This window comes from Hevea brasiliensis, chromosome 18, assembly GCF_030052815.1.
Source record: "Hevea brasiliensis isolate MT/VB/25A 57/8 chromosome 18, ASM3005281v1, whole genome shotgun sequence".
Taxonomy (NCBI): Eukaryota; Viridiplantae; Streptophyta; class Magnoliopsida; order Malpighiales; family Euphorbiaceae; genus Hevea; species Hevea brasiliensis.
In genome coordinates this window covers 14,666,823-14,738,911 of record NC_079510.1, presented here as the reverse complement: position 1 = coordinate 14,738,911, position 72,089 = coordinate 14,666,823, and the positions used below count along the sequence as shown (strand labels likewise).

Below are 72,089 nucleotides of genomic sequence, written 5' to 3'. Positions count from 1 at the left end.
TTGAACTCAATTTGATTTAAGAAGTCTTTATGTGATATTCATAACATACTGGTTCTATTTTCATTTTTTAAATAAAATTAGTGTTTCAAAAATAGTAACAAAAATCCGGCAAGGTGCCGTCTGTAAATTGGACAAACAGTCCTTCTACACCTGTTAAAAACAGTCTCAATATAGTATTCTCAAAATCACAATTTCATTCACTGTCTCAATTTCTCAGTAAAGTCAATAGACTTTCACAGTCATTAAATAGTTCCATAATAATTCGAATATATCCAGAAAATCTCCATGTTATTTAATATGTACAAAATATTACAAACTTTAGAGCTTTCATAATATTACAAAATACAGGACCGAATTTCAAAATACAACAGAAGTACAAAATACAAGATTTCCTAAGTCCTACTATGCATGCAATGCAGTGCAGATGACTCTGGACTCCTGTGTAGATCTGATGTCTCACCCGATCGTAGGTCTGCTAGGCTCCCCAGTTGTGTCTCCAATACCTACGCGTTACAAAAGTAACGCGCTAAGCAATTTTGCTTAGTGGTGCCAAATATAAAGAAATATATAGTAAAATAAAGTAAATGAATTATTCATGAATTTATGACATTGATATTCTTTACAGTTGTTGATTTCACTTTTTTTTGCTAACATTTCAATTTGTGCTAATTTTGGTGGTGCTGTATGTCAGTAGACTGGATTTAGCTACTTGAAGTTAATAGTACTTAAATTAACTGCCGGTGTAGCCTATATACTGATCAGACTGGATAAACGGATATACTGGCATTAAGTGCCTAGTACCTTAGGCCGTCACACCATTGATCATAAAGTGTCTCCCGGTGTACAAACAGTGTGGCTAAAAAGCCATATAGTCAATCTGGCAATAAGCCAAGTATAATAACACAATACGTATAGCCGTAGGCTATTAAAGTCACAGCGTGGCATAATATGCCGCAAAAACACAGTATGACATAAAACAATTTATAGAATAGCTGTCACAATCCTATTGGCATGCCAACCTATCCAAACTAGTCAACTAGGCAAACTAGGGCACATTATAAATTAATTGTTTAATTCTTCAATTTTTAGAGTTTACTAGCTATTACGTAATTCATAAGTTAATGCATATGTTGACATTTTTAGGTACTATGGATAAGTTGTTTCTAGCATCAACATGTCACAAATTGTAATTCAATATGCTGCCAATATAGTGCAATTTACCATTTTTACAAGTTGGCATTCATTGCCAAATTGCTTCAAGCATCATTGTATGTAAATGTCAAATTCTCAATTTTTGTGTGCTAGATTGGTCTAGCTTAAGGTCCTATTTCTCTTAGTTTTTAGCTTCTGGTCAAAAAAGAAAAATTGTAGCTCTATCTCTTATTGCACTCGAGGCAAAATTTCAGCTCATTCTGAGTTGTATAGACCATGATATGGTCAATTTACTAAAGCTGGACAGATTGCACCTTTAGTGCCAAATTTGGTCAATTTTAGGTCACTTTTAGTTCTGGCAGTTTTGGTACCCAAACTTGTGCAAGCTATTTGACTTGGTTCTGGCCATTTCTGGGCTTTGGTGTCTTCATAAGAATTGTAGCTATATGTCTAAGCTATCCATGGTAAAAATTTTAGGTCAATTGGACCAGTTTCGAGTGAGTTATGGACATCTTAATGATTACTGTTTATATGATCAAAAATCTGGGTTGCAAGGTTGCCATTCCAGATTTGGTTATTTTTAAGGTCAGTTTCTAGGCAGAATTTTAGTAACATTTCTACATGAAAGTTGGCCTATTTGGTGTCTAGTTTCACCCTCCATTGGCCTCATACCAATTGGGTTCACAGTTTTGCACTTATAACCTAATTTATGTACTGCCAATAACACACAACCTGCACAAGACAATTACACTTCCAATTTGCCATTCCTTCTCCTCCTCATTACTTCATTATTCATGCATAGCACTTATACAAATATTAAACACAATTCTAGCAAGCAATTTTGGGCAAAACATTCAAGTGCTCAGTGCACACAATTCACCATTAAAGTCCAACATTCAATTCCACCGAAATACAACATGCCTCAACACCAATATTTCACATATACATCCATGACAACTACACATGCTGCCTACTATTTAACGCCATCACATTTCATCTATAATTCACATAAACTTACATACAAATTCATGATTTATTAGGCTGTCAAACATGGCAGTTTACCAAAGTATCAAGACCCATTTTCAAACCCTTAATTCAAGCACTAACATGCACATCATTGGATATTAACTTACTAACACTTCCATTTGAGTTAATCAATCTTAATTTCCATCCATTAGAGGTAAGAAAAACTCAAACACTAAAAATCTTTATGGCTGCCAAAATTGGCTCAATTCCAATACTCAACATTTCTATGTGTTTTCTTCACCAAACAACATCCCTTAACTCAAGCATCATTTCCACTAATGAAAGGAAAAGAATTGGACACTTACTTCTTTTATAGTTTGCTCAAACCTCACTAAACTTCTTCTTTTTTTTGCTACCAATGTCTTCCCCAAGCTGAGTATGCAAGGTTTAATGAAGGAACCAAGTGGAAAGAGTGGCTAGATCAAGGTTGCATGGAGGAAGAGCTCATTCGGCCATGGAGTCTTTCATGGAGAACCAATTCGGCTGATTTGTTCTTGAGGTTGAAGATGACCCATTTCTACCTACTAATTGTTATTTTATGTCTCTTATAATGTAGTTAGTGGAGCACTAAACAATAGTTTAATGTTTAATTATACTTATAATGAATGTAAATTAATTTTTCTTTAGTGAAATATGAATGAAGTTATTTAATATTATTTCTAAAGACAAGTGAATTGAGAATTGTTTTGAATTATGGAGTTGGGAGAAATGATGTTGATTTGTGATGTGGTTGTAGTTGATTTTGATGAAATAAATTATTGGAAGTGTTTTTCACAAGTTTTGAAGAACTATTTTTCTCAAATATAGACGACACTCTGCTGAAAATTTTCCAAAATTTGCGTAAAAATAAAAATATACAAAAATTTTAACTATTTTTTAAACTTCAAGTAAAAGTTTTTAATTCCTACCAAAAGTGCTCATCACCTTCGAAAAGTAAGAAAATTAATTTAAAATCTCTTGTAGTATATTTAATAGGTTACCGGTTGCTAAAGTATGGTAATTCATTAGATGTACTTTGGGATCATGTTACATCTTACTGAGGGGTAGGGTGTGACATAGTGGAACTCACCAGATGCCAACAAAATAAAGGAGACTCTGTCCGGGTCTCCACAGAAATAAGTTGTACAAAAAAAAATTTCTACACATGGATTACCTGTTTTAAATGATATTAAAGAAAAATTCACAATGGATATGATAAGACAAGATAGGTTGCTCCGACACCGAATGTGGCACTTCATGCTCGGCTATACAGTAGACGGGTAAGGGTCATCACAGTCACTTTGATGGAAATTAATTCTAAGATATCCTAGGTCCTCTCTCAAAGCACCTAAGGTGTGTTTCAATTAGAGCTAAACCCTACTATCATTGGTGATTAGTCCTAAAAAATAAAAAAAAAACCTTTAAGATCTTTGATTAATTATGAAACTCCACAAAGGTCATTAGCCTATCTCTAGATCAAATTTCCTAGGTTCAAAATCCTAATTTTCTAATATTAATCTTCACCTTTCAGTCCTTCAATTAATATCTATAATCAATACTAGGTGAGTACCAACACAGAATGCATTAAGATCACAAGAAATTAAATCAAAGAACAAAAGTCAGATCTAATAAATAAAACTCAATATTCATCCATAACAATAGTTACGAGTGTTACTCTTCCAATTCCAAAATAAAGAAATTACTCACTCATGGTGAGTTTAACAAACATAATAGAAATAAAATAAAAGAACATGAAATGTCCGCTTAAAAAAATAGAACAAAAGAATCAAAGAGAATTTGCAGCTTTGATCTTGTGAAACTTCAGCTGAAGGTTCCTCCTTGATGCTGATGCACTATTCTTCTAGACGACTGTGTGAAAATAGTGAAGATAATATTGTCCAGCTTTTCTCCCCCCTTTTTTCTACTTTTTGCTGCTCCTATTTATATACAATGTCTAGGGTTAGGTTTTCAGAGTCTTAGCAGCATTTAGAAGTCTCTTCTCTTTGTCAAAAATTAGAGCTGGAACCAAATCAGGAAACTAGATATCGGCTGATACATGACCCGTGTATCACTACATGGCCCAAAGCCGTGTAACTTGCTAGCGCTTGAATTGTTGTATCTTGTATCGGGATAGGACTTTACATGGACCTTAGGTAGTTACACGGCCTGTGTACTTTTGTACTTTGGGGAACTCTTCGAGACTAGCCCAGTAAAGACTTACACGGGTCTCTATATTTTACACGGGTCATGGTACACGGCCCGTGTACTTTGTTTCTTCCTTGGTTCTTTGACTTTCTCCTGGCAGTAGGTTACACGGGTCTGTGGCTTTGCTTAAATGACCCGTGTAAGGTGTCTCAGCAACACTTCTCAATCTTTTGGCCTTTCCAAGGTCTCTACTTTGCTCCTATGCCTTGGAACTTCTTCAAAACACCTGGAAACATACATAAAACATAAAATTTAGTGCCTGACCATGGAATTTACAAAAGTTGGTGATATTGATGATTATGCATGAGATTACTTATCTAAATGCTATGAAATATTATACAAATGTACTTAAAAATATCTATATAATACAAGTGTAACAAATACCCCCAAACTCAAACTTTTGCTTGTCCTCGAGCAATTTGAAATTCCATTTTAAAATGCATGTTAAGGGAAAAACTCAAAAGCATAACTATAAATTCAATATGCATATAATTGGACTCCTTCAACTTTCATACCAATTCCCTTCCTTCAAGGCATAACGGTTTCAATAGCTACCTGCTTAAAACCTCACCCCCTTTTGTGATGTTTCAACTAATTGCTCCTCTATGTAAGGCTATTAATAAGTCCCAAATAACCTGTTTTATCAGGATAGACTTAAGAAATACTTACTCTCCCAAATTTTACCTCTATTATAGAAATTGCTGAGAATGATTTAATTCCAACTCCATAGACAGATCCCAATTTCCTATATCCACTAATGTAGTACATATTTTCAAAAGATCAAAAGGTCTTTAGAAGGGTTGTAATGGGGTCAAAAGGGACAATGATTTGGTTGCCAATAAAAGATTTTTAGGGAATGCTAATATGAGGATAGCATTCATGTACAAGGTCTTAAGTATACCAAGTTTATTCTATTGATTTTTGCATGGGGAAGAAGGGTTTACAATGCCAAGTATGTTGTCATGATGTTTATTTTTGGGACTTTCTTCTCTCTCTCTTTTTCTCTCTTCTCTTTTTTTTTTTTTTTTTTAATATGTCCCTTTTGTCCTCTCCCCCGAACTCATTGCTTTTGTTGGGTTGGAAAGATAAGTTTTTCCTTAATTTTAATTGCACACTTGTACTCTTCTTGGTATTATCATCTTCTCCTTATGTTTTCTTTTACATTTGGTATACTTATCCTTTATACACTAGACTTCCTCAAAAGGGTGAGGTGAGTGTTTTGGCTAGGGGTTAGGTAAATATGTGTGGGTAGATAAGAAAAATTATACGGGTCAAAATATTGGTTCAAGTTGGCTACAAGGGGTATATGGTGACTAAGGGTGGCTCAATGCTTAATGAGGCTAAATGAAAGAATGCCTTAATCATCTTTTCATTAAGCATATGCTAGGATTTTGCCTTGATAGGTCCAAGAGACATGTTCTAGAGCTGATGAGGCATTTTTAGGTTTGTTTGTATTTCAAAAGTTTTCTCCCGATTTTGCAAGTTTAATGTGACAAATTAATAGCTATGAAGAGTTTTAACTAGTCTAGCTCTACTAAGGTGGTTAAGTTTTTCACAGACAACGAATTAAAGCCTTTTAACCTATCCAGATACATTCATTTCTTAATCCCATGAAGTCTAATTATAAGCTTATTAATATTTATGGTTATAATTCTAAGTAAAAAAAAATTCAAAAGTTTAAAATTTACAAAATTTCCTAGATTTTTTATACACAAGTATAATATGGATATAATTAAGCAATGTAATGAAATGCGATGATATGCAGTGCATAAAATGCATCTGTACCCCCAAACTCAAATCTTACATTGTCCTCAATGGAAACACAATATGCGAAATCAAGGTAAAGCACACAAAATTATTAACAAGCAAATTATGTATTAAAATTTTGAAAGTTTGGACAAAAAGCTATGAGCATTGAGTAGGACTATGGCATATAAGTTTTTACATGAAGGAACGTATCCCATAGTCCTAACTCTAAAAACCCTTTGATGGGGATGATGGTCCCTCTTCGTCAAGCCTCTCTATAATCATGTCAAGCTTGTTGTGGGCCTCCTGGAGACTGTCTTCGAGCGCTTGCATTCTGTTGTTGAGTGTAGTCTCCATTTGCTGAAGGTAGGCAAGAATGGGGTCTGTCGATGGTGGTGTGTAAGGAGGCACTCGAGTGGGAGACTCATGATGGAGTGGCTCTTAGGCTTCCTCCTGTGGTTGTAAAGGTTCACCAGGCTCTGCTTGTACTTTGTCTCTCCTCGAGATGACATTTCCTTCTGTGTCGATTAGGTAGCAGGTGTTGCCAACCTTCTTACATATCCTCGTGGATATGCAGATGGTCTGGCCAATCTTGGAGGTGTCCGGAATGGAGCGTAGCCTATGATGACCTGGAACGAATCTGAAGTGGAGTGCGATTACTGTGATGAGGCCCCCAGCACTATATGCCCTATCGGCAATGAGACAGGCGGCGAAGGTGGTTGCACAGGAAGAATCCCATGCTACAATGCTGCCCAGTGACCATACACCAAAGGAAGAAGAGCTCATTGGTGTTCACCACGCCTAAGCTGTCACCGCGGCCCATTGTGTTGTGGGCAGCTAACCTGTGTATGTATCGCAAAGCAGGGCTGGTAATACCTATAGATTTTGACTTACTGGAGTTGTAGACTTCCATGTTTAGGGCTATGGAACACCAGAAGTCAACACTATTGTGGACCATCCAGTTTTGTAAGATCTCCTGATGCCCGGTGTTATCAAATCCAAAGATGGCAATGAACTCGTCCATGTTCATTGCTCAATCGATACCGTGGAGCTGAAACTTAATCCTGCCCCTTGTCCTCCCTGTCAGTGGGCCATAAAGTGGCCTTAAAACTCCCAAGGAACTCCAATGTGGTGTCCCGGTAGGCAGGGAATTGGAGTTGGGCAAATCTGGTCGACCCAATGCTGTTAAGGAGCCCATTGATTTTGTCTTGCAGCCCTAGTTGCTCCAGTAGCCCAAAGTCCATACACTTCGTCTAGATTATTCTTCAGTTGTTAAGTCGGGCACATAGATCTCTGTGGACGTTGTCATAGAATCCCTAAGTAATGGAGAATTTTAGTTATGCTGGCTGTTGAGGTTGTGGTGGTTAAGGTTATAGGGCATTAAGGTGATGGCTGAGGAGGTGAGGGTGAGGAGTTACCTCCTTACCTTGAGGAGGAGCCTGTTCTTCTCGCTGGTCTCTTGGTAGGTGCCATTGGTGATTTGGGAAAGGAAAAGCCTAGGGTTTTCCGAGGGAAAAGGAGATTTGAGGGGTTTTTAAAGGGAAGGAAGCTTGGAGAGGAAGAGTTTTTGAGTGGGAGGGAGTTTAATGGGAGCGATGCAAATTTAACGGGTCATTGTGACCCTTCGTTTCTTATTTTTTGCGCCCCAGGTATTGCGTCTGCGACATGATACACGGGGCATGTATCACTAGACGGGTCCTAACCATTGGGCTCGTGTAACTTCCTGCCTCAGATTTCCCTTTACTGCAAAATTTCACGGTCTGTGTAAATTCGTTTGGGGACCCATGTAACTTCCTATCACCAAGTTACTTTGCTAGCCACGTTACTAGTTTTGGGACTCGTGTAACTTCCTGTCTGAAAGCATCATTGCTAGCTAAGTTACACGGCCCGTGTAAATTGAATTTTGGACCCGTATAACTCTCTGTCTCCCTCAAACTTGAAACTTCCCTCTCTATTACCGAAGCACACTCCATGTAACATTACACGAGGTCAAGCCATGTACTTTTTTTGGAGCTTATGTGGGTGTAGTTCAGTGGTTCCAAAAGGTTACACGGGGCGTGTAAAGCTTAGACACGATCCGTGTAATTTTCTGGCTCTCCAATTCTCTGTGTATTAAAACTTCATCCTACTACCATGAATGAAATGAATGTAAAAATTAGCACAGAGCTACTTCCCCAATTTTATACAGTCTCCTCTTCTATGGTTTTGACTTGAAGTCTCCTTTCCTCTCTTGTTTTCGGATCCTTGCTTTTTCAGAATTGAGATTTGGGGTACCTACGAAATGAAACATGAACAAACATAAAACAAAAATAAAAGCTAAAATATAAAGAAAATTTAGAAATTTTTGGGTTACCTCCCAAAGAGTGCTTGTTTATAGTCTTTAACTGGACTGTTCCCTTGTTGTTCATTGTCTGTCTGGAGGGTTGCTGAAGGTGTAGTTAGTTCCCTTCGCTATGGGTTCTCCTGGAAAGTATGGTTTTAGTCTTTGCCTGTTTACTTTGAATGTCCTGAGTTTTCACTCCAAATCTCTATAGCTCCATGCGGGAAGACTTGCATAACTTTAAAGGGTTTGGACCATCGTAACCTCAGCTTCCCTGGAAAAAGTTTTAACCTAGAGTTAAAGAGTAGGACAAGGTCTCCTTCTTTTATTTCTTTTATTGTTATGCATCTGTCGTGCCATCTTTTGGTTTTGTCCTCGAAGATTTTGGCATTCTCATATGCATCCTGCCTGATTTTGTCCAACTCATTGAGCTGTAGGAGTCTTTTTTCACCAATAGCCTTGAGGTCAAAATTTAGGGTTTGAATTGCCCAGTACGCTCTGTGTTCATGCTCGACGGGGAGGTGGCATGATTTCCCATAAACCAGCTGAAAGGGTGTTGTGCCGATTGGAGTTTTATATGCAGTGCAGTATGCCCACAGTGCATCATCTAACTTCATATACCAGTCCTTCCTTGAGTGATTTACTGTTTTCTCTAGGATCCATTTCAGCTCCCTGTTTGAAGTTTCTACTTGACCACTGGTTTGAGGATGACAAGGTGTGGCCACCTTGTGAGTCACTCCATACTTCTTCAATAGTGTTTCAAATTGTTGGTTGCAGAAGTGACTTCCGCCATCGCTGATTATTGCTCATGGTATGCCAAAACTTATGAAGATATTCTTCTTAAGGAACTTTATGACCACTCTAGGATCGTTGGTTAGCATGGCTATTGCTTCTACCCATTTTGACACATAATCAACACCAACTAGAATATACTTATTTCCAAAGGAGGAGAGGAATGGGCCCATGAAGTCTATCCCCCACACATCAAATAGCTCTACCTCAAGTACACTGTGTAGTGGCATTTCATTCCCTCTGGAAATGTTACCTGTTCTTTGGCATAGATTACAAGGTAGCACAAAGGATCTCACATCCTTAAACAGATTAGGCCAGTTTTAACCCTACTTGCAAAATCTTGGCTGCTGTTTTTGTGGTGCCAAAGTGTCCTCCATATGTCGATGAGTGGCAATGCTGAAGAATGCTTTCTATATCCTCCTCTGGTATGCATCATCTTATCAGCCCGTCATTACATCTCTTGTACAGCAGAGGTTCCTCCCATGTGTAGTATCACACATCATGTAGGAATTTCTTCCTTTGCTGGTAAGACATGTTGGGAGGCAATACCCTGCATACAAAAAAATTAACAAAGTCAGCATACCATGGAGCTTGGGAGAATGCTAGTAATTGTTCATCATGAAATGAATCATCAATTGGCAAATCCTCAATGTCCCCCATGTTTTCTAATTTCAGTCTGGAGAGGTGGTCAGCTACTACATTTTCAAATCTCTTTTTTTTCTTTGATTTCAAGGTCAAATTCTTATAGGAATAAAATCCATCGAATCAGCCTTGGTTTTGCTTCCTTCTTATTCAAAAGGTACCAGATGGCAACATGGTCTGTGAATACAATGACCTTTGATCTAATTAGGTAGAATCTGAATCTGTCAATTGCAAATACTACTACTAGGAATTCCTTTTCTATAGTAGCATAGTTGATTTGTGCGTTATCAAGTGTCTTGCTAGCGTAATAAATGGCGTGGAGCTTTTTATCCTTTCTTTGCCTGAGTACTACTCCAACTGCATAGTCACTTACATCGCACATCACCTCAAATGGTAGCTCCCAATCTGGCAACTGCATTATTGGTGCTGAGATTAAGGCTTCTCTGATCCTACTAAAGGAGACAAGGCAATTTTCATCAAAATCGAAGGGAACATCTTGACTTAACAAGTTGGTAAATGGCTTAGCTATTTTGGAGAAGTCCTTAATGAATCTTTTGTAGAAGCCTGCATGTCCCAAAAAGCTTCGTACTCCTTTGACTGATGTTGGTGATGGCATCTTTTCAATTATTTTAATTTTTGCCTTATCAACTTCAATTCCTCTTTCTGATATCAAATGTCCAAGAACTATACATTCCTTAACCATGAAATGGCATTTTTCCCAATTTAGGACCAGGTTTGATTCTTCATATCTTTGCAACACTTTGGATAAGTTAGCTAGGCAATCATTAAAAGTAGTCCCATAGATAGAAAAATCATCCATAAAAACTTCCATGATATTTTCAACATAATCAGAAAAAATAGCCATCATGCATATTTGAAAAGTGGCAGGGGCATTACAGAGACCAAAAGGCATTCTTCTATATGCAAAGGTTCCATAGGGGCATGTGAATGTGGTCTTTTCTTGGTCTTCTGAGTGAATAGGAATTTGAAAAAAATCCTAAATACCCATCTAGATAACAAAAGTAGAAATATTTTGCTAGCCTTTCTAGCATTTAGTCAATGAAAGGGAGGGGAAAATGGTCTTTTCTGGTGGCACTATTTAATTTCCTATAATCTATACACATTAGCCAACCAGTGACTACCCTAGTACGGATCAGTTCATTGTTTGCATTCTAGATGACAGTTGTGCCACCCTTCTTAGGCACTACATGTATTGGACTAACCCATTTACTATCAGAAATTGGGTATATAATACCAGTATTTAATAGTTTCAGAATCTCTTTCTTAACTACTTCTTTCATGTTTGGGTTAAGCCTCCTTTGATGTTCAATAGTGGGTTTATTATTTTCTTCCATAGGTATCCTATGCATGCAAATGGAAGGATTAATCCCCTTCAGGTCTTCTATTTTATTCCCTATAGCTTTGGTATGGGTCCTAAGTACCCTTAACAATTTTTCCTCTTATATTTCGAATAAGCTAGCATAGATAATAACAAGATATTCAGAATTTGAGTCTAAAAATGCATACCTTAGCATGGAGGGAAGAGGTTTCAATTCTACCTGTTTGATGTTTTCTTGTAGTTTTCCTCTGGGTTGTTCTTCCTCTAACTCTTCTACTTTGAAAACTTGAGCCAATGGTAGGGGTGGATCTGCTGTCAAGGATTGTGCACCAGCTATAATTTCTATGTTCTCATTCTCTGCTATGTGGTTGAGCATAATGCATGCTTCAAGAGGATCTTCAGGATATTCTTTATGGAATTCCTCCTCAACTTGCTTGTCAATTATATAAACCTTAAAGCATTCATTAGGTTCAAGTTTGTGCTTCATTTCACTGAACAGGTTGAATTCCACCTCTTTATCTCCTACTTTGAGAGTTAACCACCCATTTTTAACATCTATGATAGCTCCAGTGGTTGCCAAGAAAGGTCTTCCTAAGATGATAGGGATTTGGACATCCTCTTCTACCTCTAAGACAACAAAGTCAATGGGGATGAAGAATTTGCCCACCTTAATAGGGATGTTCTTTAGGATGCCCATAGGATATTTAACAGACTGATCAGCCAATTACAGTGAAATTATTATGGGCTTCAGTTCTTCGACCTCCAGCTTTTGACATATTCATGGAGGCATTAGACTTACACTTGCCCTAAGATCACAGAGGGCCTTGTCTATTTTCATATTGCTGATGAGACAAGATATGGAGAAGCTTCCTGGATTCTTTAGCTTTGGAGACAGTTTGTTTTGCAGTATGGCACTGCATTCCTCTTTGAGAGCAACAGTCTCATAGTCTTCCAGCTTTCTTTTCTTTGACAAAATTTCCTTAAAAAGTTTGTATAGGATGGCATATGAGAAAGTGCTTTAGTGAAGGGAATGTTAGTGTAGAGTTTCTATAAAACTTCTAAAAACTTTCCAAACTGCTTGTCCAATTGGGCTTTCTGGAATATCTGAGGAAAAGGTAGAAGAGGCTAATATGGCTCCGGTAGTTTCTTTTTCTTTCTTGCTTCCTCTTCTTGGTCCTTTTTGGCTTCTTCCTCTTTCTCCTCCACTTGGCTTTCAGATTTATTAAAGGTTTTCTCTGGTGGTTCTTCTTTTGACTGTTCCAGCACTCTTCCACTCCTCAATGTAACTACCTTACAATGCTCTTTTGGGTTCATCTTTGGTTGACTAGGCAATTTACCAGTACCTTGCTTGAAAAACTTGCCTGCTAAGCAATTTGATTTTCAAGCATCTTGTTGTGGGTGGCAAGTTGGTCCATTCTGGAAGCTATCTGTTTGATCATTTCATTCTGCTGTTGTTGGGCTGCTAAGAAGCCATCCATCATGGATTCCATAGTCGACTTTGGTTCAGGCTGTTGGTTCTGAGAAGGTGGCAGTGGCTGTGTAGGATTTGGTCCCCTATTCTGAAATCCTAGGGGTGCTGGTGGTCTGTATCCTTGCTGTTTGTTCATTGGATGATTATGTGAATTGGACCATGAGAAATTAAGGTGGTTCCTCCATCCAGGGTTGTACATATTTAAATATGGATTGTTGAGCTGCCTCTGGTTGAGGTTCCCTTCGTTATTCACATATTTCATCAGTTCTATGGAGAGTTCAATGAAGTTGTTACATTCTGAATTCATATATCCTTCTCTAATGCTGTCATAGTGTTGGTTGTTCATCCCTACATTGGCTTGCATTCTATCAAGCCTTCTTGTGAGTTGGTCGAATTGAGCATTTATCATGCTTAGGGCATCCACTTCTAAGATCCCTGCTATTCTCCTTGTATTCCCCCTTTCATTTGACCACTCGTAGTTGTGATACGCGACCCTCTCTAGAAGTTCAAGTGCTTGGTTCATTGTTTTCTTCATCAGGTCACCTTCTGCAGCTGAATCTACTGTGCTCCTTGTAAAGGGCAGTAGCCCATTATAGAAGTTCTAAACCAAGAGCCAATCCTCTATGTCATAGTGTGGACATTCTCTCCGTAGGTTTTATATCTCTCCCATGGATCATAGAGTGATTCACCTTTCTTTTGCCTAAAAGTGTTAAGTTCAACCCTCAATTTTGCAGTCATTATGAGTGGGAAATACCTTGCTAGAAAAGCTTGTGAGAGGTCTTCCCAATTGGTGAATGTTCCAGCTGATTGAGAAAGTAACTACTTCCTTGCTCTATCTCGAAGGAAGAATGGAAATGCTCTGAGTCTAATGGCTTGATCAGAGACTCCATTCATCTTGAATGTGTCACATAGGGCAAGAAAGCATTGGACATGGTAATGTGGATCTTCTGTTGGTGAACCCCCAAACTGGGTCTGTTGGATCATCTGGAGCCATACCGATTTTTATTCAAAATTATTGGCATCCACTGTGGGTTTTGTAACACTAGGTTGAAATCCTTGTATAGATGGAGCTCCATAGTCCTTCAAGAATCTTGGCCTGTTATTGTTGTTGTCAGCCATGATTGGAGTTTCTAGATTTTCTTGATCTTGTTCTTGGTGTCTACTTTCTCTCCTGATTGGTCTCAGAGTTCTATCTATCTTAGGATCCAAGTCCAAAATTTCTTCTTATGGCTTTGCTCTGGTCATGCACTAGACCAAATGCCTAAGAGAAAATAAAAGAAATAAAAAAAATTAAATAAAACTAAATAATAAATACAAATGCCTAAATCAGCTAAATTGCCTATCACTTAATATTACTAAAACTAAATTCCCTGGCAACGGTGCCAAAAACTTGTTTGCTAGTTTTTTCAACTCCGCAAGTGCACAGATCACTAACAAGTAATAAAGTAGTGAGTGAAGTATCATCCCACGAGAAATTTAGTTAGCAAGTACTAAGCTACACAGTAATTCTGACTGTTTAGGCCACTAGATATGTAAGAAGAGTGAATTAAATATATTTTGGATGCTAAAAATAACTTTAAATAAAACTATCTATTGAAGCAATTCCAGAATTAAGATTTTGCACTGTAATCTTATTATGGGTTTTAATCTTGTCTATTCATTGGATTAAGGATCATCACTTTGATAGAAATTAATCCTAAGATATCTTAGGTCCTCTCTCAAAGCACCTAAGGTGTGTTTTGATTAGAGCTAAACCCTACTTTCATTGGTGATTAGTCCTAAAAAAAAAAAAAATCCTTTAAGATCTTTGATTAATTATGGAACTCCACAAAGGTTATCAGCCTATCTCTAGATCAAATTTCCTAAGTTCAAAATCTCGATTTTCTAATATTAATCTTCACCTTTTAGTCCTTCAATTAATATCTGTAACCAATATAAGGTGGGTACCAATACAAAGCATGCATTAAGATCATAAGAAATTGAATCAAAGATCAAAACTCAGATCCGATAAATAAAACTCAATATTCATCCATAATAATAATTACGAATGTTACTCTCCCAATTCCAGAATAAAGAAATTACTCACTCATGGTGAGTTTAACAAACATAATAGAAATAAAATAAAAGAACATGAAATGTCCGTTGAAAGAAATAGAACAAAAGAATCGAAGAGAATCTGCAGCTTTGATCTTGTGAAACTTTAGCTAAGGGTTCCTCCTTGATGCTGATGCACTATTCTTCTAGACGGCTATGTGAAAATAGTGAAGGTGATATTGTCCGGCTTTTCTCCCCCCTTTTTTCTGCTTTCTACTACTCCTATTTATAGACAATGTCTAGGGTTAGGTTTTCAGAGTCCTAGCAGCATTAGAAGTCTATTCTCTTTGTTAAAAATTAGAGCTAGAGCCAAATCAGGAAACTAACAATCAACTAATACACGGCCAGTGTGTCACTACACGGCCCAGGGCCATGTAACTTGCTAGAGCTTGAATTATTGTATCTTGTATAGGGATAAGACTTTACATGGACCTTAGGTAGTTACATGGTCTTGATTACACGGCCCGTATACTTTGTTTCTTCCTTGGTTCTTTGGCTTTCTCTTGGCAGTAGGTTACACGGGTCTGTGGCTTTGTTTACATGACCCGTGTAAGGTGTATCAGCAACACTTCTCTTTGGCCATTTCAAGCTCTCTACTTTTCTCCTATGCCTTAGAACTTCTTCAAAACACCTGGAAACATACAGAAAACATAAAATTTAGAGCCTGACCATGGAATTTACAAAAGTTTGTGAAATTAATGATTATGCATGAGATTACTTATCTAAATGCTATGAAATATTATACAAATGTACTTAAAAATATCTATATAATACAAGTGTATCAGGTATAGAAGATAAGGAGAAAACCTAGCAGTAGACTGGGAGTGTTGGGATTGGATCTACACTTGTGCGTCATTGTGTCACATCCTCATCCAGCAGTACATTTGGTAGGGTCCACTAGCTATTGTATCTTATTTTTGCACATTGTAATAAAACATTAGGCATGTAATGTAAACTATAAATTTATATATATTAATTTTGTATAAGAAGTAAATTATTAAGTTTGAACATTTCACGTATAAATGTTATGTTGGAAATGAATATAAATCAACATACAGCAAAATGTAAAGTTATGGTTTGAAAATGAGTATGATTTGATATTATAAAATGATTGGAGATATGTGAATTTAAATTTTGATAAGGTTTTTAACAGGTGGTCATTTGCCAAACTATTAATAATTTAGGGGAAACTCCGTCAGTTTCTCAACTTGAATTATTGAATTTAAAATAACAAAATGGAATATAATTACCAAGGAATAAAGTAAGATAAGATAAGGTGCTCTGGCACAGAGTGTGGCATGTCTTGCTCGGCTACACTGTAGTTCGAGTAAGGGGTGTTACACTCTCTGCCAACAACTCATTAGCTGTTGCAGCCTTGTCCATTGGTTCTTTTAACTAAATGCACACATCTCTCTTAACTTACATCTTTTCCAACAAAATCGCATTCAAATCATCTATATTTTTAAATAGACCATAAAAAACAACTTTCTCATGTGATGGCACATCTGGGTTTATCCATTGGAAGAATCCATAACTTGACTCATTCTATAATAACATATTTTTCAATGTTTAGTAATAAAGTACAAAAATCATGGTGTGTAATTTGCATCCATTTACAAACCCTTACCTTCCAATTAGAGGACCTCCAAAATCTTCTCCTTGGGTTGCCCTTTATGAATGATATTTAAAGAAAAATAGGTATGTCATGTCTGCAAAGGATTTGAATTTCTACCATTTCTGACCAAAGACACTATTAAAGACACTATTAGATGAATAACCCTAGCCTCAATTTCATAATGCCCAACAAAGCAACTGGTTCCAAATGAAGAACCATAGAACAAAGAGAAGATGGTTGCCCAAATGCTCCCACCTTGGGTAATCAATTTAAATTGGAGGAGTGGTGAAACAGAAAAACTACTATGCATTTCTTTCCTCCTAAAATGATGCATTCAGTCTACTAACCATGGGTTTATCCATAGTTAGTTAGGTGGGTCTCACAATTAAAATATAATAAAGTTTGATGACTGGGCTGCCACATTAGCACTAGAATTCCCCAATTTTGAACCTTGCCCAAAATAAATACCAAACTTTGAAATTTGGCCAAAATTGATAAAAAAAAAAAAATGAACTAACCAAAATTGACAAATCACATAAAGGTTTAGCTTTTTTTGATAATTTGGCCTTATAAAAATTATATTTACATTTAATATTTATTCTCTTTAAGTCAAACCCTCATTTATGTTCAGTATTTTTTCCCAGTTGGCAGGAGGAGCTTTTTTTTCTTTGAAGCTGGCAATTTTCCCCATAGGGTATAGTACTATTTAGTTAGTAGTTTTTGTTTTATTTAATTATTTATACTCTTAGAACTCCATGATTACAATAAAATATATTTGAATTGTTTGATAATATTCATGGAATTAAATGGGTTAACCTGGACTTCCCTAGTTGCTGCATCATGTACTGGGTTGAATTGGACTCCCCAAAGGGTTTAAATATTTTATTATGCATATTGGGCCATGACTTTAGACTTGGTTATGGGTTTGGTATTTGTGAGCCTTAAAAAGAGCTTTGGGAGCCTTGTGATAGTCTAAGTCCTAGTGCTGGTCCAACCCATAAAATTGAGTTGTGACATGCATGGTTCACCCTTTTAATATAAGGTTACGCCTATGGGTATGCCATTTTTTTACTATCATTAAAATAAACATCAATTACAAGCTCATAACTATGCTATCAATCAACCTAATTACATTCAAGAGAACTCCCACATCAAGCTGCTCTTAGTAAATATATTAGTGTCTCTCTGTCCTTTAGGCATAATTTAATATATTTACTATTTTAATGAAATTATACACTACAAAGGATGTCTTCAACTATATGGGCAATAGCCCATTCATTAATGGATAAAACTTCCTTCATCTTGAATTTTATGCCCTGTCTCCACCTTAGGTCAAAGCATCTCTCCCTACATGGAACTACAATTGGCAAGAGCCTAATAACCTTTCCACAAAACTCTTATATATAGTGTTAGCCCCCTCAATCACAATCTAATTAAGAATTCCCCTCAATCACAATCTAATTAGGAATTCAATTCAATTTATGAATAACACTATAATAGGAGTTCTACTTAATACATGAAATTATCCATTCTATTAAGAAATATCTCTCCCTCTAATTAGAAAAAGATCTTTCCAAATCTTACTAGGATTATGAGATTAATGTAACACAATCTTTGTTCTATGCTCATAGAACATTCATTCCAATACTCTTCGTACACAAGGTCATTGATGTGATGTTACGATACACGTATAAAGCAAACGAACACCATTGTGTTACAATAAGATATGTATAATTGAATCAAGGCCAATTTATTCATAGGCTTGAGAGTTTACAACTATTTCTTTTTGCGTAGATAATCACAAACTTGCAACTGCTGCAAGTTTTTCTTTGATAATATGCCTCCGTATACCTAGAAGGTGAACATTTTTTATGTAATACTTCCAGTTTATGATCTCTACATCAAATCTGAACAATTTCTTAGTTTACGATCTCTACATCAAATTCGAACAATTTCTTCTCTTAATTAGTAGACATGTTTGGATCAATTCCTTAATGTTTTTATTGTCAAACCTATTAAAAATGTTATTTTATTGCCATTTTGAGCAAGAAATCTTAAAAACGAAAGAGGTGAATAATATATATATAACACCAACTTCTTACCATCCTTTATAGAATACATAGGGCTTATATAGTTCAACCATGTGGGTGAATCGTTGAAGCCTATAAGTGTATTCTATTTGCATCTAGAGACGTAACTTGGGATCTAAAGTGGACAAATTGTCTTTTAGTCCCATTTGCTGTGTTGTTTCGTCTCTAATGTAAGAAAAGAGTTTGTCCATTGAGCTGAAATACTTGAATTCCTTAATTTTCTTCTGTTTTGAGTTCAGTGATGGAAAAGAAATGAACTGATCGCAAGCAAAATCGAATAATTGGCCGAAGGAAATAGGATTAAAGACAGATGATGTAATACGGTACACATGTAGTTGTGCTTTGGCAACAATCCCATGCTTTGCCATTACTTCCATAATAGCATTCACCACAATGCCCACAGGTATCTAGATTGCATTAATCACATATGTTATGACAAGTGTAGGAAAGCATGCATACATAATGTTGATTAATTAGTACAAAATGCAGGTATTATAAGCTCAACCTCATATGAAATTGATCTTAACAACTATTGGATTAAATATTAATATATAGATTCATGCGCTCATTATACACATCTTAATAAATTTTGTACACATCTCAATACAAATATTTGATCTCACAATTATTAAGCTCGTCCTCATATGATATTGAACTTATATAAGAAATACCCTGTTATAAATTGCTTGCAATGTCAAGAACTATTTTGGGGTTCCCAATAAAACCTGGAAGTTGGTCTTTTCCATAGGATATGAAGACTAGGTCAATTTGTCTGATGGCATACATAAAGGAGCAAATTAACAAAAGATATAAATGCAATATCAATATAACCAAACCAATTAGAGATTCATATTTAATCATACATACTTACCCATTTCTTTGTATCCATCATGGGAAGGGCTCTGAGGAGGTGCTCTCAATACTGCTTGGATGGATGATCACAACTGGTAGCTTCTCTCTCTTTCTATTGATTAGCATCTAACCCATAGCCTTGGTGAATACGTAAGTGTTTTGCCATGCATAGATTCTTGCCCTGTCACCATTAGTTAAAGACACCCATATGCAATAACAGACCAATATATATATATATATATAACAAGCCAATATATATATATATATATATATATATATATATATATATATATATATATATATATATATATATATATTTATTTATCCCTTCCCAAATCTCTCATTTTTTGAGCTCCTTTAATATCATTCCAGAGAGATGCCATCATATCAGAAGCCAACTTCATTTTAACACTGACGTCCAACCAAGGGATAGAAGCTTCTAGGGGGATCCTCTCCTCTGTTAATCTTTTTCCCAGCCTCTCTAAGATTATTTCTTCTCTTTCCCCATTAACATACGCTGTTTAATAAGATGATAAGTTGTGTTAATAAAATATATGTAGTATTAGGATGAGATGACATTGTTATATATCTACTTGCCAATGGAGACATGCAAGAACAATTTAAGGTTTTTGCACTTCTTTGCAAAGTCTTATAATCGAGCAGGTCCTTGGGTGTTTATGTTAAGAGAAACATCATACCTACACAATGTTCATTATTATTTTTTGAATTGAAGACTCCATGAATTTGGTTATGCTTTTATTAATTAACTTATTAGAGGAATATTAACCTTTCATCAAAGGTTGTGTTGGTTGCTGAGTTTACAATCAGATGGACATGCCTTGCAATTTCAATAATTGTATCAAAATCCATCACTAGATTATATTCACATACATTTCCATGCACTGGAACTGGCTTACTCATCATAAACGCTTCATAGGATTTTCCATGAATTTGTTTCAATCACTTGAATAGCTCCTCATTTATGACCTAATCAAAGTAATAACACTTTTTCAAGGGTAAAAATATATACAAATTTAATGAGAATAAAAATTAACATCTTATTTAAAAATGAAAAAATACATAAGTTCACTCCTAAACTTTACAAAAAAATATATATATCTAGTAACACCCTAACCTTTAAAAGCATCCCATCTCACACCTCAACTTGCAAAAAAGTGAAACTAAGTGAACCTTGCAATCCTAGTTAGTAGAGAGTATGAATGAACACGCAAAGAAGAGAGTGAAAGTTTTTAAAAAAATGCTAACATGAAAAGTAAAATAAAAAAAAAATCTAAAATGAATAAATGAAATTAATTAAAGTAAATCCATTAAGGTTAATCTTCTTATTCATCTTCAACATAGTCAAGCCAATCACAAATGTACAAGCAACCCCTTTGAAACTTGCTTGCCAATAGCTTATTCCCTTGTTCTTAACTCATATTCTAGATCCTAGACCCTAAATGAGATCTCAAAGGCCTGCAAATTATCCTCCTTTTACAAATAGAGAAGAATGTCAGCCTAGAGGAGTCAAAGGAATCAAAGGCCAGGCCAATCACTAGCTGCGTCTTCCACACCAGTGGCCTCAACTTAAAGGAATCGAAGGCCTTCAGGAAGAACGTCAGTGTGGAGGAGGACAAGGTAACAAATGGCAAGCTTGTGGAGGGTTTAGCAACCGCCAGGAATTAAGGCATCGCCAACAGAAAAAGAGCAACAATTGCATCATTGGAGAGAGATAAAAAGTAACAGTAACTAAATGCGGAGAAGCTTGGAGGAGATGAGACCAAAGGTGTGGCAAATCAATGGAGCTAGTGAGTAGCGATTTTGGTTTGGGATCTTTTTGGACTTTAGATTTAAGATGGGTTTGAACAACTGAAGTACTAGTTGGGTTTTCTTTCTCCTTTTCCCCTTTTTGTATTTTTTATTGTTATTATGTAGCTAAGCTGAATTTCATTTTCTTTTATCAATTTTGGTTCCAAATATTTGTTTGGTTGGGAAAATGATGAAAAATGTCTTTGATCTCCTTTTTGCTCTGCTCATCCACGCACTTTAGGTAGAAGGTAACGAGGGTTTTGGCGATGCTCTAGCAAAGAGAGTAGATTTAAGTGGTGTGCACACTGCCCTTCATGCGAATACGCATGTCGATGTTGGCGAATTATGACATTAAAAAGAAGGATTCTCTCATAGACTTTAAAGGTAAAATAAAAATAAAAAGATCAAAAATAAAAAATTATCTCTGTAGAATACCATGTGTGAGGGAATTGTTGAGTAATTAATCCACATCAATGCCATTTTTGATATGTCAACACTTTTATAACACGCTATCTAAGCCGATCTTAGGATTCGCTTAAATGTACTTTTTCAAAGTTGAGATGTGAGATGGAACATTTTCAAAGATTATGATATTATTAGATATTTTTTAGTAATATTTAAGGATGAAATTATGTATTTAGTCTTTAAAAATTATAAATTTTGATAAATGACTATTTGAATTAAAAAAAAAAAGCAAAGAAATAAATTCAAATAAAAATGCGTTTGTTTATTTAGGGTTTTGTTTGGCATTATCTTTTAAGTTATTGTTGAGAACAACACTATATTGATAAATATATTAATAAAAGGATATTAAAAACATTTTATATTAAATTTAGTATATTTTAATAATAAAAACTACAAAATATTAAACAGCTAATTGTTGTTCTCAGCAACAAAATGTGCTTTAAAGACTATTAAGAAAGTATTAGTTTTAAAAGGATATTAAAAATATTTTATATTAAATTTCATATATTTTAATACCAAAAATTTCGAAATAATTAAGCAGTTTTTTCAAAATTTTACCCAAAAAAAAAAAGTTTCAACCCTAATACTAACCATGCTCTTAAAAAATTTCAATCTTTCCATGGCAACATCCTTGTCGTTTTCCTTTATCAAGAGAAAAATTCTTCTCACTTTAGGAACTATTCGCAACATCTTCTCGACTAAAACTATGAGAAAAAATTATTAACTAAAAAAAGGGTTTTTCAAGAAACAATCAAATAATTGAACTTGTGATTTATTTGTTTATTTATTTATTTGAATTCATATTTAGGCATATGCTATAATTTGGAAAAATTATAAAAGAAAGGTTTGTAAATTGGGGTTAAGTTAGCTCTATTGTTTTGTGGAAAATTTTTTTTAAATATTTTTCTTAAAAAAAATTTCATTGAAAATAATTTTCAAATGTAAGTTACTTTATGTGAGACAGAAAATCTAAGTGATTTAATAAATAAATTTAGTTATATCTTTTCATGCATGCTTTATCATGCCCAAAAATGAACTAAACAATGTTTTTTTTCTTTTTTTCTCTTTATCTATTGTTTGGATCATGCACAAAGCCATGTTAAATTGAGTGCGATCAATTCACCCACTCAAATTTGATAAAAAAAAAAAAACATATATTTTTAATAATTTTTAATAATTAATTTCATTAAAATTAAAAAAAAATATAAGTTGGGGTCCATATATATATATATATATATATATATATATATATATATATATATATATATATATATATATATATATATAATTCATTTCCTAAATTTTATTTTTAATTTTTAAATCATATATAAAAGTTTGAGATATATATAAAAATATTTTATATTTAAATTCTATTGTGTAGCATAGATAAGGAGGGAACTATTCTTAATGTGCAATCATTATGTTAATATTTTGATATGCTAAAAAATAATTATAAAGTGTCTTAATTGTTAAAATTTATTTTTGTTATTATTTTTTATTTATAAATTGATTAACTTATTTTAAACTTTAATTGTGATTAAAAATTTAACATACTATGGTATACAGTACTTACGAAAGTTTTTTGTTGTTATTATTATTATTATTATTGTTTTTTCTAATTATATTTTTAAAGTTGTTTTCATAGATATAACGCTACAAAAATTTAGTGTTTTATTTCTTAATGTGCATGCATATTTTTTTCCCTATCAATAGATAGTTTATTATTATACATAATATTAAATTAAGCAAATTAAAATATTTTGACCTGCTATCCCAAAGTTCCTAGTGCCGCACCTGGTTTTGATTTAATTATCAAAGTAATGAAATAGCAAAGGGAAGTTGTAACAGCAACTTGTTCTTTTGGAACTAAAAGGGTTTATATGAAAGATAGAACAATACCTTTAGATACAAAGCCAGTTGCACCAGTGATGAAGTAGTTGTTTCCCTGAAGAAAATCAAGAATCCCAATACCTGATGATGATGATGGTGATTGAGGCATCATCTCAACACTACTCTATACCATTTATAAAGATTCAACCAAAATGCTTGTATGTGTATATTGTTTGAGCTTTGAAAAGCTAGCTAGTAGCTTGCCTTCAAGAAACTGCTCTCTCTCTCTCTCTCTCTAAGAAAGAAGAAATAGCAACACAGTTCACAAAGGTATAGCTGATAAGCCTCTTATATATATAGCCACATTTGAGCTGTATTTTGAAGAACTCGCCCATCCCAACCCCACAAAACTCTTGTCAAGCTTAAACTATAACTTCAAAACTCATTTAAAATTAAATAAGTAAATGTGAAAGGTTAGATTAATTTTAAGTTTATTTTCTATTTTTGAGTTAATTACATGAAAGTATATTCTGCATTAAACTTAGATTAATGAGTATTCTTTTATTAAAGAATAAGGAATTGATGACTTTTATCAGGAAATAAATCTAGAATTAGATTCTTTAAATTTTTGGGTTTCTACTAAGTTTAAAATTCTTTTTTTTTTTTTTTTAAGAGTTTCAGCTTGGGTTAGGACTCTTAATTTTGAAATTTTAGTTTACTTAAAACTCTTACTATTGAGAATTTCAATTTAATTTGAAGTCTTAAGGTTTATCAAAAATCTTGTTTTAAAGTTTTGTATGATATAATCTTCTTAATTTTTGAGAGTTTCAACTTGATTAGGACTCTTCATTTTGAAATTTTAATTTAGTCAAAATTCTTAAAATTGAGAGTTTCTATTTAATTTGGAATGTAAACTTAATCAAAACTTCTAAAGTTTAATCGAAAGGCTTTGTGATATATATATATATATATATATTCTACTTTTTTTTATAAAAGTTGAATTTTTTTTTTTTTTTTTTTTTTTTTTTTTTGCAAATGACTCTGAGACTAAAACTTGAAACCTCACAATACTAGAGACGAATGATATCACTGAGCAAAAGTCAATTAGCTAGTTGAGATAATAATTTTTAATTATTTAAGCATATACATTCAATTAACTTTATCATTTTATATTTTTAAGTGCCTTTGGCACTCCTCCTACATAAAACAGCTCCCACATTTATTTTCAGAATTCAGAAATCAAAAGCCATATTGTTAAAAAGTTTGGAAATAAGGATGATGAGAATGATGTAAAATATGCCAAATTTTTTTAATCTTTTGTTCTTCAATTATTTATATCTCTAGACTATTATCAATCTAACATCTAATTTTTCAAATGTTCCTCTTTTAATTCAAATTTCAATCAATTGGACCTCTAAATCCAAATCCATAGTTTTCTTCTTCCTTTTCTTTTAATTCATTTTTTTAATAATTATTTAATTTTTATTTCATATCATTATAAAATCTATATTATTAATAAGATAAAATATTTTCCTAAATTTTGTAATTTTAGAGAAAATTACAAAAAAAGTATTTAGCGGTTTCACGCATTTTCAAATTAGGGTTTGAGTTTAAATTTGTAAAAACATCATATATTTTTATACTATCAGCAAATTAAAATTTCTCTGTTAACACCGTTAAATATGGCTAACCTGTCATTAAATATTCAATTAAAAATAATTTTTAATTATAATACCTGATACCACTTTGAAAAAAATCTCTCAAAACCTTCCCACCGATAATTTCAATGAAAAATTGAATGTTTTCCTTTCCCTTTCTCTTTTTATTTTCTCTATTAACCAACCAAATCTTAAGCTTTCCCTTTTTCTCTTTATTATTATTATTATTATTATTATTATTATTATTATTATTATTATTATTACACATTCAAAACCACGGTCTTCTCTTTTATTATTCAACTCGTTTCATTAAAGGATCACCATCATCAATGGCATTCCGATAATATTTCTGGTTGCAATTTAGTTGATTTTTTGTCTTGTTGTAGATGCTTCTTGGCAACCCATTCAAAGCTTGGAAACGTTGATTTAATGCTCAAAAACTTATTGACCCAACAAAAAATGATGCCACTAACGGTATAATGTCTTCAATTCCCACTTGTTTACACCAAAAAATTATTTTTGGTAATTATGTAATACCCACACTTTAGGTAGTCCGTGTATTCTATTGTTCCGGTGACCAATGTCTGTCCGAATAGCCAGAATGTCTGAAACTATATTTAAACTAGAGTGAGGAGTCATAAATCACCTAAATAATGACTAAGAAAAATTAAGTAAAATTTTAAGAAATAAAATGCAAAGAGGTTAAATGAGCCGGAGCTACGGCGATGGGTAACCCTAACGGGAAGCGAATGTGAAGACAGTTGCCGACCCTAGACCCGTGAGAAACCCTGTGAAACAATTATTTGGGACTCAAGTGAAGAATTATTAAGGTTTAGATTACATTAGAATATCAAGAAAAAAACAAGAAAATTTAGTCAATCGGTATAGACAATTAAAGCTCGATTAACATAACGAAGAGCATTTTGGTCGTTTCACCCTCAGAGATGAATTTTGACCTAAATGTCAATTAAAATTGAAGAGATTAAAACACTAAGAATGAATTAAAAACATGAAGTGTGAAATAGAAATGGGAAAAGAAAGAAAAGAAAAATAAAAGTCTAATTTGACATAAGCATGACTAAGGGGTGATGTCATTAAAAATTTAATTTAATAAAATGGAGATAAATGCATAAGAAGAGACAAAAATCATAAAAAGTCACAAAAACAATTATCTTCTTCTTCTTTTTCTAGAGTGGCCGATCCACCATTAACACCCGCCTTCCACCATCGTCTTCTTCACAAAACTCCAATTCTATGCTACTCTTACCATAAAATCCATAGCCATCTACATAAATTCTTAACATTTCATCTTGCTAAAGTGATTGATAGCAATCAGAAGAGGAAAAAAATTGAAGTTTTGGAAGCTTAGAATTAACTCAAGTAAGGTTAGTGCTAGCTTCCCTCTTCTTTTCTTTTCTATTGTTGAAATTAAGGTTAATTATGAGTGAATTACATAGGAAAGGTTGAAATCCATGCATGAAAAGAAAGACCTAAATTTTGGCAGCCATGGGGAAAGATTAGGATTTGATAATTTGTTTTGAATTAAATTGCCTAGAAGTGGTTTTTGATGAGTATATTTGAGTTAGATGATGGTTGGCATGTGTTACATGAGATTGCAAAATTAATAAATTAGGGTTTGGTATGAAAATTGGGAATTTGATGATATGTTGACAAATTGATGATGTTGAGATCAATTATAGACTATTTGAAGTGTATTGAATGTGATTTGAAGTTGGTAGTAGTGTGAAATGCTGGTATTGGGAGTGTTGTTTTCATGCAGGAATTTTGGACCTTGAGTCCAGTACATAAATATGACCATAAGTAGAGTTATGTTGCTCCAACTGGTGTGATGCTAATTGGAGATGAAACTTAGAACATAATGTCACATTTTTCATGAAAAACCCCTACCCAGAAACCCAACACAAAGTGACTTAAAATTGGCTTGAATCCGGGTAACCATATGCTGGACCTAGAAAAATGACCATATAAATAGTGATTATTAAAATGGCCATAACCCACTCTAGGAAGGTTAGAATGACTTGATTTTTGAACTCATGGAAAACATAGACATAGTAGAACAACTTTCATGAAAAACAGAAATGCAAATTCTGACCATAACTTAATCAAATTGCTAACCAAAATTAGCTCATCAAAACTGCTAGAATCAAAAATTGCCCAAAAATTCTGGACACTGACCAACCCGGTCAACTATGGTAAAAATACCATAACTTGAGCTATAGAACTCCAAATGGAGTGATTCAAAAAGAGAATTAAAGTAGAGACATTAAGGAACATGATGAAGGAAAGTTAGCCAAAATCTCACTGTAGAATGGTCCAATGGAACAGTAAACTTAGATGACAAAAACTGAAATTTTGGAAATACTTCTAGAAAGACTTAAATTGTAATTGGTAACTAAAACCAACAAAATTATAACCCAAAATGTGGTATGATCATGTGTTTAGAATTTTTATTCCTATTATTTATGAAATAGTAAAAAATTGCATGAATAGTAATGTGAATAGTAACCATAATGACATGTGAAATGGTATAATAAATTAGAGAAGCCATTATAATTGTTAAATATATGATGTGGTTAGTAAATCGTGATTCTTGTACCTGAGTGACCCTAAGACATAAGAGAATAACTCGTATGAAGGACCTTAGGCTAAAATACGATTGTAACATGTCCAAATGGTTGGACAAAGTTGGGATTCCAGAATCTGCCTGGTTCTGGAATCAGAAAGAGACAATGCACTAGTTTTGATTATTTGACCATAAATTGAGTTCTAAAACTACAATTGACATGATTCAAAATAATTTGAAAAGCTAAGATGAAGGCCTAAAACTTTGTTTTAGGGGCCTAAAACCAATTCTAAGCCTAAGTGCTTGGAATTGTATGGCGAAGAAGATACAAAATCCTGAAACTAGTAGACTTACGGGATTCAGCACCCTGGACAGTTATTAATCAATTGATTATAACTTGAGTTATACTACTTCAAAATAAATGAAATCTATGAGTACAAGTATCATGTAAAAATGAAAATTAGGCATTGTGTTTCCACTAGGAATAGAATTAAAATGCTGCAAAATATAAATAGAAAATATAATAAAATAATAAAACATATTAACACTTAATGGTACTAATATGCCCATGTATTGCCTAGACACGTGTGTCAGATTGGATAGATTGGCATGCCAATAGGGAATTGATTTGGCAGTACTGCATAAAGCTTTATGCCCATTATTATGACTTTATGCCCGCATTTATGGCTTGTATGCCCGATTATGTGTTACCATGGCTTTTTAGCCATATTGATTGCATACGTGGTTGATGTTTTGTGTCCCATGGTACGACTGCTTGAGACACCACGGTGTCCAGTGCTAGCTATATTGATTGCATACGTGGTTGACATTATGCGTCCCATGATATGATGGCCCGCGGCACGAGTGTGTCCAGTGCTAGTTTAACCGCTTATGTAGTTTAGTCAACCTGTCATAGGTTATTTGGGCAGTGAAATTTGTTAAGAATAATGGAAATTAAATAAATGAGTGAAAAGGACCTGAAATGAACTAGATTAACTATAAAAATTTTATTTATTATGTAACGATCCAAAGCACCTAGAAAGTGTTGAGTGAAGTGATAAAAAGATTAGCAAAATAAATATAACTTAAATAAATATTACAAATGCATCTTCTATAATAAGATGAATATAAATTCAATATTTTTATTAATTTATATATTGTATATTATTACTGTAAATTTATGAACTAAGCACTTCCAAAGAGGAACAAAAAGGATAAAAGATAGTTAGTATTAGAAATTTCATATGAAATCAAAATAATTCTTGATTGCACAAATTATGCTCCATTTTCATCTTTATTCGTATATTTTATTTTCTTGTTACATTATTGCACTGCTAAGCAGAAATGCTTAGCCCGATGGATTGTTTTCCTTGCAAAGATACTGAAGATAAAGCCTAGTGGACATTAGTCTAGGATTTCAGAGTCCTGATCTGCAGAAGTGTTCAGTTGTCACCTCCTCAGCAATGCATGTAGATAGGGCCCATATAGGTCATATTAATGTATTTTGTACATTATAAATATTCATAAAATTTTGTAATGTCAATTATGAATTTATGAAGTTACATTTGTATATGATGTAAATTATAAATTTTTGTAATCAAATTGTACATTGATGTAAATTAATAAAATTTGAATATTTTTATATATGGATTGTTCATGAATGGATATGTATGAATATGAGTTGCAAGAATTGAATGTGGATATGAAATACATATATGATATTTGAAATGATGAGATGGTTATGATGGATATGAATGAGATTATTATTGAAAATTGTTGTAGAAATTTTTAAATAGGTGAATAGTAAAACACGTCATACGGTAATAGAATAGGGAAAACTCCATTAGTTTATCCTTAGAATATAATTGATTTTAAAATATAACAAGATTAAAAATTATTAAAGAAATAAAATAAGATAAGATAAGGTGCTCCGGCACAGAATGTGACACGCCTTGCTCGGCTACACTCTAGACGGGTAAGGGATGTCACATTTAGTGGTATCAGAGCACAGTTTAGGCATTTCTGGACCTAGATAGAGTACATACCATGCGTTGCATTTGTAAGAGTCGAGGTAACACTAATGCAAATCTGTTTTCTCTGGTTATTTTAGGTTACAGTATGGATCCAGCATCACAAAAAGTCATAGATGAAGAAGTAGAAAGTCGTGTCCCGACTGGGGGTAATGTTTGAGACAGGGGAGATCCTGCTCTACAAGTGCTAGAAAGACCTGCACAACCCCAATAGGCGTTATTTGAGCAGATGACCGAGTTCCTCAGACAGATGACTGGGGCAATTCCACCACCACAATCTTAGCAGAAGTCACCTTTGGGAAAAATAAGAAAATATAGGTATTTGACATGATTCCAGAATCTGCCTAGCTTTGGAATTAGAAAGAGACAATGAACTAGTTTTGATTATTTGACTATAAATTGAGTTCTAAAACTTTAATTGACATGATTCAAAATAATTTGAAAAGCTAAGATGAAGGCCTAAAACTTTATTTTAGGGACCTAGAACCAATTTGTAACATCCTCACTTTAGCCAGTCCGTACAGTCTACTGTTCCGGTGACCAATGTCGGTCCGGACAACTAGAATGTCCAGAAAAATATTTAAACTAAAGTGAGGAACCATAATTAACTCAAATATTAATAAGAAAAATTTAAGAAAAATTTTAGGAATAAAATACAATCAAGTTAAATGAGCCGGTGCCCTAGCGATGGGTAACCTAGTGAAAAGTTACGGTTCTCGCAACTGGAAGCCCTAGACCAGGGGAGAAATTATAAAAATAATTTTTGGGACTCCAGAGAAGGGTCGTAGAGGTTCTTATGGCATTTTTATGCCAAGAAGATACTTAGAAAAATTTTTCAATCGGTACAGACAATTTTGGCCCGTTAAGCCAAACGGAGAGCATTTTGGTCATTTCATCTTCAGAGATGATTTTTGGCCGACTTGTCTAGTTAAATAAATAATTTGTATAACATAAAATATGAACAAATGTTGTTAAAAATTTAATTGCAATTAAATAGACAAGAAATAAAGAGTAAATGAAGGAAAATGGACTTACGACATCATAATGATGTCATTAAAAATCTTCCAACCAATCCAATCTTGACACATGGCATAACTTTATATAAAAGAGACTAAATGAGCTGAAAATGAAAAGAAAATCAGAACCTCTTCCTTCTCCTTTCTTCTTGCCATCACACTCCCACCATGGCCACCATGAGCAAGCTTTTTCAAGCTTGACTTTCCCTAGCTTTCTTCTGCCAAAAACCCTAATTGTCAACACAAAAAAGTATTCTTGTAACTTGGTGAGTATTTTGGGAGCAAAAAGAAGAGGAAAACAAGATCTTTAGCAAGTGGGAAAAATCTCACTCCATAGAGGTTAGTGACTTGAACTTAAATTTCACTTTAAATTCATGTTTAATAATTATGAATGAGTGCAAATGATAAGGAAATTGGTGGAATACCATTTGTATGTAAACCCTAAGTTTCAGCAGCCTTGGTTAGGCAAGATGGTGATGATTTTAATGAAGTTAAAAGGGTAGTATGGCTGCCCACAATACGTCTCTTTTATGTGGATTGATGAAATGCAATCTTAATGCATGGTTTGAAATGTTGAGTTAGGGTTTGGGGTGGAGAAAAGGGGACTTTGACCATGTGATGATGAAAATAGGTATTAATGGTCAATTAGTGACCATTTAGCTCTGTTTAAATAAAAAATGAAGTGTGTTGAGTGGTGGAGTTTGGGTTTGGTGTGGCTGCCCATGGTGACCTACAGAATTGGACATGAGTCCAGTAGATTTGGGCAGCCATAACTTGAATTGTAGAGGTTCAATTGGTGCAAGGCCAATTGGACAAGAAACTAGACACATAATGGCACAATTTTGGTGAAGAAACCATGCCCATAAAACCAAACCAAATAGACCAAAAGCTTGCCCTAATCCGGGTGACTTGCAGTCTGCCTGGGCTAAATGACCAAATAAATAGTCTTTGGTCATTTGGCCATAAATTAGTGTAGAAAGGTCCAATTGACCTCACATTTTACTAGCAACAAGCTGAGATATAGACCAACAACTTTCATGAAGAAATCTAACCCAAATTATGACCAGAACATATTCAAAAGGTGAGTTGCAATCACTGTTCATTACACTGTAGATATGGTCAGTCCAGAAATTCTGGACAAAATTTCAATCTGGCCAGTTATGGTTTTTAAACCATAACTTGAGCTACAAAACTCCAAATGGAGTGATTCAAAAAAGGAAATGCAACTAGACAAAACAAGGAACAACTTTCATGTTGATCAGTTTGCCAAATTCCCATTGCAAAATTGACCAATGGAACAGTAAAAACAAGCAATAAAAACTGAAAATTCTACCCAACTAACATTAAGCTTAGAAATGGTATTGGCAACCAATACCAACAAATTTTGAATGCAAAATGTGGTATGTTGATGATATTGGAACCAATGTACCTATTGCCTATGCAAAAGTCAACATTTTTGTTGACCAATGAATGGAATAGTAACACTAAAACTTAAATTTCAAAAATTGTGAAACTTAAAAGTGTAAAATGCCCTAGTATACCTAACAAGATTGGCTTGGATAGCTTGGCATGCCAATAGGGTTCTGTTAGCAGTACTGCATATGGCTTCATGCCATTCTGTATTTCATGGCTTCCCATGCCATTCTGTGACATAATAGCCTTTACCTATGTTATTTGAATTATTACACTTGGGTTTTAACCCCGATAATTATTACAGCTTATTAGCTGTTCTGTTACACACTGGGAGACACAATATGACCGATGGTGTGATGGTCCAAGGTACTTAGTACCCAATGCCGGTTTACCCGTTTATCCAGTCCAGTCAATTAGTATGGGTTACTTGGGCAATGATAATAAACCTTACCAAATTTTAATCGAATAATAATGCAAATAATATCAGAAGTTAAGTCTACCAAAAATGTAAACACGCATTCTGCATATTCATTTTATTTTATTTTATTTTATTTTATTTTATATTATTTTATATTGTCACCACTAAGCAGAATTGCTTAGCGCGTCGTTTTTACCACGCGCAGGTACTGGAGACCTAGCTGGTGAGCCCAGCAGACATCAGACCGGGTGAGCCTTCAGATTTGCATCCGGAGTCCCGAGTCACCTCACACCTACAGTGCATATGGTAGGACATAGGATTTTGGGAGCATTTCATATTTTGGCATTTTATATTAGTTTGGATTGTAACTATAAACTCTTGTAATTATGTATTAATGTAAATATATGAAGTTTCATATTATTGAAATTTTCTGCATAATGTATGTTGATAACTGAAATGTTAAGAATTATTTATGAATATGCTTCAATTGATGAAGTGAACAGAAAAGTTTTGAAAATAGTATTTTGAATTTGAGATTGAGATTTTGAGATTTACTTGAAATGTGTATAATGGAGTTTGGATCTAGAAATTATATTGGAAGTGTTTTTAAACAGGTTCAGAAGAACTGTTTTTCCAATTTATAGCCGGCACTCTGTCGGATTTTTTATAAAATTTGCGAAAAAATTCAGATTTATCAAAATTGAAAATAAATGAATAAAAAGGGATAAATTGTAATAGAAACATAAATTGGTGCTCCGACACACTGAATGGCATAACTTGCTCGGCTACACTGTAGACGGGTAAGGGGTGTCACATTTAGTGGTATCAGAGCATCAGTTTAGGTGTTTCTGGGCCTAGATAGAGTGCATACCATTGCATTGCATTTGTAAGTGTTGAGGTGACACTGATGCAGATCTGTTTGTTTTCTTATTTTGAATAGGATATGGATCCTGCTTCACAAAGAGCAGTTGAAGAAGAGGTGGAGAGTTGTGCTCCACCCAAGGCTGAATCTGGGGGCAGAGGAGAATCTGCTCCACCAGTAGCTGAGGCACCTGCCCAACCTCAGTTTGCTCTATTTCAGCAAATGACTGAATTCTACTGGCAAATGATGGGGGCAATACCACCACCACAACTATAGCCACAACCTCCACCAGCACCACAGAAATCTCATTTAGAGAAACTGCGAAAGCATGGGGCTGTGGACTTCTTTGGGAAGAGGGAGGATGATCCCATGGCCGTAGAAAACTGGTTGGATAGAACCATTAGAGTGCTGAAATAGCTAAACTGCGCCTCCGAGCAGAACCTGGAGGGTGCTATGTCCTTACTTCAGGATGATGCATATCAGTGGTGGGACACAGTAACCAGTGAGGTGCAACCTGAACGGATCACCTGGGAATTCTTCCTCATAGAGTTCAGGAAGAAATATGTGAGCAAAGTGTATCTAGAAGAGCGCAGAAGAGAATTTATCAGTCTGAGATAGAGACAATTGTCAGTGGTTGAGTATGAGCGTGAGTTTGTTAAACTGAGCCAATATGGGAGGGAGATAGTCCCTACAGAGGCAGAGAGGTGCAGAAGGTTTGAAGAAGGGCTCAATGATAATATCAAAGTCATGATCACAACACTGGAAATTACTGATTTTGCTAAATTAGTTGATGCTGCATCAAAAGTGGAAAGGGTCAGAATCAATAAACAAAATAGAAGGGTAAGACAGCAGAAGAGGGGTCCGGGTCAGTCCAGTACATTTTCTGCTCCCAGTAAGAAGAGTAAGGGTCCTCCTGCTCAGAGTTCAGGACCACCACAGGTCGTGGTCGATCTCGAGGCCTGGACCATAGTTCACACCTAGGAGAGGCCAGTCCACACCATCAGTGGGCAGTTCTCTAGGGACGGTGTTTAGGGGACCAGCTCCAGCATCTTCTGCTTGTCAGTACTGTCAGAAGTGGCATAAGGGGGATTGTTGGTGAGTGACCGGTGCATGCTTACAGTGTGAATGGACAGAACATCAGATCAAGAATTGTCTGAAGATGACTACTACAGTTGCTCCAACACAAACTGACAGACCTGCTCCTGCACCATAAAGGGGTAGGAAACCTGGTAAACCTGAGGCAGCTGGTCCATCACTAAGGCCTGCATCCGAGTCAGCTAAGAGGCTAGATACTAGAGTACCTACCAGGGCCTATGCCATTAGAGCTTAGGAGGAGCAAGATGCCCCGGATGTCATCAGGAGTATGTTTTCCCTCTACAACACTTCTGTGCATGCATTGGTGGATTCAGGATCCACTCATTCCCACATTTGCATCAAACTACCCATAGAGAGGGGAGTTCCAGTAGAGGAGAGTGATCAAGACATTCTGGTCACAAATCCACTAGGCCACAGTGTGGTAGTGAACAAGGTATATAAAGGTTACCCGTTGAGGATTCAGGGGTATGAATTCTCAGCAGACCTAATTGGATTGCCCTTCCACGAGTTTGATGTGATTTTGGGAATAGACTGGTTTTCACGTCATCAGGCAATAGCTGATTGCAAATTGAAGAGGATTTCTCTGAAAACTTCTGAGGATAATGAGATCACTATTGTGGGTGAAAGGACAGATTTCTTGTCCAATGTTGTCTCAGCCACAGTTGCAAGAAGATTGATGAGAAAATGTTGTGAAGCTTACCTAGCACATGTGGTTGATACTAGGCAGGCTAAGCCGAACCTGTGTGATATACCCACAGTGAAAGATTTCCTAGATGTGTTTCCTGAAGAGTTGCCTAGTTTAACACCAAAAAGGGAAGTCGAGTTTGCTATTGAGGTAATACCGGGTACATCACCCATTTCAATTGCTCCTTATAGGATGGCACCCACTGAATTGAGAGAGTTGAAAACTCAGTTGCAAGAGTTGCTTGATAAGGGGTTTATACGCCCCAGTGTGTCGCCATGGGGAGCTCCGGTGCTATTTGTGAAGAAGAAGAATGGAACCTTGAGATTGTGTATTGATTACCGATAGTTGAACAAAGTAACTGTGAAGAATAAATATCCATTGCCCAGAATTGACGATCTGTTTGATCAGTTGAAGGGAGCCGGTGTATTTTCAAAAATTGATCTCAGATCAAGGTATCATCAGTTGAGGGTAAAGGATGCAGATGTGTCAAAAACTGCATTCAGAACCCGGTATGGGCATTATGAATTTTTAGTGATGCCGTTTGGTTTGACAAATGCACCAACAGCATTTATGGACCTTATGAACCGTATCTTTCATCCATATCTAGATCAATTTGTAGTGGTCTTTATTGATGATATTCTAGTGTATTCCAAAACCAGGGAAGAACATAATGAACATTTGAGGATTGTTCTGCAAACCCTGCGAGAAAAGAAGCTGTATGCTAAGTTGTCCAAATGTGATTTCTGGATGAGTGAAATCGCCTTCCTTGGATACATAGTATCAGCTGAGGGGATTAAAGTGGATCCCAAAAAGATAGAAGTAGTGATGGAATGGAAGCCTCCTAGAAATACAATTGAGGTCAAAAGTTTCTTAGGGCTAGCTGGGTATTACAGAAGATTTGTGAAGGGGTTCTCTCTTATAGCTGCTCCAATAACCAAGTTGTTGCACAAGAATGTGAAATTTGGCTGGAACGATAAGTGCCAAGCCAGTTTTGAGAGGCTGAAGGCTATGTTGACAGAAGCACTAGTGTTAATACAGTCAGTGTCGGGGAAAGACTTTGTGGTTTACAGTGATGTCTCACATAATGGGCTAGGGTGTGCATTGATGCAAGAGGGGAAGGTGGTCACCTATGCTTCCAGGCAGTTAAGGCCACATGAACAGAACTACCCTACTCATGACCTGGAGTTAGCAGCAATTATCTTCGCACTGAAGATATGGAGGCATTATTTATATGGTGAAAAATGCTACATCTATACAGACCACGAGAGTCTAAAATATTTACCAACCCAGAAGGAGCTCAATCTTAAACAGAGGCGATGGATTAAGTTCCTAAAGGACTATGATTGTGTGATAGATTATCATCCTGGGAAGGCAAATGTAGTTGCTGATGCTTTGAGCAGGAAGTCCATCACAGCTTTAAGATCACTCAATGCCTGTCTATCCTTAGCTCAAGATGGAGCTATTTTAGCTGAGTTGCAAGTGAGGCCAACCCAGCTACAGCAGATACAAGATGGGCAGAGGGCAGATGAAAAACTAATGGCCATTGTAGGTAAAATTCCTGAGAGAAAGGAAACTGAATATGAGGTACAAGCAGATGGGTGTCTGTACTATAGAGGAAGAGTGTGTGTACCAGATTATGGGGAACTGAAGACTAGTATTCTGAAAGAAGCAAACACTCGTGTTTATGTTATGCACCCGGGAAGCACGAAAATGTATAATGATTTGAAGCCTTATTATTCGTGGCCTGGTATGAAGAGGGATATAGCTGACTATGTGACTAAGTGTTTGACATGTCAGCAAGTTAAAGCAGAACATCAAGTTCCATCAGGATTGCTATAGCCTATAAGCATACCTGAATGGAAATGGGACCGGGTCACTATGGATTTTGTTAGTGGTCTACTTCTCACCCAAAAAAAGCATGATGCAGTGTGGGTGATAGTGGATAGATTGATGAAGTCAGCACATTTTCTGCCAGTTAGGACTGACTACTCACTGGAGAAGCTAGCAGAATTGTATATCAATGAGATAGTTAGACTGCATGGAATCCCACTTTCTATCATATCTGACCGAGACCCAAGGTTTACATCGAGATTCTGGAAAAAGTTGCAAGAAGCCTTGGGCACACAACTCCGCTTTAGCATGGCTTTTCATCCCCAAACGGATGGACAGTCAGAATGAGTAATCTAGGTAAACCCAAGAACTAATTGAATTTTCGCAATTAATAAATTAAAATGATAGTAACAATGAGAATTATGTGATAGATTCTGGAAGATATGTTAAGGAGTTGTGTCATTGAGTTTGAGGGGAGCTAGGATAGATACCTCCCACTGGCAGAATTTGCATATAACAATAGCTACCAAGCTAGCATTCAAATGGCTCCGTATGAAGCACTATATGGGAGGAAATGTAGAACCCCAGTGTGTTGGACTGAATTGGGCGAAGATAAGCTGGTAGGACCAGACCTGGTGAAACAGACTGAGAAAAAAGTGAAGATAATCAAAGCTAATCTGAAGGTTGCCTCAGATAGATAGAAATCTTATGCCGACTTAAAGAGAAAAGAGATAGAGTATGCAGTTGGCGATAAGGTGTTTCTCAAAGTCTCACCGTAGAAGAAAGTATTGAGATTTGAAAGAAAGGGTAAGTTAAGCCCTAGGTTCATTGGCCCATATGAAGTCATTGAATGTGTGGGACCAGTGGCCTATCGGCTAGCTTTACCACCAAAACTGGATAAAATACACAATGTATTCCATGTTTCTATGTTGAGAAGATATCGTTCAGACCCTTCACATGTCATTTCCTTGGAAGAGATTGAAATCCAACTGGACTTGACATATACGGAAGAACCTATACAGATCCTAGCTCGAGAGGTGAAGGAACTGAGAAATAAACAAATTCCACAAGTGAAAGTGCTTTGGACGCACTACAACACTGAAGAGGCAACTTGGGAAAGTGAAGAGACAATGAGGCAACAGTTTCCTCAACTGTTTGCATTAGGTAAATTTCGAGGACGAAATTTGTCTTAGAGGGGAAGAGTTGTAACATCCTCACTTTAGCCAGTCCATACATTCTACTGTTTCTGTGACCAGTGTCGGTCCGGACAGCTAGAATGTCTGAAAAAATATTTAAACTAAAGTGAGGAACCATAATTAACTCAAATATTAATAAGAAAAATTTAGAAAAAATTTTAGGAATAAAATACAACCAAGTTAAATGAGCCGGTGCCCTAGCGATGGGTAACCTAGTGAGAAGTTGCGATTCTGACAACTAGGAGCCCTAGACCAAGGGGAAAATAATTTTTGAGACTCCAGAGAATGGTCATAGAGGTTCTTATGGCATTAGAATGCCAAGAAAATACTTAGAAAAATTTTTCAATTGGTACAGACAATTTTGGCCCGTTAAGCCAAACGGAGGGCATTTTGATCATTTTGTCTTCAGAGATGATTTTTGGCCGACTTGTCCAGTTAAATAAATAATTTATATAACATAAAATATGAATAAATGTTGTTAAAAATTTAATTGCAATTACATAGACAAGAAATAAAGAGTAAATGAAGGAAAATGGACATATGATATCATAATGATGTCATTAAAAATCTTCCAACCAATCCAATCTTGACACATGGCATAACTTTAAATCAAAGATACTAAATGAGCTGAAAAAAAAAAAAAAAAAAGAACCTCTTCCTTTTCCTTTCTTCTTGCCATCACACTCCCACCATGGCCACCATGAACAAGCTTTTTCAAGCTTGATTTTCCCTAGCTTTCTTCCACCAAAAACCCTAATTGTCAACACAAAAAAGTATTCTTGTAACTTGGTGAGTATTTTGGGAGCAAAAAGAAGAGGAAAAAAAGAGCTTTAGCAAGTGGGAAAAATCTCACTCCATAGAGGTTAAGGAATTGAACTTAAATTTCACTTTAAATTCATGTTTAATAATTATGAATGAGTGCAAATGATAAGGAAATTGATGGAATACCATTTGTATGTAAACCCTAAGTTTTGGTAGCCTTGGTTAGGCAAGATGGTGATGATTTTAATGAAGTTAAAAGGATAGTATGGCTGCCCACAATATGTCTCTTTTATGTGGATTGATGAAATGCAATCTTAATGCATGGTTTGAAATGTTGAGTTAGGGTTTGGGGTGGAGAAAATGGGACTTTGACCATGTGATAATGAAAATAGGTATTAATGGTCAATTAGTGACCATTTAGTTCTATTTAAATAAAAAATGAAGTGTGTTGAGTGGTGGAGTTTGGGTTTGGTGTGGCTGCCCATGGTGACCTGCAGAATTGGACATGAGTCCAGCAGGTTTGGGCAGTCATAACTTGAATTGTAGAGGTTCAATTGGTACAAGGTCAATTGGAAATGAAACTAGACACATAATGGCACAATTTTGGTGTGGAAACTATGCCCATAAAACCAAACCAAGTGGACCAAAATCTTGCCCTAATCCAGGTGACCTGCAGTCTGCCTAGGCAAAATGACCAAATGAACAGTGCTTGGTCATTTGGCCATAAAATAGTGTAGAAAGGTCCAATTCACCTCACATTTTACCAGCAATAAGCTGAGATATAGACCAACAACTTTCATGGAGAAACCTAACCCAAATTATGACCAGAACATATTCAAAAGGTGAGTTGTAGTCACTGTTCATTACACTGTAGATATGGTAAGTCCAGAAATTCTGGGCAAAATTTCGATCCGGCCAGTTATGGTTTTTAGACCATAACTTGAGCTAAAAAACTCCAAATGGAGTGATTCAAAAAAGGAAATGCAACTAGACAAAATAAGGAACAATTTTCATGTTGATCAGTTTGCCAAATTCCCATTGCAAAATTGACCAATGGAATAGTAAAGACAAGCAATAAAAACTAAAAATTCTGCCCAACTAACATTAAGCTTAGAAATGGTATTGGCAACCAATACCAACAAATTTTGAATGCAAAATGTGGTATGTTGATGATATTGGAACCAATGTACCTATTGCCTATGCAAAAGTCAACATTTTTGTTGACTAATGAATGGAATAGTAATACTAAAACTTAAATTTCAAAAATTGTGAAACTTAAAAGTGTAAAATGCCCTAGTATACCTAACAAGATTGATTTGGATAGCTTAGCATGTCAATAGGGTTCTGTTAGCAATACTGCATATGGCTTCATGCCATTCTGTATTTCATGGCTTCCCATGCCATTCTATGACATAATAGCCTTTGGCTATGTTATTTGAATTATTACACTTTGGTTTTAACCCCGATAATTATTACAGCTTATTAGCTGTTCTGTTGCACACCGGGAGACACAATGTGACCGATGGTGTGATGGTCCGAGGTACTTAGTACCCAGTGCCGGTTTACCCGTTTATCCCATCCAGTCAATTAGTATGGGTTACTCGGGCAATGATAATAAACCTTACCAAATTTTAATCGAATAATAATGCAAATAATACCAGAAGTTAAGTCTGCTAAAAATGTAAACACGCATTCTGCATATTCGTTTTATTTTATTTTATTTTATTTTATTTTATTTTATCACCACTAAGCAGAATTACTTAGTGCGTCGCTTTTGCCACGCGCAGGTATTGGAGACCTAGCTGATGAGCCCAGCAAATATCAGACTGGGTGAGCCTTCAGATTTGCATCCGGAGTCCCGAGTCACCTCACACCTGCAGTGCATATGGTAGGACATAAGATTTTGGGAGCATTTCGTATTTTGGCATTTTATATTAGTTTGGATTGTTATTATAAACTCTTGTAATTATGTATTAATGTAAATATATGAAGTTTCATATTATTGAAATTTTCTGCATAATGTATGTTGATAACTGAAATGTTGAGAATTATTTATGAATATGCTTCAAGTGATGAAGTGAACAGAAAAGTTTTGAATATAGTATTTTGAATTTGAGATTGAGATTTTGAGATTTACTTGAAATGTGTATAATGGAGTTTGGATCTAGAAATTATATTGGAAGTGTTTTTAAACAGGTTCAGAAGAACTGTTTTTCCAATTTATAGCCGGCACTCTGCCGGATTTTCTATTGCGAAAAAATTTAGATTTATCAAAATTGAAAATAAATGAATAAAAAGGGATAAATTGTAATAGAAACATAAATTGGTGCTCCGGCACATTGAGTGGCATAACTTGCTTGGCTACATTGTAGACGGGTAAGGGGTGTCACACAATTCTAAGCCTAAGTGCATGGAATTGTATGGCAAAGAAGATAGAAAATCCTGAAACTAGTAGACTTACGGGGTTCAGCACCCTGGACAGTTATTAATCAATTAATTATAACTAGAGTTATACTACTTCAAAATAAATGAAATCTATGAGTACAAGTATCATGTGAAAATGAAAATTAAGCATTGTGCTTCCACTAGGAATAGAATTAAAATGCTGCAAAATATAAATAGAAAATATAATGAAATAATAAAATAGATTAACACTTAATGGTACTAATGTGCCCATGTATTGCCTAGATACGTGTGTCATATTGGATATATTGGCATGTGTCGCAAAGGTTTTATGGTCGCCGGACGATTCTCACCGAAGTGGAAAAAGTGAGGAGTCACCACTTTAATTTTAAGGGAAATTAAAGGAAACCATTACTGGGAATAAAAACCACTTTCGAAATAGAGATTCTAGGTTCGGAGTCCATTCACAGGTGGGGAAGGTGTTAGGCACCCCACCTCATCTCTTAACGAGGGTCAGTAATTTTAACGATGTGTTCTTTATAACTTATGATTGATAATTTTTGGGGGTTTGGGGTCATGATGTCGGTCCTTATTATTGGTAAAAGGAGCGTTTAATATTTCAGCATTTTGGGTTTCCCAAGAACATAGGTACATGGGATGACCCTATAGTGAATTGGTGCTGTGTTTATTTGATTTGTTAAATATTTTATCTAATTTCTCCCACTTCGAATTAGGACTCTAATTCTAAGGAGGTGTTATTTGGTCCCTAAAGATACGTAATGAATGAGGAGCACTCTTGGCTCACATATTATGTACCTTGGTATTTAGGTGTTAGTAATATTAGAATTTTGATTGAAAAGAATTCAGGAAAAGACTCTCTCTCAATCTCTTAAAATATTCTTAGAATTTTAACTTAAAGAATTAGGATAAGGACTCTCCCAATCTTTTAAAATATTTTTATCAGAATTTTAGCTTAGGAAATTCGAGTAAGGACTCTCTCCCGATCTCTTAAAATGTTTTTATTAGAGTTTTTGCTAAGAGAGTTATGGTAAGGACTCTCTCCCGATCTTGTAAAATATTTTTATTAGAGTTTTTTCTAAGAGAGTCCGAGTAAGAACTCTCTCCTGATCTCTTAAAATGTTTTTATTAGAGTTTTTGTAACACCCCTATTTGCATAGCTTAGTATATTTCACTATTCCGGTGACCGGTGTCGGTCCGGATAATTAAGAGGATTAGAACCACATCTAAGACAACTAGATAAGCCCTGAACACAAATAATTAGTAATTGTCAATTTGGTAAGTATAAATAAGAAAAACAGAACACAAGAAGTTAAATGAGCCGAGAGTCACAGCGATGGGTGACCTTCTCGGGAAGGATTGCGAGGTCAATTTAAACTCAAATTTCGAACCGTAAAATGTGACGTTGTGGTCCTTAGGACTATTACAAACACAGTGGAAGAGAGAAAATCATGAAAAAGAATTGTTAAGTCGGTCAAATAATTAGGTCAGGGATCCGAAAGAAATATTAAATTATTTGCAAACCAGATTTAACCGGCGAGGGGCAATTTGGTCAATTTACCCCTAGAGCTGACTCCTGACCTAACTGTCCAATAAAATTTGAGAAATGAAAATTTTGAAATGTTGATTTAAATTGAAGAGGTAAATGAAAAAGAAGTGAAAAAGAAGTGAAAAATCAAAAATCAAAAAGTTTATGACATCATCCATGACATAATAAATATTAATTTTTAAAATTTGAAAATTGGGAGATAAAGCAACATAAAAAGGAGCCAATAAGAATTAAAAGAAAAGAAAATTCATTTTTTTTCCCTTTCTTCTTCTTCTTGCCGTGAACCTATTCTCTCCTCTCTCTCATTTTTCTTTTCCTTTCTTCCATTAAAGCTCTCTTTGAGCTTTTGAAACCCCAAAATTAACCATAAATTCCTTCATTAAACCTTGTTTTTGAAGCTTGGTAAAACTATTGACAACAAAAAGAAGAGGAAAGAAAGGAGATTTAAAGAGGAAAAAATTCAACAAAAGAGGTTAGTGGTTAGTTTTCAATTTTATGTTTAAATTCATAATTAAATAGTTGAATTACATTAGAATTTTGAAAAAATGAAACAAAAATAACATGTATAGAATTCCATGAAATTTTAGCCAACTTGAGATGTGATAGGAATTGATTGAGTTTGATTGAATTAAACATGTTAGAAAGCTTGAATGAGTTGAGAAATTAAGTTTATATGTTTTGATTTAGTAAAATGTAACAAAATTAGTGAGTTAGGGTTTTGGACCTAAGGTTTGGGAGACAAAATTTTGAGAAATGGTTAAATGGTGTGTTTGACCTAATTTGAGCTAAAAAATGGTCATATGTGACTAATTGTGGTATGTTGGAAGTGTGGGAATCAAGTGGAAATTCAGATTGGTTATGGGCCTTATGCAGGCAACGGGACCAAGGTCCCTTTCAGGGACCAAAACTAAAAATTTACCAACTCAATTGGTATGAGGCCAATTGAGAATGAAACTAGACACAAAATGGTACATTTTTCATTAAAGAATCATGCCCCAAAAGTGACCATAGCATAGTGAACAAATTGACCAAATCCGGACCTAGGTATTCTGCCCTGTACAAAAATGACCAAATGAACAGTGTAACTTTGGCTAGGCAAGTCTAAATGACCTGAAATTTACCAATAGAAAGCTAAGATATAGACCTACAACTTTCATGAAGAACACAAATCCAAATTATGCCCTTAACCAAGTCATTTGGCCACCCAAAGTTAGTGACCTAAAACTGCCAGAACCCAGAAATTTGCCCAGAAATCTGGGTTAGACCAATCTGACAGCCATAATTCAAATGGCTATAACTTGAGCTAAAAAACTCCAATTGGAGTGATTCAAAAAAGGAGAATAAAGTTAAGACAATAAGGAATAATTTCTATGAAGAAAACTTAGCCAAATTCTAACAGCAACATGACCAATAAAACAGTGCAACATAGGACACTAAAACTGAAAATTTGCAATTTTGCCTAAAAAACCTAAATTTTGAGAAAATAACCAAAACCAACAAAATTGGCAACCAAAATGTGGTATGTGGGTATAATTGGATTTTCCATACCTATTAAGCATAAGAAAGTCAATATTTTGACTTGAATAGTATCATGAATAGTAACTCCGAAATGAAAATTTCTGAGAATATTAGTTTAAGCATATTTGGGCTAGAATTAAGTATTTATGAATTAATTATTTGATTTATTATGAGATAAGACACTGAGACACTATAAATTTCGTGTTTCAGCTGAAAAAGACCTGAAAGGTCTAAGGGACTCAGTCAAGACCTAGAGGCGACTCACGTAAGGTTTGTGCACAATAAACCTTAATTTATTTCTCATAGAAAATTTGTTTAGTTATGCATTGTGGAATTATTGTGTTAATTATGGGTTTTGAGAACTATTGTGTTGCCACTTTGAGAATGGAAATTTGACTTTGGAAATTAATTGTGTTTTGCATAAAATATTTGAATAACTTGATTTAAATTGTTTTTAATTCACACTTGGCATGGCAATATTAATATGTTCCTCCTCCACTTGTGGGGTTGAGTTTGATATTCGATCACTTTCCTCCCTCTTTGGCTTCTCAGTCAGGAGGTGAGTTTGGATGAGTACTCATTAGCTAGCTAGCCACCTCCCTTATTGATTTCGATTAGTGGGGTGAGTTTTCCTTATCGTGGTGTACAACACGACATGTTTGGAAATTTTGTGTCATGGCCTAAGTTGTGTTATTGATTGGCAACACTATGATTATTAAATTGTTTGATCAAATTTGTGTTATATTAAGCTTTGAAAATTATGATTTGCTATAACTGTGATTTGAAAAATTATGAAATGTGATTGTGAGATTTTTGAATTATGAATTGTTCATAAATATTTTATATTATGCATTTTGTATTTTATTGTACACCACTGAGTATTTTTATACTCAGCGATAGCTTTCTTTGCTGTCGCAGATAGAGACAAGGAAAAAGCAGTATAGTGAGCTATTGATTTTTGAGACTATGCGGAGACTTTTGTACGGGTATTTAGTTATACCCTTGTAGTTTATTTTGATGTAAATAGTTTAATGTCATATATATTAATGCAAAGTTGAGCAGTTGGACAGTAAATTGTAATATTTTTATTTGGATTTTCTTTTTATAAATTGTGATATGTATTTGTAAACTAAGTACTTTATGCAATGTGAATGAATTTATGAAGAATTTGAGATGACAAACTTTGATTGAATTGTGTTGACTTGAGTTGTTTTGGTGTTGGGAGTTGTTAAAACAATTATTGGAAGTATTTTTACAGGTTTTTGAAGAACTGTTTTCTCAAAATACAGACGGCACTCTACCAAAATTTTTCCAAAAATTACGTAAAAATAAAAATGGACAAAAAATTTTTACTAGTTTTGAAACTTCAATTAAATGTGTTTAATTCCTACTAAATGCTCACCACTTCCAAAATGTAAGAAAATGGTTTTAAAATCCCTTGTAGGATACGTAATGAGTTATCGATAGGTGGAGTTCGGTAGTTCATTAGGTATTCTACGGGATCATGTTATGCCTTACAGAGGGGTAAGGTGTGATAGTTTTTGCTAAGAGAATTTGGGTAAGGATTCTCTCCCGATCTCTTTGGGTTAGGAACTCAGGAAAGCACTCTCTCCCGGTCTTTCTAATATAACATCGGACACTTTATAAAAGGTTTAAATTACAGAAATCCCTAGAAAGTACTCTCTTCGAAACTCCCTATTTTAAAAGTGAATTTGAAAGTCACGAATATTGGTTCGAACTCTACGTTGATCTTTCGTGTAATTCCTCGATCTCTATGCTATCCGAACTCCTTTATCTCCACCTATATGGCTTATTGTCTGAACTTTTCTATTTCGAGTTTCGTGTCTTGTGATCCGAGTTTGTCTTGATTCTCCAATATTATAGCCTATTGTCTGGGCTTGACTCATTTCTCCTCTTTTTTGATCTCATGATTTATCTGTCTGAGCTAATCTCGGTTTTTGACTTCACAACTCATCTGAACCTTCTACATCGATCTAGAACACATCCATTTTCCTAACTATTTTCCTCATTTCTTTAGGCTAAAAATGTGACACCCTTACCCGTCTACAACATAGTCGAGTAAGATATGTCACACAGTGTACCTGAATACCCTATTTTATTTTAATCCTTTTTATCCTTTCTTATTTATTTTTATCATAGTTATGAAGTACAATTGGTGAAGTATAATTTATTTAAGTCATTTATGGAAAACATCAATTTATTTGAGGTTCCGTAAATTTTATAGAAAATCCAATAGAGTACCGGCTAAAAATGGAGAAAACAGTTCTTCGGAACCTGTGAAAAACACTTCCAAAATTTTCAGTCTATCCCAAACTCCATTTCATCAACAAAATCCCAATATTTCTCATATATACTCCCATTCTCATTCATTCATTTCATATGAAATTCATATAAAAGTCATAAATAAATATTCACTTGTTCATTCATAAACACAATTTTCATAATTTACATCAATACAAAAATACATTACATAAGTCTTAATTACACATGAAAAAATAAAAGTTAATTACAAATACCAAAATAAAACTTAGTGTCCTACCAATGCACTGATGACAATGAGGTGACACGGACACTATGCAGAGCTGCAGTAGATCTCACCCAGTCTGTGGTCTACTGGGCTCTCAGTTGGTCTCTCCAAAACCTACGCGTGGCAACAAGTAATGCGCTAAGCAATAATGCTTAGTGGTGCCAATAATAAAATAAAAAGAAATAACAGAAAATAAATATGCAATGCATGTCCTAATGTCTTATGTAGACAATTTTTTGATCATTATTAGTAATCTTATTTATTTTGTACTTTTTATATTCATAATTTCATTAAATTTATCTACTTCCATTTTTGGTTGCCCAAGCAACCTATACTGGATGACTAGACTAGATAAATAGGTAAACTAGCACTGGGTATCTAGTACCTCAGGCTGTCACACCATCGGTCACATATGCATCTCCCGATGCAGCAAATGTAATGACTAATAAGTCAGATAACATTAGGCACAAGGCCAAGCATCAACACAATGTCAGAATGGCTAAAAGCCATAAAATCACAGAATGGCATAATGCCATGTGCAGTACTACTAACTGAACCCTATTGGCATGCCAACCTATCCAAACCAATCTTGCTAGGTCTACTAGGGCATGTTACACTTTTAAACTTTACAATTCTTGAAATTTAAGTTTAGGTGTTACTATTCATTTCATTAGTCCTAAAATGTTGACTTTCGCATAGACAATAGGTACATTGGTTCTAATACTCCCAACATACCACATTTTGCATTCTAAAATTGTTGGTATTGGTTGCCAATACCATTTCTAAGCTTAGTGTTAGTTATTCAAAATTTTCAAATTTCAAGCCTCATATTTTCTATTCCATTGGTCATTTGTACAGTAGGAATTTGGTAAATTTGTCTTCATGAAAGTTGTTTCTTATTTTGTCTAGTTATATTTTCTTTTTTGAATCATTCCATTAGGAGTTTTGTAACTCAAGTTATGGCCTAAAAACCATAACTGGCCAGATTGGACAGAATCCAAAATTCTGGGCAAAACTGGTTCTGCCAGATTTGGTAACCTAAGTTTGGTTGGCAATTTGACTAGGTTATGGGCAGAATTTGGATTTGTGCTCCTCATGAAAGTTGTAGGTCTATGTCTCAGCTTTCTGGTGGTAAAATTTCAGGTCAATTGGACCTTTATAAGCTGAGTTATGACCAAATGAATAGACATTGTTCATTTAGTCATTTTGCCCAGGTAGAATGCAAGTCACCCAGATTAGGGCAATTTTTAAGCCAACTTGGTTTGGTTTTCTGGGTAGGGTTTCTTCACCAAAGTTGTGTCATTATGTGTCTAGTTTCATATCCAATTGGCTTTGCACCAATTGAACCTCTACAACTCCATTTATAGCTGCCTAAACCTGCTGGACTCATGCTCAGTCCTGCAGGTCAGCCAAGGCAGCTCACCCATACACAATTGCCAAGCCTCAACTCACTTCATTTCCTCATCATACACATTCAAATGGTCACTAATTGACCATTACAAGGTTAATGAACCATCACATGAGGCAAACCCTAACTAACCCTAGCTGCCTAAACTTTTAGGGTGCACACACACACTTGTTTGTTTCATTTTCTTACATTCCTACACACATCATGCCATTAAACATGAATTAAACTAAAAATAGCAAGAGTATGGTCACTTACAACAAGTGATCAGAATTTTCTCCCTTCACAAACTTCAGTTTCTTGGCTTTTCTTGGCAGCCAAACACCTTGCCAAGTTGTGTAGACAAGTTTTGTTGAAGTGGACTTAAGGTTTAGGGGAGTAGAATCAAGGTTTGGAAGAGGTGTGGAAACTTCTTCAATGGAGAAAGGGAAATGGGCAGCCAGCTGGTTGAGGAAGAAGAAATGAATCTAATTGCTTTTCGTTATTTTGGTCTCAATTATCCCTTTTTAATAAGTTAGCTTAATTGTGATTGGTGGGGAAAGCGTTGATGACATCATGTGATGTCAAAATTGTCATTTAATCTCATTTTCTTTCCTTTTCTTCTCTACTCATTTTCAATTTAATTTTTAGCAATATTTATTCACATTTTGTGTCATAATAATTATTTACTTAATTAGACAAGTCGGCCAAAAATCACCTCTAAAGGCGAAATGATCAAAATGCCCTCCATTTGGCTTAATAGACCAAAATTGTCTGTACCAATTGAAAATTTTTTCTAAGCATTTTCTTGGCATTCTAATGCAATAGAAACCTCAATGACCCTTTTCTGGAGTCCCAAAAATTATTTTATGAATTTTCTCCCTGGTCTAGGGCTCCTAGTTGTGAGAACCGCAACTTCCTACTGGGTTACCCATCGCTTGGGCACCGGCTCATTTAATTGGGTTGTATTTTATTTCTAAAATTTTTTCTAAATTTTTCTTATTAATATTTGAGTTAATTATGGTTCCTTACTTTAGTTTAAATATTTTTCCAGATGTTCTAGCTGTCCGGACCGACACTGGTCACCAGAACAGTAGAATGTACGGAGTTGCTGCAGGGAGGGTGTTATAAAAAATTTCTGAGGTGTCCCCTTCATCCATGCTCCTCATGGTTGTTACAAAGTGTTAACAGCCTGAGCTTTTAGCCATACGAAATAAATAAAGAATTGAAAATAATGATAATCATAAAACTTGCAAGAGATAGGAGGCTAAAGATAATATGTGACACAAACCAAACTTAATATGCCCCTACTTTAGGAACTTCATGTGACAAGGCACCTTAAGATATTCATGTCATGAATATAAACTAGCAATGTTTAATAATGGGCAAGTTAAACGTTTACCTGTGGAGTGCTAAAACAATGGATGAATCAATACCGATGCCCTGCAGACTCTAGAGCCGCTATAGCTGAGAAGAGGGAGTGACTGGGAGCTATCAAAGGAAATGAATACGGGTCTTTAATAATGAACTATGATCGGGCTTTCAAAATGGTGCATGGTTACTAAGAGTGAAAATCACAGGACCTATAATTTCAGTGAAAAGATCCTTTAGAAAACTTGTTTCTAAAGTCTCTGGGAATTTCAAAGGTTTCAGAATGAAGGGCAATAAGATTATATCAACAAATGCAGACATTTCCTAATCGTTATCTCCCTCTTTCCTTCCGCCCCTTCCTTTTTTACTAAAGTATTGCATGCAGGTATTTATAGGGAATGCGTACTAAAAATGAAGGGTCAGGATTCTAGTAGGAGGAGATGGAGGGCTCAGATTTAAAAGGACACAATCTGACGCCTTAAAATTAAAGAGAATCAAGATTGAGGGTCACGATTTGGTTTAGAATCTTTATCTTTTCATTCCTTAATCCAACGATTAGGAATTCTGCCTTACAAGATGGATTCGAGGGCTGGGAGCAAAAGGCGCTAAATTAATTATTCACTTTTGATCTGAAGGTCTCAAATCTATTCTTACAAGCATGATCAACGGTGCAAATTGAGGTGTGCCATTTTGGGATTCGATGGTGAGGAGTTAATCTTACAAATTTGAGGGTTATGATTGAAAGTAATTCTCCAAGCCCTCCGATCTCTATAGGTTATTTCCCAGTTCAGCCGATCTCTTTAGTAAACCTGATACTTCTCACTCCGATCTTTACATCTGATCTCATTTCTTCCCGATCTTAATTTTCGATCCCCTTCTCATCCCCCAAAGCAATTAATTCTTCAATTACTGATGAACCACTTCGAGTACTGCATGTAATAAATGCCAAGGCCTTAAATATATGCAGGGGAATTTTGTCCTTCTCATACTCACAATCTCTCTTCTTTGGTGTATTTCTAATTTTTTTATTTTCCCATTCTTGACTTTTTCGACAAGAAATCTTCTCACGATAACCACCATGATCTTTTTCTGAATGTTTTCTTTGTCCATTTCCTGAAAATGGATAATTCCGGTGATCAGAGGTTTATGAGGGCATCGCCTAATGACGGTGAGGGAACTGGACTAATTGGCCAATCAAAGGTCAAAACTAACTACCGCGCTGATCTCGGATCGGCTTACCGATATGGCTTGCAGACCAATCTCTGATAAGGGGACCGCTAATTTCAATCTTAATATCGGTGACCGCCTCTTGAAGTTCATTTGGCTCCCAACCATATTGGGGGTCCCGATCGTAGCTCGATTATGGTCGATAACATCGACGAAGACATCGAGCTTCCCATAATCTTTGCCATAGTTGATGAGAGCTACCCTCCCAATCTCCACGTATCTCTTGAACGGCATCTTGAAATCGAGAGTGGTCCGAATCATAAAAGCAAGATAGGTAGAATGTAATGAAGGGAAATTTATAATTGTTGATCTTGAAAGATCGCCCATGTGATGTAATCTGACCTTTTGTAAATGAAATGAAGTTTTATTTATTCAAAATTAATTGTTTATTTTATTGCATTATTTTTCGATCTCTTATAACTGTATCCGATCTAATCTCACAACTCACACTCATCAACCGATCTCTCCTGACCACTCTTTAAATATCTGATCTCCCTGCCACATTTCTGGAATTCACTTTTGATGAGTCATTAAAACGATCCAATCCCATTAACTGATATGCCTCTTGGGATTTTGTGAGCATTTAATGCTCGAGCAGGTATAAATAGTAAGAAGTGTTGGCCATTTTCCTACTTACGCCATTTTCAGATTCTCTGAGCAACGATGACGTTCTCTCTTGCTTTCTAAAGTTTTTCGGCACCGATTTATACTCCAGTAAGGGCTTTTATATTTTTCGATCAGTTTTATCTTTATCTTTCAAAATGAGTGGTACTGATGATCAGAGAGCTGCAAGTCCTTCTTCTATTCACATTTTGTGGACATCGGACGAAGGTGATCTAGCCAGACCAAGTGAGTGACCTGAACCTTCTACGGCCATTATCCCGGTCCATAGTTAAGCGACTAAGTCAAAACGAGCTTCGATTTCAAAGAAAGAGAACTTACCTGTGGATGAATTGCCATCGGTCCTCGAGGAGATCGATTTCCAGTCTATTAGACAAAAGTACAACCTTCCGATTGACTCCTTCAAGCTTATCAGATGTCATAGCGATCTTCGAGCCGATCATTTCTTTGAAGAAACTAACCTGATCATAGTGTATGAAGAACAACTAAAAGCCGAGCTTCAGCTTCCCTTGACGGATGCTATAGAGCCATTTTGAAGTTCCATCATGTCTGTGTAGCCCAGGTGCATCCGAACTCCTGGCGAACTCTGGTGGCCTTCAGAGGTTTATGCCGAGCTAAAAAGCTTGAGCCCACGACGAAGGTTTTGCTGAATTGCATAGGCTCTCTCGACGAAAAGATGATGAATATTGGTTTTTCCAAGCCAAGCCAAACTACGGGCTATTCACTGATCTCCCTTCCTCGTTGAAGAACTAAAAAGATCGGTTTTTCATACTGAGGAGCAAGTACCCCAATGGCTTTGAAGGTATTCTACGTAGTTAGCAGTATTTGGTTCCTATAGTACCGGAGAAGATCGCCCTAAATAAAGACGAGGATGCCATGGTGAAGGAGTTGAAGGATCAGGCGACCGCTCATAGATATTCATGTTTGGATGTGGTCATGGCCAAACTGAAATGGTGGATGATGCAAGTGATCGCCCGTGAGGACTATGAGCTGCAACTCTCTGACCTCGACTTCTAGATCGGCATAATCTAGATCCTTAGTCTCTTAACTTTGGTGATATCACTAACTTGTTCTCTGTGCAGGTATGGCAGGAGGCGAGAGTGCAAAGGAGAGCCGCAAGCGAAAGAGGGAGCTCTCCCAGAAAGTGCGAGAGATGAAAGTTGTTGCTACTGCTGCTGCTGCTGCTCAGACTCTGACGAGGGACTTGGTAGAAGTACCGAGCTCTCCATTCTGACCTCCAAAGCAGCCAAACTCGGGGGTAGAGATCATTCCTTCCAAACCTCCACCTCCACCTCCACTGATCTCTTCAAAGGCAGAAGGGGGGTCTTCCAGAGTAGTAGTTAGGATGCTCTCCCGAGGTTCTCAGGTCCTTATCCATTCTCTAGAAAGGAATCGTTCAGTTCGGGGCAATCCTGATCTAGCCAAGGTCTTGGGTGCTACTATCTATTTTCAAGAAGATTGGAACAGGATGGCTCAGTATAGTATTAATGATCTCCTGACTCAGACGATGAACTTGGGTTTGGAGACTATTGCGAACAAGCATATGATCAGAGAAAAGGCTCATCTGTTGAGATAGGAGATTTTAAAGGCGGTACAGGACGCAGCTATTACCAAAACCCAACTCTCAACTGCCCAGAACCACATCGCCAAGATAAAAGATCGGATGAAGTCTTATGAAGAAAGGATAGCTGAACTGGAGCAGGAACTTGAAGACGCTCGGGCCTGTCGATCTGTCAATCTCACTCAATTTAATGAATAGATCAAAGCAAAAGAAGAAGAGGCCCTAGCGAGAGAGGCTGGTGCCTATGTAAATGCTCATGGCGATCTTCTGGCCGAGCTCGTCAAGCGCTATCCTGAGGAAGACTTCTCCTGGATGGAGGAGCTCATCCTAAGAGCTAAAGATAATAGCGAGGAGGATCCTGAGAGAGAGGAGAGAGGGAATGATGAAACTGAAAATGTACTTGAAGAGTAGGTTAGGGGAGACCCTCCTGCCGAATGGCTTGTATATTTTCTACTTTGAATTAAACTTATTTTTGTGATTAATTCCTGATGAGATAGAGAAAACATACCTATTAAGTATGAATGCTAATTCCAGAGCTTGAGATCGGTTATAAAACATGACTGCTTAAAGAGATCTGAAAAACATTATTTGCAAGGATGGAACCGAAAAACCTTAGAAACATCGATAATTCAAAATCGAGTCCTAATCCAGATTCATTTCAGGATCACATACTTAGGGATCGGACAAAACGATGATTTGATTAGATACTTGATCATGGAATTTCACACAATTTAGAGTTTTGAAAGCCAAAATATCAGAAAGAAAAAATACAAAGATGGCTCGGAGGTCTGAAGATGAAATTCAAACAGATCGAGTCAGTGGAGAGATTGGAAAGTAATTTGGAATTTATGTGATCGAATTTATCATTTATCTTCAAATCATAACTGAGCATCGGGCAACTGGCAGAGATCGGATAGAACATTAAAATGGGAGATTGGCTATGCATTTAGAGCTTGTCCAAAATATGGTGTCTACAACTGCCATTCTTTACATGTTCTCTACTAGAGAGAATGAAATTCTCTTGTATAGGAATCATGTAAAGATTTAGAATCATATTTTGGGCGGCTGAGATACTAGGATTCAGAGGTTGAAAAATGCTAAAATATAAAATCAACTTGGATTTTGAAAATAAGAATTAAAGTGCTGAAAATTAAAATTAACTTGGATCTTGAACCCAGAGGTTGATAACAAAAATTAAAGTGTTGAAAATTAAAATCAACTCGGATCTTGAACCCAAAGATTGATGACTAGAATTAAATGCTAAAAATTAAAATCAACTTAGATCTTGAATCCAGAGGTTGACAAAAAGAATTAAAGTGCTGAAAAATAAAATCAACTTGGATCTTGAACCCAGAGGTTGATGACAAGAATTAAATGCTAAAAAATAAAATCAACTTGGATCTTGAACCCAGAGGTTGATGACAAAAATTAAATGCTGAAAATTAAAATCAACTTGGATCTTGAACCCAGAGGTTGATAACAAGAATTAAAGTGCTGAAAATTTAAATCAACTTGGATCTTGAATCTACAGGTTGATAACAAGAATTAAAGTGCTGAAAATTAAAATCAACTTGGATCTTGAACCCAGAGGTTGATGACAATAATTAAATGCTAAAAATTAAAATTAACTTGGATCTTGATCCAGAAGTTGACAACAAGAATTAAAGTACTGAAAATTAAAATCAACTTGGATCTTAAACCCAAGGTTGATGACAAGAACTAAATGCTGAAAATTAAAATCAACTTGGATCTTGAACCTAGAGGTTGATGACAAGAATTAAAGGCTGAAAATTAAAATCAACTTGGATCTTGAATCCAAAGGTTGATAACAAGAATTAAAGGCTGAAAATTAAAATCAACTTGGATCTTGAATCTAGAGGTTGATAATAAGAAATAAATGCTAAAAATTAAAATCAACTTAGATCTTGAATCCAAAGGTTCATAACAAGAATTAAAATGCTGAAAATTAAAATTAACTTGGATCTTGAATCCAGAGGTTGATAAGAAATAAATGCTGAAAATTAAAATCAACTTGGATCTTGAATTCAGAGCTTGATAACAAGAATTAAAGTGCTGAAAATTAAAATCAACTTGGATCTTGAACCCAGAGGTTAACGATATGATTTAAATGCTGAAAATTAAAATCAACTTGAAGCCGACTTAACGAACTATGGTAAATAAGCTTTGTGTAAATACCTTTAATGCTCACAAAGCAAATCTGATGCAGAGTGTTCTTCCAGACAAAGTTTACTTTATAAGATCCCGAAGACAAATGATTAATGAAAAAGGTCAGAACGAGTTTCGAAGCTTGGCTCATTATTTTCTCCAGCACCCTTTTGGCTCTCTCCTTAGTTCTTTATCGCTTTTGACTAGAAGTGCCCTTTTGGGTTTTCACTCCTTTTTTTTTAGGGCGTCCTTTCGGATTTTCACCCTTTACTCATTTTGCAGAAAGTGTTCTTGCGAGTTTTCGCCTCCTTTCCCACATTTTGCTAAGAGTGCCCTTTCGCGTTTTTACTCTAACCTTTTTTTTTTTTTTGACCCTTTGCTTGCTTTGCAGGAAGCGTCCTTAGAGGTTTTCACTTCTTAGATGCACCAGTTGCCTGATTATTGTTTGCCTTCCTATAAAATCTCAAAATAAATTATATGAAGTTACATGTGTTTAAATTCTCATCTTATAAGAAAGCTTTCAATAAATTAATAGTGCATAAACCAAGGTAGAAGAGATATGCACAAATTTATTCATGGTGTAAAAAGATAATCATTAAAAAGAATAAAGGTACAATTTTATGGCTAAGAGTACAGAGATAAATCTCACAAATGTCCTCAGTTAACTTTGAAGTCCTTCAATTGCCAGCGTTTCAAGTGACCTTCTGAAAAGCGTTCTGTGTAATTTACTATCCCTTGATCTCGAAATCCTCCTTGTTTCTTCGCCGTCTTTGACTAGAAGTGCCCTTTCAGGTTTTCACTCCCAGCTCTCTTTTTTTTTTTTTTAATTCTCTTTTCCAGGGCGTCCTTTCAGATTTTCACCCCTTCGCTCATTTTGCAGAAAGCGCCCTTGCGTGTTTTCACCTTCTTTCCCTCATTTTGCTAGGAGCACCCTTTCAGGTTTTCACTCCCACCCTTTTTTCATTTTTATTTTTATTTTATTTTTTTACGCATAATATCTTTTTACAGCATCTACATTCATCGACCTTGGCAATTCTTCCCCATCCATGTGAGTTAAGATGAGTGCACCGCTAGAAAATGCCTTTTTAACTATATAAGGCCCTTCATAAGTTGGTGACTACTTGCCCCGAGAATCACTTTGATTTGGGAGGATCTTCTTTAAAACTAGATCTTCTAATTGGAATTCGCGTGGGCGTACGTTCTTATCGAATGCTCTGGCCATTCTTCTTTGGTATAACTGCTCGTGGCATACTGCTGTTAGTCTTTTCTTATCCATCAAATTTAGCTGATTTAACCTCGATTGAACCCATTCTGTCTCATCTAGTTCTGCCTCTTTTAAAACCCTTAAGGTAGGAATTTCCACCTCAATTGACAAAACAGCTTGCATCTCGTAGACCAGCGAATATGGGGTTACCCCGGTCGATGTTCTTACTGTAGTCCTATAGGCATGAAGGGCAAAGGGAAGCATATCATGCTAATCATTATAAGTGACTGTCATTTTTCCGATTATTCACTTGAGATTTTTATTGGCAGCTTCTACAGCTCCGTTCATCTGGGATCAGTATGGTGATGAATTGAGATGCCGTATCTTATACTAATCACACAACTTATAAATCTTTGGACCATTTAGATTCTTGGAATTATCAGTGACAACCTCTCCAGGAAGACCATACCGGTAGATAATATTATTCTTAAGGAATTTCAGAAAGGTGTTTTGAGTGATGTGAGCATATGAGGTAGCTTCAATCCATTTAGTAAAATAGTCAATGACCACCAAAATGAACCTGTGTCCATTGGACGCTTTTGGATTAATCAGACTGATTAAAATATACCCCACATTGCAAAAGGCCATGTTGAGACGAGATTGTAGAGCTGATGAGGCGGGACATTTATCTTATCAGCATAAATTTGGCATTTGTGACACTTCCAGAAGTAGTCAATGCAGTCCTTTTCCAAAGTATTCTAGAAGTAGTCCCGCCTTAAGATTTGCTTTGCCATCATATACCCATTACTATGAGTAGCACAATTCCCTTCATGGGTTTCAAATAGAATTATCCTTGCTTCTTCGGCATTTACGCATCTCAACAACTCACCATTAGAGCTTCTCTTGTGCAAGATTTCCCCACTGGGGAAGTGTGCCATTGCTAATCTTCTGATCATTCTTCTTTCATTTCTGCTTGTCCTAGGAGGATACTCCCTATTTTGGATGTATACCTGGACATTATGATACCAGGGTTTGCCATCTGTTTCTTCTTCAATCATAAAGTAGTACGCTGGCTCACTCCTTGCTTTGATTTATAATAACTACGTTATCTGTCCTTCCTCCATCTGAGTCATCACAGCTCAAGTAGCTAAGGGTTAGCAAATTGGTTCTTGTCTCAGCTCAGGTGAGTGAAAGAAATCTCTTCAAATTCCTTAATTAGTTCAAGGAGATATTTTTTATACGGGATCAGTTTTGGATCTTTAGTTTGCCATTCCCCTTTGACTTGATAAATGATCAGAGCTGAATCCCCATACACCTCTAATTTCCTTATCTTCATTTCAATGGCAGCCTGTAAGCCACTCACGCAGACTTCATACTCTGCTACATTGTTAGTGCAGTCGAACCTTAACTTAATAACTATTGGGAAATGTTTCCCATCTAGGGCAACCAGCACTGCTTCGATCCCATTACCGGTTAAATTGATTGCTCCATCAAAATATATTTCCCACACATCATTTGGACCATCAGCATCATCTCCTACTGCGTTAATATATTCATCTGGAAATTCGAAATCCAGAGCCTCGTAATCAATGATTGGGTTTTCAGCCAGGAGATCAGCTATCACACTCCCTTTTACTGTCTTTCTTGTCATATAGACTATGTCATATTGAGAAAGTATGACCTGCCATTTGACTAATCTCCCAAGTATGAACGGGCTTTCAAATACACACTTGATTAGATCTATTCTGGAGATGAGCCATGTTTTATGATTCAACATATAATGTTTGAGTCGATTCGCTGTCCAAGCCAATGCACAATAGGTTTTTTCTAGGATTGAGTATCTCCACTTGCATTTGTTAAATTTCTTGCTTAAATAGTAAATGGCTCTTTCTTTCCTTCCAGTGTCATCATGTTATCCCAGAGTGCAACCCATCGAGCTTTGCTGAACTGCCATGTATAGGATTAATGGCCTACCCGTCACAGGAGGAACCAATATTGGCATGTTTAACAAGTACTGCTTAATCCTTTCAAAAGCTTCTTGATAAGCTTGATCCCACTTGACGTTATTATTCTTCTTAAGTAACTTGAAAATGGGTTCAGCCTTGGCGGTGAGATTAGAGATGAATATTGAAATGTAGTTTAACTTTCCCAGGAAACTACACACATCCCTTTCTGTCTTTGAGGATGGCATCTCTTGAATGGCTCAAATTTTGTGTAGATCCACATCTATTCCTTTCTCACTTATTATAAATCCCAATAGCTTTCCTGATCTTGCCCCAAACATACATTTAGCCTGGTTCAGCTTCAACTGATACTTTCTGAGCCTTTTGAATACTTTTCTTAATACCCGTACATGGCTTTTGGTCCCTCTGGATTTAATGATCATGTCATCCACATAAACTTCCACTTCTTTATGCATCATGTCATGGAACAATGTGACCATGGCACGTTGGTAAGTGCCCCTGCGTTCTTTAGCTCAAAGGGCATCACCTGATAGCAAAAGACTCCCCACTAGGTGATAAAGGTAGTCTTTTCTTTGTCATCATTGTCCATCAAAATTTGATTATACCCTGAGGCTTCGTCAATACATGAAAATCTCCCCAGTCCTGCAGCATTGTCCACCAGTACATCTATATATGGGAGAGGGAAATCATCTTTCAAACTTGCCTTATTGACATTCTTGTAGTCAACACATACCCTTACCCTGCCATCCTTCTTCATTACGAGGACGACATTAGCTACCCATTCTGGGTATTTTACCACTTCTAAGAATCCAGTATCGTATTGCTTTTTAACTTCATCCCTAACCTTGAGCAGTGTGTCAGGGTTCATTCTCCTTAATTTTTGTTTAACTGGGACTGTTCCAGGAATCAAAGGAAAATTATGTGTGACTATTTGAGGGTCCAGTCCTGGCATATCATCATAACCCTAAGCGAATACGTTGATGAATTCTTTTAGCAATTGAATCATGTCTTCTAATTCTTAAGTTCCCTTTTATTTTCCTCTATCCCTAAATTTAAAGTACTCATTTCATCTCCACAAGGCACCAGGCTGGGTTCATCTGCTTCTCCCTGCTCTTTCACAAGCTCTTCTTCAGGATCACTTGTGTCAATGGCGATTATGGGACTCTCAAAGTTAACATAAGGGATTTCAGGGTTGATTGGATTATTATGGCTAGGTTGGTCAATGGTCCTGAAGAAATGAAAAGGGATTATATTAAATATTGGATTTTAACAATAAACTTCTTTTAAAAAAAAAAATATTAGACACAAAGCCTGGGAAAATGCACTATTAATTTGTTAATCATTTAATCATAAGAAGAGGTCCATTTATAGAATCACACTTGACACCATGGACGAAGTAATCAAGTGTTAGTAACAAAATATACTTTACTCGAAATAAAGCGTAGGGATATCCTCGGCTTCCTAATTGTCAAGCTCTTACCCCTCAGTGATTGGTGAGATCAGCACTTCAGGCATGGGATCCAGGTGTAGGACAGTGATAGATGACTCTGAGGGAGATTCTCCATCCTCTTCTTCAAAGTTTTCAATGATTGGCCTGGTAAAAACATCTGTGATTTCTAGAACGCTTTTCCTCATTTTGAGTGATTTGTTGAATCTCTGATCCCTGAGTATGTTCCTCATCCAGAACCTTCCATCAGTCAAAGCATTTTCATCATACCCCAACCCTGAGTGACCATTTCTCTGAGTAGCTGACATGATGTAACACCCCTATGTTCGGTAGTGCGTTCTACTGTTCCGGTGACCAGTGCTGTCCGGACAGCTAGGATGCCTAGAACCACACTTTAATATGAGGGAGGAGACATAAAATAATGAAATACAAGAAAAGAAAATATAAGAAAAACAAAGGAAAAATAATAGCAAAGAAATGTAACCAAGTTAAGCGAGCCGAAAACCCTAGTAATGGTGATCAGACCGGAAGTCACGGCGTGGACCGTTGACTAGCCTCGGATCATGGGAACCACGAAAATATTTTTAGGACTTAAAGAGACATCAATTGAAGTATAAATATCATTAGAAATATCAAAGAAAAATTAAATAATTAGTACAAAAAAAATTGAGAAATTGAAAAACTGACAAAACCCGGTGTTACCGAAAAATCGGGAATGTAATCCGAACAGGGGCATTATGGTCATTTGACATCCCGAATTGTCTTTTGACCAAAATTTCCATTAAAAATAAATAATATTACACTTAGAAAATAAAATGAAGAATTAATTTGGTGGTACCTAATGTAAATAGCCAAAAGTGGAGTGAAAATTGTGTAAATAACACATTTAACATATAAAAATGATTAAACTAAAGTGAGTGGACCACTAAGGAATAAACTAAGGATTATAAAATGTGTTAGTGGGCAGATTTTTCCACTAAACACTTCATCTTCAAGCTTGAGAATCATCCATGCCGTAAATGAAAAGCTCCCAAAACCTCCATGGCCATTTTTCTTTAAGCTTCATGCACTCCTTCAATTTACCTCCAATCACCTAGGTAGCTTCACTAAAAATTGTCCCCACATCACAAGGAAGAGCTTGATACCAAAATCAAGAAGTTTGGTGAAGGTTTAACAAGCTCCAACCATAGGTAAGTTTATATTTTTGAACTTTGCTTTGTTAAAGTTTGTATACTTGTTATGGGTGTTTGAATTGTGAAGAAAATTTTCAAGTTTGAGGAGTTCTTGATATATCAATTTTGGGCAGCCATGGAGTTGTATATTTGATGATTTATTTTACATATGTTTGATGGGAATTCATGTTGAATAGGGTGAATTGATGTCCTAGTAGTTAATTCCACATGTAAATGGTGATTATGCACTTGGAATGGAAATTGATGAATTATGGACACTTTGGCATGGTGAAGCTTTTTGGCAGCCTTGAGACTCTTTGATAAATTTATGAGTTCATGAAGATATTGGCAGAATTATGACATTGAGGATTGATGGATATGTATATGAATTAGTTGTGTAAAGTGTATGTAAAAACTAGAAATGTTTATGTGTATATGTGATTGTATTTGGACTTTGTGAATTAGAGTTTTATTTGGTGTATTGAGGATGTTTGTAATCTGCCCAAAATGACTTTAAAATGAAGTGGTATATGGTTTTGGTAATGTACCAAAACAGAATAGGGTTGAGAGGTGAATTTATAGCAAGGTAAATGTGTAATGAAATGATGTTTAAGCAATGTAATTAAGGGCAGTGTGCATTTTAGCCTATAACTCTAAATGTGTAACTCCAATTGGTATGAGAGAAATTGGAGGTGAAACTAGGCACAAAATGTGCCAACTTTCATTAAGAAAGCATACCAAAATTCTGCTTGCAAGGTGACATAAAAAAATGACCAATTCGGATTAGGTGCAATTGAGGCCTGAAAATTGACCAATTGGGCAGCAGTTAGTGTTTAGGCCATAACTCATTCAAAACAGGTCCAATTGACCTGAAATTTTAACCATGAATAGTTAATACCCATACCTACAAGTCTTATGAAGACACCAAAGCCCAGAAATGACCATAAGCAAGTCAAACAGCTTGCACAAGTTCGGGTCCAAAAACTGGCCGAACCAAAGTTGACCAAAATTGACCTAAAATGACCTAATTTGATACCATTTGACCAGCAATGGTAAAATGACCATAACTTGGTCTGCATAACTCAGAATGACCTAAAATTTTGCCCCATGTTCCATAAGACACAGATCTATAAGTTTGTAGTTTTGACCGAAACCTGAAAACCGAGGAAACCAGGTCGTCCGGCTAGGTCAAACTAGTGTCCCGAAATCCAGCAAATTGCAAGAAAATGCACTAAACAAGAAAATGAAATTGGTAACGTGTACCAACCCTAAAACACTATCGAATGTGACATATTAGTGACACTAAAACCTAAATTACCTAGAACACATCGAGGGTCGGTATATTAGGTGATTAAGCAAATAATAGCTTTCAGTGAATTATTTGTCAAATATTATCGATAGAGACAGTTTAATTTAGTACTGAAACACTTCAAATTGTGTTTCTCAGTTAGCAAAGACTCAGAAAAAGGGAAGGAAATCACGAGTCGGACCGGAGACAGTTATCAGAGGTTTGTGCACAACTAGTTTTTAACTGATTTTGTTTGAATATTTCATATGATTAAATGACATATTTTTCTTATGTATTATGTTTAACAAGCATTAGATTTAATTCAATGATTATTGAAAATTGTTATAGTATGTATGAATTTAGCTTTGTGAAATGGTATTTCCACAAGTATTAGGCATTGTTATGGATCGAATAAATTATGTTTTGGAAAATTGTGATAGAACATGTTTTGAATTGTGATGGTAATTTTCATGGAAAAATGCAAATTTATGATTTGAATTGTGATGAGCATAAAAATTATTGGATATTCGAATTGAATTTGAATCGAATTATATTGTGATTTATGCTCACTAAAAGGATTGTGATATTGTTTTATATCTCACTATAGATGCTTGACTAGGTTATTACCCGTCTCTCTCATTTGTTGAGAAGACAATGGAGTTAGTTGTGTTTTGATTACCATGGTACGTGCACAGGCTTAGCTTTTCCTCTGATTTGAGGTTAGATCTAAGTTTATTTTATCGTTATGGCCCTTGCGGAAGATTCATTATTGTGATGGTACTGTGCACGATGATTCGACCTCCCCGACCATAGGGAGTTAGAATCCGATTCGACCTCCCCGACCATAGGGAGTTAGAATCACCCCGAAGATGGCCCTTTCGGATTAGTCTTGCATAGTTAGTGAGATAAAGAATGGCTTTTGAGATAAAGAATGATTTTTGAGATACAGCATGGTTTTTGAGATACAGCATGGTTTTTGAGATACAGCATGGTTTTTGAGATACAACATGATTTTTGAGATACAGAATGGTTTTTGAGATACAACATGAGTTATGATTTATGTATAATTGATTTTGTTGGAACTACCTTAAATGGTTAGTCATGATTTGATAAATTGAATGTCGTGATCAAAGTCATTTTATACAAATGATTTACATTATTGGAAATGAATATTTTGAGTTTTGGAATTTGATGAGTATTCAGATTTCCAAATTATTTACTGTAAATTTCGTCAATGTATATTGTACTATGTTTTAAATTATAGTTGTGCACCACTGAGTTCACCACTCAGCGATAGCTTTGTATGCTGTCGTAGGTAAGAAGAGCATAGAGCAGTGAGTAAGTTTCTTTGAAGACACTTTCAGATCGACTCCAGGTATATTATTGGTATACTCATGTACATAGGTCTGATGTATGCATGTAATAATATGTATGTAAATTATTTGAGCAGTTGTAAATTAAAATTTGTACATTGAAGTTGTAAAGTAAATTATGAGTTATTTTGACTTGTAAAATTTGTATTATATTTCTTTTATCTCATCCTTTGAAAATATTGAAAAATTGTTGTGGATTGAGTTGAGAAAAATATTATGCTGAATTTTGTTGGAGTTGAGATTTGGAAAAATATTGAAGTGCTTTTTACAGGTTTTCTGAAGAACTATTTTATCCAAAATACAGATGGCACTCTGCCAAAATTTTTACAGAAATTCCAAATAATTCAAATGTGTTAGTTCTACCACTTCAGGTCAAAAAGGTTTTTAACACCTGTAAATAGTGCTCACCACTGTGAAAAAAGTAAGAAAAGTTTTTAAAATCCCTTGTAGTGTATTTAATGGGTTATCAGTAGACGGAGTTGGTAATTCATTAGGTGTACTACAGGATCATGTTGCATCTTACAGGGGAGTAGGGTGTGACATGTTTTAGTGGTATCAGAGCCATGGTTTTAAAGTGAATTTCGAACTGTGAATTTGAAATCTTTTTGTCGGTAACTACAACTGCTCAAATGTTTGATACATATAGTACATTTACATCATAAATGTGAACTAATGGAGAGGAATCTCCTTGTGTTGGTTGTACAGGAATAGAAAATTCTGTGAAAAAAAAATGGAAGAGAAGAATGAGACAATAGAACAGTATGTGATGGCAGAAGAACAAGTTGAGGCCCCAGCTCCACAAAATGTCGAAGGCTTTGTACGATTTCTTGCGGTACAAATTCTGCACAAATGGCCCAACAAATGGCCACTTTCTTTCAACAAGCGGTGATAATCACGGCCCAAGCCCAATCTGAGACTCCAACCCCACAAGGGCAACATGAAATGGAAAAGAGGAGAAACCTATGGGTCGAGTTGAACAGTAATTTGGGAAGAGAAAAGAATTTGAGGAGCCCCGAACTCAGAAATATGATAGAGGCGGATCATCAGGGCAGAGACCACCAAAATCTAGTCGTCGAACAACCAGAAGTTCCTATTCTGCCCGTTTCTGCCATGTTTGTGGTAAGCTACATAGAGGTATTTGTAGTAAGGCCTCTGGAGCCTGTTACAATTGTGGAAAACTTGGACACTTTGCTAAAGATTGTGCTAAACCACCTCGATCTGCTCTCCGGAGTTCATAGACCGTCAGTCAGAGTCAAGCTAGAAATAGAGTTGGTACTCCTCACCACTATAACACAGTGAATCAACCCGAATATAGTAGCGCACCAGTCGGAGTGTCCACTATGCGCCAAGTAAAAGGAGCAGAAACTTGGATGTAGGCTGGTAAGTTCTTAATTTTTGAAAGAAACAATTAGTTATTATTTGATCCCAGCACTACTTAGTTGTGTGTTAGTGTCAGAACTATATGTTCTGTTGTTATTCCTTTATATGGAAATGAATTTTGATGTATTAGTGACTAATCCTTTAGGATAATAACTACAATAACAAGTATGGTTGACATTAATTTTGGAAGAATTGTTAGCTAAAAGTATTTTCTAACATACCATAAATTATAAAGCTAATTAATGAGCCTACTTAATGTAAGGCAAGAAGACCTAAAAGTAAGTTACAGTAATAGAATTGCTCTAGATGAGGGCAAAGATGTTACTGTTAGTAATTGTCAAAGGAAATTGTAATCAGAATCGGTTTGGGATATTAGTGGATTCGAGAAAGATAAGATGTTAGAAAACCTAGTCCATGAGGTTATAACGTAGTGACTATGTAATGTTCTCGATGTTTGTATCGTAAGCTGCAGATTTCAGTACCAACACGGGATTATTGTGTAGAGCTACGTACTTCCTCGTGGTACAATAAAGTAAGAATATTTGTAAGTAATCTATAAATTGATATAGTTGCACCCGAATAGGGTATTATTACTGGAAATAAATGTGAAAATTTTAGTCAGAAATTTAAAACTTCAGAACTAGCCTGTCGAAAGACTACACTTGTAAGGTAGCTGGAGTCAGTAACTCGGTTACAATAATGTGAACTACCTGTACCACAGTAATTGCTATAAGCTTAGAGATATCAGTACAACGTATCATCCTCAGACAGATGGACAATTGAAACAAGTAATTCAGGTAAATTTAGAAACTCATTGAGTTCCTATAAATAATGAAATGAAATGATAATAATAACCGGTAAAATGTGACAAGTCCTCAAGAATATATTGAGAACTTGTGTCATTGAATCCGAGAGGAGATGGGACAGATACATCCCACTAACAGAATTTGTATACATTAATAAGTGTCAAGCTAGCATACGAGTGGCACCCTATGAAACATAGTAAGGGAACAGATAACTATGGATGTTGTGATGAGACTTCCGAGGACACAGAATAGTCATGATGCAGTATGGGTTATAGTTGATAGACTAACCAAGTCTGCTCACTTTTTGCCAGTCCGGATGGACTACAGCCTGGAAAGATTGGCCAGATTGTACATATATGAGATTGTAAAATTGCATGGAGTGCCAGTATCGATTGTATCTGACAGAGATCCTAGGTTCACTTCTAGATTCTGGGGTAGTCTTCAGAGAGCCCTAGGAACTAGATTGAACTTCAGCACAGCATTCCACCCACAGACAGATGGCCAGTCTGAAAGGGTTATTCAGACATTGGAGGATATGCTACGGGCTTGTGTGATTGAATTTGAAGGTAGTTGGGATACACACTTGCCTTTGATTGAGTTTGCTTATAACAATAGCTACCAATCAAGCATTGGGATACCTCCATATGAAGCTTTGTATGGCAGAAAGTGCAAAACTCCCTTATGTTGGGATGAAGTAGGTGAAAGAAAGATCATTGGGCCAGAAATTGTTCAGCAGACAGAGGAAAAGATCAGATTGATTAGGGATAGACTCAAGGCTGCATTAGATCATCAGAAGTCCTATGTTGATCTGAAAAGAAGAAATATTGAGTATGCAGTGGGTGATAAGGTATTCCTCAAAGTTTCTCCTTGGAAGAGAATTATGAGATTTGGCAGAAAGGGGAAACTGAGTCCTCGTTTCATCGGACCATATGAGGTTCTGGAAAGAGTGGGTCCTTTGGCATATCGGTTAGCATTACCTCTAGAGCTAGCAAGGATACACAGCGTCTTCCATGTGTCCATGTTAAGGAGGTACAGATCCGACCCATCTCATGTACTATTAGTTGAAGAGATTGAAGTAAATCCAGACCTCTCATACGAGGAAGAACGCATAAAAATTCTGGCTTATGAGGTGAAGCAGCTGAGGAATAAACAGATACACCTAGTTAAAGTGCTGTGGAACCATCATTCAGGCTAGGAAGCTACTTGAGAACGTGAAGAGGATATGAGGAGACAGCACCCACAGCTATTCAGAGACTAATGCCAGGTAAAATTTCGAGATGAAATTTATTTAAGGGGGGGAGAATTGTAACACCCCTATGTTCGGTAGTGCGTTCTACTATTCCGGTGACCAGTGCTGTCCGGACAGCTAGGATGCCTAGAACCACACTTTGATATGAGGGAGGAGACATAAAATAATGAAATACAAGAAAAGAAAATATAAGAAAAACAAAGGAAAAATAATAGCAAAGAAATGTAACCAAGTTAAGCAAGCCGAAAACCCTAGCGATGGGTGACCGCACCGGGAAGTCACGGCGTGGACCGTTGACTAGCCCTGGACTGCGAGGAACCTTGGAAAATATTTTTAGGACTTAAAGAGACATCAATTGAAGTATAAATATCATTAGAAATATCAAAGAAAAATTAAATAATTAGTACAAAGAAAAGTGAGAAATTGAAAAACGGACAAAACTCGGTGTTACCAAAAAATTGGGAATGCAACCCGAACAGGGGCATTATGGTCATTTGACATCCCGAATTGTCTTTTGACCTAAATGTCCATTAAAAATAAATAATATTACACTTAGAAAATAAAATGAAGAATTAATTTGGTGGTACCTAATGTAAATAGCCAAAAGTGGAGTGAAAATTGTGTAAATAACACATTTAACATATAAAATGATTAAACTAAAGTGAGTGGACCACTAAGGAATAAACTAAGGATTATAAAATGTGTTAGTGGGCAGATTTCTCCACTAAAAACTTCATCTTCAAGCTTGAGAATCATCCATGCCGTAAATGAAAAGCTCCCAAAACCTCCATGGCCATTTTTCTTTAAGCTTCATGCACTCCTTCAATTTACCTCCAATCACCTAGGTAGCTTCACTAAAAATTGTCCCCACATCACAAGGAAGAGCTTGATACCAAAATCAAGAAGTTTGGTGAAGGTTTAACAAGCCCCAACCATAGGTAAGTTTATATTTTTGAACTTTGCTTTGTTAAAGTTTGTATACTTGTTATGGGTGTTTGAATTGTGAAGAAAATTTTCAAGTTTGAGGAGTTCTTGATATATCAATTTTGGGCAGCCATGGAGTTGTATATTTGATGATTTATTTTACATATGTTTGATGGGAATTCATGTTGAATAGGGTGAATTGATGTCCTAGTAGTTAATTCCACATGTAAATGGTGATTATGCACTTGGAATGGAAATTGATGAATTATGGACACTTTGGCATGGTGAAGCTTTTCGGCAGCCTTGGGACTCTTTGATAAATGTATGAGTTCATGAAGATATTGGCAGAATTATGACATTGAGGATTGATGGATATGTATATGAATTAGTTGTGTAAAGTGTATGTAAAAACTAGAAATGTTTATGTGTATATGTGATTGTATTTGGACTTTGTGAATTAGAGTTTTATTTGGTGTATTGAGGATATTTGTAATCTGCCCAAAATGAATTTAAAATGAAGTGGTATATTGTTTTGGTAATGTACCAAAACAGAATGGGGTTGAGAGGTGAATTTGTAGCAAGGTAAATGTGTAATGAAATGATGTTTAAGCAATGTAATTAAGGGCAGTGTGCATTTTAGCCTATAACTCTAAATGTGTAACTCCAATTGGTATGACACCAATTGGAGGTGAAACTAGGCACAAAATGTGCCAACTTTCATTAAGAAAGCATACCAAAATTCTGCTTGTAAGGTGACATAAAAAAATGACCAATTCGGATTAGGTGCAATTGAGGCCTGAAAATTGACCAATTGGGCAGCAGTTAGTGTTTAGGCCATAACTCACTCAAAAGAGGTCCAATTGACCTGAAATTTTAACCATGAATAGTTAAGACCCATACCTACAAGTCTTATGAAGACACCAAGGCCCAGAAATGACCATAAGCAAGTCAAACAGCTTGCACAAGTTCGGGTCCAAAAACTGGCCGAACCAAAGTTGACCAAAATTGACCTAAAATGACCTAATTTGATGCCATTTGACCAGCAATAGTAAAATGACCATAACTTGGTCTACATAACTCAGAATGACCTAAAATTTTGCCCCGTGTTCCATAAGACACAGATCTACAAGTTTGTAGTTTTGACCGAAACCCGAAAACCGAGAAAACCAGGTCATCCGGCTAGGTCAAACTAGTGTCCCGGAATCCAGCAAATTGCAAGAAAATGCACTAAACAAGAAAATGAAATTGGTAACGTGTACCAACCCTAAAACACTATCGAATATGACATATTAGTGACACTAAAACCTAAATTACCTAGAACACATCGAGGGTCGGTATATTAGGTGATTAAGCAAATAATAGCTTTCAGTGAATTATTTGTCAAATATTATCGATAGAGACAGTTTAATTTAGTACTGAAAAAGGGAAGGAAATACTGAGTCCAGACCAGGAGACAGTTATCAGAGGTTTGTGCACAACTAGTTTTTAACTGATTTTGTTTGAATATTTCATATGATTAAATGACATATTTTTCTTATGTATTATGTTTAACAAGCATTAGATTTAATTCAATGATTATTGAAAATTGTTATAGTATGTATGAATTTAGCTTTGTGAAATGGTATTTCCACAAGTATTAGTCATTGTTATGGATCGAATAAATTATGTTTTGGAAAATTGTGATAGAACATGTTTTGAATTGTGATGGTAATTTTCATGGAAAAATGCAAATTTATGATTTGAATTGTGATGAGCATAAAAATTATTGGATATTCGAATTGAATTTGAATCGAATTATATTGTGATTTATGCTCACTAAAAGGATTGTGATATTGTTTTATATCTCACTATAGATGCTTGACTAGGTTATTACCCGTCTCTCTCATTTGTTGAGAAGACAATGGAGTTAGTTGTGTTTTGATTACCATGGTACGTGCACAGGCTTAGATTTTCCTCTGATTTGAGGTTAGATCTAAGTTTATTTTATTGTTATGGCCCTTGCGGAAGATTCATTATTGTGATGGTACTGTGCACGATGATTCGACCTCCCCGACCATAGGGAGTTAGAATCCGATTCGACCTCCCCGACCATAGGGAGTTAGAATCACCCCGAAGATGGCCCTTTCGGATTAGTCTTGCATAGTTAGTGAGATAAAGAATGGCTTTTGAGATAAAGAATGATTTTTGAGATCTGACATGGTTTTGAGATCTGACATGGTTTTTGAGATACATAATGTTTTTGAACAGTAAAGAATTATGATTTCAGTTATGATTTATGTATAATTGATTTTGTTAGAACTACCTTAAATGGTTAGTCATGATTTGATAAATTGAATGTCGTGATCAAAGTCATTTTATACAAATGATTTACATTATTGGAAATGAATATTTTGAGTTTTAGAATTTGATGAGTATTCAGATTTCCAAATTATTTATTGTAAATTTTGTCAATGTATATTGTACTATGTTTTAAATTATAGTTGTGCACCACTAAGTTCACCACTCAGCGATAGCTTTGTATGCTGTCGCAAGTAAGAAGAGCATAGAGCAGTGAGTAAGTTTCTTTGAAGACACTTTCAGATCAGCTCCAGGTATATTATAGGTATACTCATGTACATAGGTCTGATGTATGCATGTAATAATATGTATGTAAATTATTTGAGCAGTTGTAAATTAAAATTTGTACATTGAAGTTGTAAAGTAAATTATGAGTTATTTTGACTTGTAAAATTTGTATTATATTTCTTTTATCTCATCCTTTGAAAATACTGAAAAATTGTCGTGGATTGAGTTGAGAAAAATATTGTGTTGAATTTTGTTGGAGTTGAGATTTGGAAAAATATTGAAGTGCTTTTCTGAGTTTTACAAGAACTGTTTTATCCAAAATACAGATGGCACTCTGCTAAAATTTTTACAGAAATTTCAAATAATTCAAATGTGTTAGTTCTACCACTTCAGTTCAAAAAGGTTTTTAACACCTATAAATAGTGCTCACCACTGTGAAAAAAGTAAGAAAAGTTTTTAAAATCCCTTGTAGTGTATTTAATGGGTTATCAGTAGACGGAGTTGGTAATTCATTAGGTGTACTACGGGATCATATTGCATCTTACAGGGGAGTAGGGTGTGACACACGATTTCGACAATCCCTTGCAGGGTGGCACCTAATCCCTTGCCCTCTTCATAGCCATTTTTTAGCATCACTTTTGCAACCATGGCCATAGCTCCCCCATCCCCCAGAGCAGTTCCTTGCAACTCTAATGCTTGAAATGAACTCTCTAGGGATCATTCAGTTGTTTCCACATAAGGAACAGACTGCGGCTTAGTGACTAGCATAGCTTCTTCTCCTCTCACCATGATGATTTTGCCATTCATGATGTATTTGATCCTTTGCTCTAGAGTTAAGGGCACCACATTTGCTGAATGAATCCAGGGCCTTCCTAATAGCATAGTGTATGCTGGTTCAACATCCATTACCTGGAATGTAACATTGAAAGTACATGCCCCTGTGACACCCCTTACCCGTCTACAGTGCAGCCGAGCAGGATATGTCACGCAGTGTACTGAAACACCTTATTTTAATTCAACTATTTTTATTCTTTCTACTTTATTTCTTTCATAGTTATGAAGTAAAATTCATAAAATATCATTCATTTAAGTTATTTATTGAAATTATAATTTATTTTAGTCTCCGCAAATTTTATAAAAAATTCGGCAGAGTGCCGGCTAAAAATGGATAAAATAGTTCTTCAGAACTTGTGAAAAACACTTCCAAAATTTTCAATCAATCCCAAACTCCATTTCATCAACAAAATCTCAATATTTTTCAACAACATTTCCATTTCTCAAACATTCATTTCATATGATATTCATGCAAAAGTCATCAATAAATATTCACTTTTTCATTCATAAACATAATTTTCACTATTTACATCAATACTAA

The 72,089-nt window shown here is 35.6% G+C and overlaps 1 pseudogene; it reads right to left on the bottom strand.

The window, feature by feature from the left end:
- Positions 1-18,566: 18,566 nt before the first annotated feature.
- Positions 18,567-51,228, bottom strand: LOC131175828 (fatty acyl-CoA reductase 2, chloroplastic-like; annotated as a pseudogene).
- Between the last annotated feature and the right edge of the window lie 20,861 nt (positions 51,229-72,089).